The 72,089-nt window shown below is 40.2% G+C and overlaps 2 protein-coding genes across 4 annotated transcripts; both read right to left on the minus strand.

Moving 5' to 3' along the window:
- Positions 1 to 1,479: 1,479 nt before the first annotated feature.
- brox (BRO1 domain and CAAX motif containing) lies at positions 1,480 to 13,347 on the minus strand. Of its 3 annotated transcripts, XM_084953065.1 has the most exons (13): positions 13,248 to 13,347; positions 12,651 to 12,770; positions 12,098 to 12,204; positions 9,627 to 9,723; positions 8,820 to 8,915; positions 8,393 to 8,465; positions 7,688 to 7,793; positions 7,339 to 7,428; positions 6,506 to 6,591; positions 6,312 to 6,393; positions 5,355 to 5,505; positions 3,161 to 3,320; positions 1,480 to 3,072 (listed from the first exon to the last, which is right to left on the minus strand). In XM_084953065.1, exons 2-13 carry the CDS (start codon positions 12,749 to 12,751, stop codon positions 2,989 to 2,991), a joined length of 1,233 nt encoding a protein of 410 aa, XP_084809191.1. In that variant the 5' UTR covers positions 12,752 to 12,770; positions 13,248 to 13,347; the 3' UTR covers positions 1,480 to 2,988. The 3 variants fall into 3 exon arrangements, with proteins under 3 accessions (XP_084809191.1, XP_084809192.1, XP_084809194.1); XM_084953066.1 differs by lacking the exon at positions 12,098 to 12,204; XM_084953068.1 differs by lacking the exons at positions 12,098 to 12,204; positions 13,248 to 13,347 and adding an exon at positions 12,872 to 12,891.
- A 120-nt stretch (positions 13,348 to 13,467) lies between these two features.
- On the minus strand, positions 13,468 to 17,687 carry LOC146371331 (alpha-1,6-mannosyl-glycoprotein 2-beta-N-acetylglucosaminyltransferase). Its single transcript, XM_084953064.1, has 2 exons — positions 17,566 to 17,687; positions 13,468 to 17,450 (listed from the first exon to the last, which is right to left on the minus strand). Exon 2 carries the CDS (start codon positions 17,191 to 17,193, stop codon positions 15,937 to 15,939), a length of 1,257 nt encoding a protein of 418 aa, XP_084809190.1. The 5' UTR covers positions 17,194 to 17,450; positions 17,566 to 17,687; the 3' UTR covers positions 13,468 to 15,936.
- Between the last annotated feature and the right edge of the window lie 54,402 nt (positions 17,688 to 72,089).

Raw genomic sequence — 72,089 nt, forward strand, 5'->3', positions numbered from 1 at the left:
ACCTTTTTTAAAGATCCAAACGGGACAGGCAAAAAAAAAGAAGAAAGGACACACCCGACCCATCCTTCAAATTCGGGGAAAAGGAGGACACATTTGTCGGCTGCATTCAGCGGAGTCTACGACAGCCTTCGGCGCGTCGCTGTGACGTAATCGGCCTACAAATGCATCCTCAGGAGGATGCAGCCCATGAATTTGGACACGACCAGGGTGTTAATGGGTCCTGTCGTGACTGATGTGCCAGAACACCAACAGAGCATTCTGGGATTTGTAGTATTAGCAGTAAATGCACTGTATAATACCGGCAGGCCAGCTCTAATAGTAATTTGGTATGGCTTCGCGGTCCAAATGTAATTAGGCTGCGGGCTAAATTTGGCCCGGGGGCCAGAGTTTGACACCTATGGTACAGGGTATTATAGGGTTTGTATTATTGTAGGGTCTTTACCTTACATTATAAAAATTATGCCTTCCAAACCTTAGCGCCAAAACAGTTTCTCTCTCTCTCTCTCTCCGCACCCGTAGGTCTACGGCATCTTTTTAAAAAACAGTTGAAAACTGGACAGCTTACATCTATTCAGCCAGTCATTTGGATAATCTTTTGTTTATTATGTTGCTTTTGTGTAATTAAGATTTTTTTCTTCATTCTGTATTTTTGTTATCTTTACAATATTATAATGTTCCTATCTTACATAAATAAATTTTACTTACCGACTTTGAGGGAATAGAACTGAACTGTAGTAACAATCTGTTTACCACTGAGGTAGCTTAGTCTGGTTTACACATTGGAGGCAGATGCTGTGCAGGTAAGCTATGCTAACTGTTTAGCTTTAGCTGTTGCGTTTATAAACTGAGTCTTGGCTACACAGGCATGGCCGATGACGAACATTGTCTTTGCTGTCCGCCACCTAGGTAATCGCTCTCGCCAGACTTGCATGCAACACCAGCCTCGTCATTTATGTTTATCAATCTGACTATATCGGCCACCAAGTATAAATTTTTACTTTGTTGATTTCGTGTGCTAGGGTGAGGAAAGAGAAATAGAAAAATTCTCACAGTTTGCCTGCCACAGTTTTTCAAATCCATTCAGTTTAGTTTTATTTATATGGCAAAAAAATTCAAAACAATAGTCACCACAATGAGCTTTGTATTTTAAGGACCTTACAATGACAGAGAGGAAACCTCAATCAGACAACGCTGATGAGCTAGCACTTGGCAACAGTGGGAAGGAAAAACTCCCTTTCAACAGGAAGGAACCTCTGGCAGATTGGTGTGTAGATTTGTTGTAGAGATAAAATTACAAGTCGTATGTTGTTCAAACACACATGGACCTAAGAGGAAAAGCTTTGTGTTTTGCATGTACCTGGTGGTTCTTGTTGAAATAAATCTATCATAGTCTTTAGACCAGTTGTGTCAGTTTGACCTCTTGTGGACATGATGTGACAGTCTTGTTTTTACATCTACAAAAAGCCAAGAAGAAAAAAGTGAGTTTTAAGGGAATATTTAATACCATTTGAAATACCTTTTACATGAAAGACACCATCAGAGGAGGGGAGAGCTGCAAGAGTGCACAATGTAAAACCAGTGATGTGGCACACCCTAATGGCAAACAGCTGTCTTAAAAAAGGATGTGGAACATATCCGAGTCCTGCCACACCTCCTGGATAAATTCACTGCTTTAAGTGTAATGACATCCAGTCTAATCAAAGCAAAGAAAAGCACAAGGATGAAAACAGGTGCACAACTCAATAAAAAGTCCAACTGTGAGATCAGGGAAGCAAATATACACCAAGGTTAAATGAGTTGGAGAATATTACAGTTTTGTTTCTCCAGTAATTAGTAACTTAAGTTTTGTTTTTTATTAGACCTTTTATTTTGAAGTTGTTAGAGTCTGATGGATATAAGAAACTTCCTTGAAGCAGCTCTTCAAAAGCAAGTCACACACAAAGGTACAAATGTCGATGATAGGGCCTGCATTCTGCACACTGTCAACTATTGACAACAGCACGTGAACATCTAACAAAAGTAAGCTGTTCGTGCATCAGTTCACACACTGAAACAGTACGATTGACTCCAACACCAGCAAAAACGTGATTGGACTTTATACCCTCTGAAGTGTTTTGGATTGTCTGATAAATTACCACAAACACAAATAAATTAAAACTATAGTTTTAAGGGATAACAGACACAAATTCACAACCTGATAAAGAATGATTCAGCCACAGGTAATAATAATAATATAGCTCTTTTAAATGAACAGTCAAAGTAGAAAACAGCTATGTCATGTACAAAAACTATAATACATAAGTCATGATGTAAATATTGATTGTAAACTGCTACTACAGCTAAAAGAAAACCAAACTCAACGGCAAAATCATGTGCCGTCCTTTCTGTCTGTCCAGTATTGATTGGGATTCCTATTGATCAGTGTAAATATTTAAATGACGATGTTCTGGACACGTAAAATGCAATTTAAAAACTTACAGTTTCAATTATCTTATTCCCAGATATACAGGCAGAGTGACGGAGTGCAGTTTCCCACATTTACTCTTTTGGATTAATTACATTGCATTTATATGTAGTGCTAACTATTCAATATCAAAGTTTAAATATCTACTGCATTTTTATGTTTTAGGAGGCCACTTTAAGCCTCTTTAATAAGTCAGTTTCCATTATCCGAGTTATCTATAATCAGAGCGACCAGTTTACAATGCAGCTGAAGGCACCACTGACACAACCATGGGACCCATAAGGCTTATTTATTTTCATGTCCTAATTAAAAGTGATTCTCACAGAGCGAGACATTTTGAGTATCTGGTCACATAACTGGCTCTGACTTAGACACAGTTATAACTGCTAAATGTAATATACATGTCTAGGATGAATGTACAACATGAGGACTAAATATTGCAAGAAAAGAAAGCATCTCTGGAGTTATGTGAGGAAAGTAAATGGATGTCGTGAAACAGACTGAAAATGCACTGAATGGAAAGTTTAGGAGAGGATGCAGCCTGTGTCCTTCTGAGGCTTCAAGTCAGGTTCCTTCACTGGCTTCACCTCCTCCTCCTTGGGTTTGGCCTGCACATCAAGTAATAATTATAATACCACCAACAACTATAACATTGTTATGAAATAATCTAGAATAAATAACTGATTTGGTGTGTACCTTGTCATTTTTGGCTCCCTTTGTCAGATCGAAGGTGGCGTAGACCTCAGGAGTGCACTGCTCACTGAGAGGCGGCAGCTCAAAGGGGACGGGCTCAGCCAGGCCGTAGCTCGCCTTCATGTCCAGCTGCGGCGGCTCAGCCGGGACTTTATGGAAGTATCTGTCCAAAGAAACAAGTGGAAGGAAGAATTTCAGGTTTTCATGTTTGAATGCTTTCCCTGTTGTTACAAAGACCCTTTCTAAGGGTAACTTAAATATGTACAAGACTTAACCGTGCAAATGGGAATCCTCTGTTGTGGTTCTCACTTAATCATTGTCAGCCGGGTCTTTAAATGGTTTGTGATCAACTTAACTCACAACTCAAAAGTTTTTTGCAAAACTGCCAGATGTTATTGTCACACTGTTATCAGCCTGTGTCAGTTAAGGGTCATAGTAATTTACACAGAGACTTGGTTCTAGTATCTCTAGTCTTAAATTCAATGTTTTCCTGCTTTTACCTGTGCCTGACACAGGAAAGGTACCTCTAGCCACCAGCAGGTGGCATTTATGCATCTACAGAGTGACTGGCATTAAAGTACAAAGTAGAAGAAGAAAACAACAATCACCAAACTGCTGACCAATGAAATGTGTGCTACACTGAAATTAGATGCTACTGTACAAACAGGAACAGCAACTGTTTACATAAGGATGGCTATAAACTAGGAGGTAGAGTGGGCTGTCCCCCAATTAATTAATCCAGTTTTATTTACATCTGATCTGATGTCTCAACAGGACCTGGAAAAACTAGTCCATGCATTCATCTTTAGCAGTCTTGACTACTGTAACAGCATCTTTACAGGTCTACCTAAAAAAAATCAGTCAGACAGCTACAGCTCATTCAGAGCTCTGCTGCTCGAGTCCTCACTAAGACCAAAAAAGTGGACCACATCAGTCCAGCTCTGAGGTCTTTACACTGGCTGCCTGTCCGTCAGAGGATAGACTTTAAAGTCCTGATGCTGGTCTATAAAGCTCTGAATGGTTTAGGACCAAAATACATCAGTGACCTCCTGACCCAGTATGAACCTTCCAGATCCCTCAGGTCATCTGGATCCGGTCTTTTATCAGTTCCCAGAGTCAGAACCAGACACGGAGAAGCTGCATTCAGCTTTTATGCTCCATATATCTGGAACAAACTCCCAGAAAGCCTCAGATCAGCTGAAACACTCAGTTTATTTAAATCCAGGTTGAAGACTCACCTGTTCTCAGCTGCATTTGAATAAAGCACCAAATCCACACTTTTAAGCTTAAATTTCAAAACTTACATTTAACTACTGATTTATCTACTGTTCTGATTTTATCTGTTTTGATTTTATATACTGTTTTGATTGTTTGTTTGTTTGTTAATTAGTTAGTTTGTTTGCTTGTTTTAATCAATTTTAAATCGTGCTTTTTATTTGTTTGTTTTTTTCTAATGCCTCTGTAAAGCACTTTGAATCACCTTGTTGTTGAATTGTGCTATACAAATCAACTTGCCTTGCCTTACATAGCTCGAAATCACACCAACGCTTTAAACTGTAAAAGACCCTACATTAATCCTCATGTTGAGGTGTTTCTATGTGATAAGAGTAAAAGCATGAATGTGTGTGAATGGGACAAATGTAGCTTGTAGTGTAAAAATGCTCTTTGGTTTATTCGATTCATTTGCAGTTAGAAGCAGGCGGGTTGGGTGGCGATACAGCAGGCAGGGCCAGTGCTGTGGATAAATGAACGATACTCCGCTCACCTCCAACATGCAAATATATTTAACTTTTCAGGTGACAGCTGGGCACTAAAGTGAGGTCACGCGTTAGTTTCAGGTAAAAAAAAAAATGAGAGAAAATAATATTTTGACAATGACGCCCAACAGAGCTATCTCTATGATGAACACGTGCAAATTCACAGGAACATAAACCCGAAGGTGAGCGTTTGTGCAGGTGAAGCTCAGGGTAGCCAGCTGACTGTTTAATCTGACGACACACAAATGTGCCTTTGTGTGAGTGGAAAATGTGTTGTTAATGATTGAAAACATGTCCTCAGAGTTTGACTCCTGAGCGCCACGGGAACAACGACGTAAACATCGCATCATCTCGTCACATGTGTGACAGGGAAAGTGTAGAATCTGAGCCACAACTCTGTGTCTGTGTGTGTGTGTGTGTTTGGGGTCTGGCTGACTCACATGAAGCCATTTTCTCTCTGGCACTTCTCCAGCGTCATTTTAATGAGGCCACCCAGCTTGAGGAAGAACAGCTGCTCCGATGGTTTGGCCGTCGTACCCGGGCCTTTGGTCTGACGGTATTCTTTACACAGTGACTCAGCGCGGGAGTAACCTGCACGCAGATGTTGTTGTGTTAACACAAAATATATCCAGGGAACAAAGAAGGGGAAACAATTCAAACACAACTCTAAGATCTGCTGCAGCAATCACACAGGAAGCTCCTGTTTGGTAACCTACATGACTGAACCCAAGTGAGCAGGTAACACTGAGTAAGCACTGCAGTCTGCAAAGAACAGAAGTAACAGTCTTCTGTATGGCATGGACTTCAGTTTTCTGATTAACACAATTAATGAAGTACTTTATTACAAAATTTAGTAATTACAAAATTACTAAATTTACAAAAGAATGACAACGCAAAAAAAAAGGTTTTAAAACGCACACAACAAATTTATCAGACCACAGCCTAACATAAGACTTGTGCTGTAATGAGCAAAGTCACATTTACCCCTGCAGAGAAGGGAATGTGTTTGTGTGCGTGTGTGTTGTTTTGTCTGAATTCTAATCAAACTTAGGAGTGCAGAGTTGGTTAGCAATTCATTCAAGCTTGCCTTACAGTCTTCAAGGTCAAATCAATGATTTATTAGTGCAAAAGTCTTATACCTTATAAACTGTGATTTGTGTATTTTCAACATAGAAACATACAGAGCTATTTAAGACTGTTTTAACAGGTTTAAGGCACGTAGGGAATGATATATGGGGATTCTTAGTATGACATTGCTCATATATATTAAATACAATAGTATTCCCTTTAAAGTAAATACTGCACAGAGAGTGAGCTGCCTGGGTGAAAGTTTGCGCTCTCGACGTGCTTGTTTACGTCTCTGTAATTGCTTTACACATTACAACATGCATACATACATTTCTCTGCTTCCTGGAGAGATCTGATAGCTTCTCCACATTTGTCACTTGCCAGCAGTGTCTGTCCATGATAGCAGTACGCCTGCAAACACAAACTCAATGACAACAATCTTAACACTTTGTTTGTTTGTTTGAATTCTGTAAACAGAATAGTTGTTTTATTAACCATAGCTGTGCTGCAAACTTTAGCTTACATAAGCCATGTAGAAGAGCTGCTTCAGTTGGAGATACTTCCTCCACTTGCTGCTGCACTCTGGCTCCAAGGTGTTCAGTGTGTGGTCTGCAGAGACAGAAAACTGACCTTCATATCTTTTCAGTAACCATCATTTTATTTTCTAGGCTCTTGGTCAAGAAACCAGAAAGCTTCCCATTGTGCCTGGTCATCCAGAAAGCACAGTTGCCTCAGTGACTTCATTTGTTGGAAGGCATACATCTTTTTATAACTTGATACCTCAAAGTCAGAAATGCTGACTGAGAGTTCTCCTGAGTTTCAGCTCTTAGCTTTGAACAGTTCATTTCATTCAATTCAATTTTATTTATATAGTCCCAAATCACCAAAACAGTTGCCTCAAGGTGCTGTATTTATAAAGCGAAGACCCTACGACAAGATGTCCAGTCTTGCTTCTTTCAACCATCTTGAAAATAAAACCACTACATTTCATTTATTTTCTCAAGCCTCGACTGCTACATCTTCCTCCTCTATGGCCCAAACAAAAAGTCACTTTCTCATTTCCAGCCGGTTCAGAAAGCAGCAGCTCAGCTTCCTGTTGGTTTCATTCGTTGCCAGCATGTAAAAGCAAGTCTGACTTGCTTTTACATGCTGGCATTACACCTTGTCTAATTTTATTCATTGTTGTTTTTCTTTTCTCTTTAATGTTTCCCACCTAAATGTAAAGACTGGTGCTCTGTTTAAATCGTCGATCCTGCTTCTCCCTGTCTGTCAAAATACTTAATAAACTGTTTCTAAAGGTGCCATACCAATAAGGTTGATAAACAGCTTTATTTTATTTGTGTCAAAAGTACAGACCAGCTTTTTGATAGAAGTTTGCAGTCTCAAATGCCAAAGCTGCGATGATTGTCGCATTGTGTTTCAGTTCAATCGCTCTGGCAATGGTCACTGTAAAAACAAAAGAGAGGAAAGAACCAAACGTTGGCACACCGTGTCAGTGATGATTAATGATTATCAGTGTAACATGGATTCTGACTCAGGCCATTAACTGTCAGATTATTTGCAGAGTCAGCCTTTTTATTTTTATAATATATAACATATATTTTATAATATAACAGACTTTAATGACCATCTTAAACGTCAGAGATGAGAGGAACAATATCATCAGCGACCTGCACGATCACTGCACAGTGATCACTGTCGTTACCTTCCTGTGCTTCTGCCTGACACTGGATGATGTATGCATCAATGACTCGGGGCTCCAGGTCTCTGCCCTTTTCAGCTGGAGTGATGAGGCGAGGGATATGGACATCCTGTAAAGAAGATATCAGAATAAATGAATAAATAAAACCTATAGCTTATATGTCTTAAATCCCTCAATCTATTTTCTTGTAGCTAAAAATAAGAAGAAGAAAAAAAAGAAAGAAAAACTGTAGTACCGTATTTTCCGCACTATAAGGCACGGGTAAATCCTTTAATTTCCTCAAAAATCGACAATGCGCCTTATGTATCAATTCTGGTTGTGCTTAATGACCTCGAACCGATTTTATGTGGTACACGACGCTCAAAAATCTGTCAAAAATGTTTTAGTATGACTTTGGTAAGCTACGAAGCCGCACCGCCAGATGGATTGTCAGAGCAATACGGCTACGGTAGTCAGGAGCCTCGGGGAGTAATCCGGGTCCTAAACTCCGTCCGTTTCAGGTCCCAAAGTCAAACGAACACTGCGGCATCAATGAGAGTTAAAAACTGTCTAAATTATTTCATCTGTAATAAAAGGAGGTAAAGTGTGTCATTAATGTTTTCTGCAGGGGAACTGCACTGATCGGCATCCACTTTTTGTCCTAAGCGTCAGTTTGTATAATAAAACCTTTCCAGTTTCCACTGAGGAAAGAATTGACATCTCCCTCACCTTAAGATTTTTGAAGATTCCAGCAGCAACCTTTAAGCTTCGGTGAACGTCTTTCGCTTCTGTCTCTGATACACTGTGTAACAGGTAAACATGAGCAGAAATAAAGTAACAACAAATAATAGCAATGATTTCAAGGTCATTTAAACCAATTAAAACCTTTCAATGAAACTAGTGGCATTAGGTTAAGTGGTGATTCTCTATGTGTTAGACCTGTGATAGAGAATTTAATAGCGTCAGATATTGCACCTTAAAAATCTAACATTGTTTTTGTAATACTTTATGTTCAAAAGTCATGATATTCTGTGCATATTCACATTAGTCACAGTGTCCTTTGTTTTTGATGAGGTATTAAAGTATGAAACTAAAGTAATTTGTAAAATGCATTCATGGAGAATAGTTTCACAGAAGAAGCCAAAAAGGCTCTTACTTTTCCTTTCCTGCCATTCTTGAGGCAAACTTTGTGTACCAGATGGCAACATTAAAGGCCATGGAGACCAGTTCAAAGACTGCATCCTGCTGGGCACTGGAAGGAGAGTAGGGAGAGACGGTGAGTTTAAAAAAAAAAAAAAAAATAAGCCGGCGAGCTGCTAATCCACTTTTCTGTGCAAGCAACCTTTACGTGGTCATTTGAGATAATATTTTATGTTGCTGGACAGACCATAACACAGGATTAGACTCAGCAAGACACCACCTAGATTAGATGGGTACATTCAGTTTGATTATTGTTATGAAATTTAATTTATTTGTATTTACTTAGCTAAGGAGGAAGGGTTTTTTTGTTTTGTTTTTGTTTGTTTTGTTTTACTCTTTTGCTTTGAGCCCCATGTACATGAGCTGCATGCTAAATGATCTTTTGTTAAAAGGGTTGGCATAATAAGCATGTGCTTCAGCCAGTACCTTTTGATTAGCCTTGTCTCGTGCTTTCTTGCTTTCTGGTAGATCTTTATTCTGTATTCATTGAGATATTTGAATGCTAATCAATAAATAAATAAATTCTTCCACTCATGACAACAAATACTGAAAATAACTCAATTGGGTATTATAATGTATTTTTCCCAATTTAAGAAGTCATCAGCTCTGCCCAGAGGTCTTCATATCAGAAGTCTTTCTGTAATGTTTCATTTAAAAAATGTTTCAAGCTGCTAGCTCTTAGATAATTCATCACTATCATTAAACATGAACGAGATTTCTTCCACTTACTCTTAGACTAGAAGTACTCCCTCTGTGTCCTTACCTTGGCGTGTTTCCTTGTAAGGTATCGGTCCACTTAAAGTTCTGGATGAACCTCATCTTGTTCTCCTGTGTAGTTCCATCCAAGGGCATGATAAAGCCTAATGCATCATAAAGATTTTTTAAAGACGGGCAAAGAGACTGCTGGTTAGATGCAGAGCAAAATAAGTGAGACACAATTCACAACCATTGAACTGGGTAATATAAAACAAAACATTCTCATTTACAATTTATTTATTACATTATTTAACCTCCTAGGACCTGACGTCCACATGTGGACAGCACATTTTGGGTTGACTAAAATACCAAATTTTGTGCTCTACAAGGGTCTGATATCCACTTACGAGGACGTTATACTGCCACTGTTCTATCGAAATTCAAAACCAATGTCCTCATATGTCGATCTCATTTTTCTCAGAAACAAAAATCAGGTTAAAAAAATAATAATAATAAAAATCAGGTAATTCTTTGTTTTTACATTCATCAGGTCCCAATCAGCTTAAATGTCAAAGAGAAATTAAAAATGCATGCCATGAAAGAGTTTGGATCTTAGGAGGTTAAATACAGGCAATTACAAGACAAGAGCAGGATCTGTGTATATGCAAGTGATGTATGTGCACAATGCGAGCCAAGAATTTTAACCTTCCTTCACACAGCAATCTTTAAATAGCCTTCACAGGTGTGCTAGACATGAGTGCAGTCAGTTCATTTCAATGTAAAGCACATGCCTTTTTTTTCAGCTGTTAAATATCGCAACGATTAGATGCAAACTGTTCATCACAAACGTTGGTAAATCAGTTTGTGCACTTGATTTTAATTTTCTCCTCCCATTATTTTGTACCATGAGAAGGGAACTCTTAGAAATACACAGTTGCGACTGAAGCAGCAGCCTCGATTGCATAAATTCCCAAGTCTTACACACAATCTTGTCACTGGGTCCTTTTTTTTTTTTTTTTTTTTTTTTTTTTTTTTTATTAACACCAGTTTACGCTGATGCAGTTCATAAATCTGGTCCATCATCTCCATGTTGCACTTGTTACATTTGCTACATTACCAGTTGGTGACAGCTTGACAGGTTTGTGCTATGGTGTCAAAATAACCACACACGGAGACTTTTCTGAAACATTACAGTAACGTAACAGAACAACATAAAATATAAATATAAAAAATATGACATTCTATTAAAGTCACTGTAGTGTTGGTATATTTTTAAACATAGTGGTTCTCAGACTTTAATGTATTTTAAACACTGCATTGTAGTATTGATGCGGTGGAAACCCAGTCTTACATTTTTATGTTAGTATTAGATCGTGTGAAACATTAAGCAGATATAGGATTAGTAGATTAATACAGGATGTTAACCACTACGCGGTCAGACCCAAATTTTATCAATAGGGTTCTGCACGTTTGTGGAAGATCAGTGTCGTTTTTACAGGGAGTAAAATGCTGAAAACCTGTTGTTATGGCCACACTAGTCCATCAACATACAACAGTATTTATACATTTTGTGCATTCTCCTATTCATTCCTCAGTTGGTAGAAACCAAAGAGCCACTCCATAAACACAGACTCAGCTGTACATCTGCTCCTAAAGGATAGCAGTCACTCTTTTGAGGATGCCAGCATTCACATTTTGGACAGATTATTTGAAAGAGGAGTGAAAGAGGTCATCTACATCCAGAACAGGAGGCTTATGACACCAACTGTCAGCCACCTAGAATGTAGTTTTCAGATCCCTTCCGAGCCCCCCCCTTACATCCCAGTAAGTCACATGGTGAGGCAATGGTTTCACCTGAAACCTCTGCTGGTAATGATGCACACCTTTTTTCACACCTTGGCTCATGATGACAACACACAAGATTAACAGTCCGTCAATGACTCTCCGAAGGAAAATCCCCCACTAGGGTTTAAATATCAGGGAGCTGAAGAAGCCTCTTGAATGAGAGGTAAGAATATCTTGAAAAATCTTATAGAAGTCCAGTCGCCTTCTGTTCAAGCTCCTTACATTAGCCATCTTCTCTGGATATAAAAAGTGAGTTCTGTCTCAGTTTGTCCTCACTACTGACAAACAGGGATGTCCAAATTCAGAGATGACACCAGTTTCAAAGGGCCACACTCAGTTAGATGCAAATACAGTGTTGTTTTTGAAGTCTTTGAAAATCAAGACTGTTTCATGGCAAACACATTCAAACGGGAAGGAAGGAGTTATTTCTCTCTTGAATCTGTCTTCCTTTATCGACTTTGCTGTCTACACCAAAAAGTTGCAGGTGCGATCTGGGTATGCATTTCTGTACAGACTACAGATGAAGCTAAGCAGGCAAGAATGTATAGAGAACCTAAACTGTTATGGAGACCAAATTAAAATTTGTTTATAGCCAGAGCTGTGGCCCCTAGGCCATAACTTTGATATCCTATCTGTATCTAAAGTTATCTTGGAAAAAGATAAAAAGATACCCTGAAATGCTGGTGAACAAACCTTGAAGAAGGGAGAAGTATGCATCTGTGGCATTCTTCATGATCTCAGGATTGCAGGTGATATCAGTGAACATCTCCAGCAGCCTCGCTCTGGTTGTCCTCAGGTCACTGAACATATCACAAATAGTACTGTTGCTTTGTGGACAGCCATATTCAGTGAGACTAAATTTGAACAAAACTCCACCATTGCCTGGTCCCAAGTCCAGGATGAGAAAGGAGGAGGGTTGAGCGTGGGGCTAGCAACCCCACCCTCTTAAAAAAAAAAAAAAAAAAAAAAAAAAGTCATGCTACAGAAACGGCAACTATGCTTCACCAGGAGTCTACAGGAAAATTGATTGACATTTGAACAAATCATTGCCATTGTTGTTTAGCAGTGAGGCGACTGAGATTAGGTGATCAAATAATGGTACCAGTAGCATAGTAATGGTCAAATGCTATTGATAGAGAGTAAGAAACTATACATAGCAGTTTATTAACCAACTGTGGTCATGGTGACGAACACAGTCCATTGTGATATCCCTGCTCACGGTGTATCAGGTGGAGATAAGACATACTTGCATATCTTATTGGCAGCCGGGCTCCCTGCCACCCCATAGAAGTTAAAGGACACAGGAGCTGTCGCCTTCAGTGGGTTTCTGTGAAACCAGTGTGCCATCCTGTGAATGAATACACACCTACAAGACAGAGGAACAGTGTGACAAACAGTTAACAGTTGAGACAAAGGCGATTTAGATGACTGACACGCTAAAATGCCATAAGTTACGTGGATGACAACCTTAGTTGTTTAAATATTAAGCAGCGCTAGCTAACCAATCTGTGACGTTGGCTAGCGTTATTTCACCATCACGGTGGCTACAAGTATCCGTGTCAGCACTCCAAAAAAAGCGCTTTTAAGTACTAACCAAACTTACTGTGAGAAACCAATAAATCGTTAACATTACTTTAAGATGCTGTGTACACTGTTTCGTTTAGTATTTTTCTTGTCTGTTCTTGACTAAAGTGCATTACGTAAGCTTCTAACAACAGCGGCTAACGGCTAACACTATGTACAGTTCCAAACGTACGGGATTCGTTAAAAAGACATTACGGCTGCCTTCTAAACAGACAAGTGAACAGAACATATTCAAATACAATAGAAACTGTTCTGTTACCTGTCGGAGCTTGTTATAGAGCTGACGTTTAATAGCCTTATTGGAAAGTCTCTTAGACTACAAAACTTACTTCCGGAAATAAACACGGCATAGTAAATAGCCAATGACAAAGCCCGATTCAGTCACCTGACATGCATCCCAGACAACGAGCTTCTGTTTTGTCGAGGGTTCCGAGTGGCCGGTGTCGTCCCAAAAAAGCCATCATAAGCCAAAGTAGTGACTGCCGATGTTTCTGTGCGGATTTTATGTGTAATGCTGGTAAATAAGCTGCAGGCACCTGGATTTACAAATGGGTTATATTTAAAACTAAGAAAACCTGCTTTGCAAGTATCCGAATGACTCTGCAGTTTGGACCCCTGTGCTGTACACCGTAATTAATCAAGTCTTTTTTGGCCACTTAACATATCTGTTATATTTGTCGAATTTCTGATGTCCTTTTGACCAGATCTCGCTTGAAAAATCTATTTTATATCAATGCCACTTTTAATTTATTGCCAAAATGAAGTTATTTGGCAATAGCAGACTAGCCACAAATAACCTTGTGACAAGAACATACTTTCTGGCTCAAAACGACGTATATAATGCAAATTATAGAGGAATCTGTGGATTACAATAGTTTAAATAACAGCAATCCGTTGTTTGGCAAATCCCCAAAATCACTTTTTAGCATGACACTACAAAGGCTATAAAGATGCAACAATAAGCTTCTTTTTAAGGTGTGACCTTCCACCTGGGGTTATTTCGTCTGCCGAGGTGCCTTGTTAATGGTTTCAAGGTGTTACATTATATTCCAACAATTTCCTGGAAATACCTTTCCAGTATATGCAAAGCATCACTTTCCCAAGAATAACCTTTAAAAAAACAAACAAACAAAAACAGACACCCATGGCATACACACTGATTTTTGATTGTCTGAAACACTGCCATTTTTATTTGATGACCAGTACAAAAACACATTCAATATGTATAAATGCCCACTGACCAGTAGGACATACTTCTATGTAGCGCTAAATTCTTAGGAATGTTTCCCGGAAGAACCAATTACAATAACTGGTTGTAACTGAAGCATTATTTAGTGAATACATTAATGGCAGTATGTTTAGAAGTGTAAAAGCAAAGTGTCACAAGGGATAACATTTATTTTATTTTCCCATCATCCTTCAAAAGTGAGCAATGAGCTAGATCATTAATATCAACACAATAAAAACAATGACAAAAAAAAAAAAATAGTTTGTCTCATTCTCAGCAAGTCAGGAATCAGCAAAACAACAGGTACACACACATACACCAGATAAAGTGTTGTGTATAAAGTACTTATGTGTACTGTAGGAATCATTTCATTATCACATTCATTTCAGTTGTTAGAGAGCACACAGAGGTGCACCAATACCAGATCACACCAGGTATTACACCTATAGTATACACAATGCCAGTGTAAAAATATTCTTTCCAAACTACAGACTGAAGATTTTGGTAAAAAGCAACATTCACATTTCACTTTCCCTAAATATCGAATGGAGAAAGACCATAAACTATCAAAACAAATGTTATTCTGCATTACTGGAATTTCTGGTCAAAAACAATGTTAACAATACAGCTTTAAAATCTATTCTAAAAGAAGGCCAGGCAGAAAAGGCATATTAGGTCAGCTTAAAGGCACTAAATGTATCATTACACCTAGTTTTATTCACCCAACATTTGCACTTGAAAAAGATTTTTTTCTATAGAACCATAACAGATAATTACATTATCATTTAGTCCATTTTGTCAACAATAAAAAGGTGCAAATGTAGAAATGCAGCATTACAGGACCCCGATCCTGCTTCCAAATGGTTCACTTTTGCATATCAGAAAGAGAATAAGCCACCTCCTGCTTTTACAACTGGGAATCAATAAGTCAGGGAGTTGGAAACTGATTAAATTGTCATTTTCACCCCAAAAGAGAGATCCCCATTTATATCAGACAGACACTGAATGTTACAAAGAAAATTCCATTTACAAAGTCATTCATTCCAACAGCTAGCTTACAAACATCTGCTGTAAGAGCTACAACGTTCCTAACGTACTGTCTTTCACACTTTGATTAAAGCTGTAAGTCTGAATTATATGAGTCTTTACTTTACAACGTACCAAAGACGCACATGAGTAAAAACATTTAATTTCAAACGTTTGATAATAACAGTGTAAAAATCATGTTGCAACAAGCTGAAATGTAAATGTAAATAAATGAGTGCAGTGCTCCAAGTTACGGAATTTGCAAATAAATTCACAAATGACAGTGTGTATGTGCACACTCCAAATATGGTTTACTCTCTGGATATGGTTTACTCTCAGTTTACAACAAAGTGCAATATATATATAGTCTAATTTTGTGGCTTGTAGGAAACCCAGAGAGCTGCTGACATTCAGTTGAACTGAGCTTGCAGGCAGCATACAGAACAAATTTCAACAAAAGGTGTTGGCACCCATACATCTTTGGTAATTTAAGAAAAAAAAATATTGTCTTTACTGTGCTGAACAATGCAGTATGTTTAGATGTGATTTGGTCCAATTTTGGGGGGGTGATCATTTAAAAAGAAAACAAACAAAAACAAAACACTGAAAGTGAAGACAACCCAATGCAGCCCCTAAAAAGCCTGAAAAAGTCATTTTCAGATGGCACACCTGTAGAATGTTAAAAAGTCGCAGTTCAGAGTCGTTTGGCGTAGTTATTACATAGAATGTGATCGCGAATGTCTCCCCATCCTCCATTCTTCATGTGCGCTTTGTGCGCCACCGGTTCTGCACCATCGAGGACAAGTGATGGAGGAAACAGGCCGGCCTTAGCTTTCTGAAGTCCTTCGTCAACCTTCTGCGCGGCCCACTCTGGTCTGCAGTTCTCCTTCTGGTGAAGTCCACAGTCTCCTGTGTGAAGAACCCTGGAGCCCAGTGCTGCCGCCACTTTGAGGGGCTTCGATATGCAGGTTCCAGAGATGTGCTGCAAAGTCCAGTCCCAGTTGTAGTCGTCGTACGTGCAGAATTCATTGCTGCACCCCATCAGCTTGTAGTACACCTCCCTGGAGATGGCCATGCCTATGTTGTGTTTGGTGGACATCCAGCCTGTGGTCAACACCTTGTTGGATAGTGCGGTGAAACCATCCAGGCCATTATGGTTACCCAAAGCCAGCATGTCACAGTCTGGGCAGTTGTTTTTTCTGAACTCGATCATTGATTTATAAAAATGGAAAAAGTCTGGTAAGATGTAGTTGTCTTCCTCTAGAAATACTGCATAGCCACTGTAGCCCTGCATCGCCTGCACTCGCTCCCACACGAAGTGCAGCTTCCACCACCAGTGGTGTTTGGTTTGAGTGATGAAGGCTTCTCTGTAATGACCGTAGGAGTCGGGGTGTTCTGCATTGAGGCATCCTGTTTCCAGAGCCCTGTCCTTGGATATGTCTCGGGGGCAGTCTCGTGGATCCTGCCCAGGAAACTCTCTGGGATACAGCTGAGTGCTGAAGGGGAAATAAATCTGCAGTACCTTGCAGAAAGTTATCCCTTGAACAATTGTGTTGATTTCCTCTGAAAAATAGTCATGGCTAAAGATGAGGAGGAAGCTGTGGACCTCAGCAGCTTTGGCCAAAGATTTGATAAGCAGTCTGAGGTATTCTGGTCTGTTGTGGACCTGCACGACCAGCACCAGCCGAGGGTCCCCTGGAAATCTGTCTGCATTGTAAACAGACTGCTTTAAGTTGGCACTGTAAACGGACTGAGTTAGCTCTGACAGCGACCTGAAGTTCAACTTTACCGGGTCACTAGAGCTCACGCCCGGGTTCTTTTTTACGGTGTTACCGGGTCCGCTTGTGTCATCAGAAACTAATAACACGCGTGTTGAAAACAAGAGAGTAACAACTACGAATGAAATGCCGAGAAGCGCGAGCAGATTCCTCTTGAGCAGCCGAAATCTCATTTTCTTTAAGTAAAAACACACTCCGGAGTTAAATAGCAGTGGCGTTCATTCAACTTGTCGCGCGCCTCTTCGCCACAAACTTCCGTGCAACATTGCGTCCTCGCGCTCCTCCTCATGAACGCTCCATTGTCGCGTGACAGTTCTTGAACCGTGTGTCAAACGCTTCCTGACGGTTGCTCTAAAAAAGATGTCGAGGGCTTTCCAGAGGAGAGCCGTGTCATTTGTTACACAGTCGCTCCTGCCGCTTGTTTTAACACCTGTGTGTGGAAAAGTAGAAGCAAGCGGTTTGACCAACTTCATAAAACTTACGTGTACATTTAGCTGTTAAGAAAAAGGGAAGTTAACTCTCCGTTGTTAGCTTGTTTTACTTACCCGAAGTAGTTGTACTGTGTCAACACGATACTACCAGGAAGAGGATGATAGGACTGTGATACATGTTGGGTTCAACTTGTTGACTGCTGACGTGTACAATCCAACCAACTGGGGGAGAGCGCGACGTCCTGCTCAGCGAATCATGATCCTGCGTATAGCTCCGTAACATGAGAAGGAAATGCAGATCAGAGCCCATTTGATTGGTAAATGATAGCGAATGTTTTATAGAAGGGTACTGCTTTCACTGCAAAGACTTTGGAATTAAATATTTGCTTATTACGTGGTGTATGAAATTAGACTGTTGTATGTAGGTACTAAAGCCAGGGAGTGAAATAAGAGTGACTGGGACTGTTTGTTTTTTGCTCTCCTTTTTTCTCTCTTTTTACTTCTCATTCGAGTAAGCGTTCTGCCCGTAAATTGAAAAAACAAATCTATTTGGGGTGGAATCAAGGTTAGGGATGCTAAAGGAGGCATGGCATTACACCCTGGTAACATTCAGGTGATAAGGGAAGTTATTTTGGGTGGTTTGGAGAGCACCCTATTAATCTGTGATGTAAGCTAGAATAAGGACTGTACATCATCTGAAATGTCCCATTCTAAACTGAACCTTTAAGAATCCACCCACGCTATAAAGCTGCCTTTTGTTGCTGTCACATCATCTCCCAGTGGAAGTAGCTGGGAACTGTGATGGCACACCCTCCCTGGGCGAGGCCTGGGATTTCAAAGTAGGAGTATTTGTTAAGTGTGTTACCCTTGGCATGTCACAACCCTCCATGTTTACCATATTAGCTACAACCACCTGGGAAGTTCTGCAGTGTGTTGCAGTAGTGAATTATATTTGTGTTTCAGTCAACTGCCTATCTGGTATACTCTTAATTTATTGACCTTACAATAAAAAAAATTAGTTTTAGGTTATTTCAGTTTCCTCAGCCTATGCTTTACACCCTGCTGGATTCTTGCCCCAATCAACGATGTCATGTCACACCAGCACATGCAATTCTGATTTTCTTTGCAGATAGGGATTGTGAAAAAAAAAAACACCAGGGAAAAAATGAATGCTGTAAATGTTGTATAGTTATACTGTTCCATACTGTTGTGACCAAGTCACTGTTCATGCCTCCTTCTACACGTAAATGTTTCTGTGGCCTTACTGACTTTGGGCTAGTTCTACATCGTTCATGAAAGGAAACACAATGGACCCCCCCGATCTGTTCAGGTCTGACTGGTGCAACACATAACAAAAGCATGAGGTGTAACTCCTGAAACTCTAAGGCTGGAAAGCTTGATCCTCCTGATAGGAAGGAACCTAACAAAAGGAGATGGAACTAAAGATGTTATGGCTTAGTATTAACAATAAATTCTTTCTTACATCACTGCTCAATTTAATACATCACTGCTCAAAGACGAAGAGTTTATCAAATACTTTAAAAAAGAATGGACTCTATATTTAGGCTTTAATGACATTCCTGGAACATCAGCATCTGTCCTCTGGGAAGCAGGGAAAGCCGTGATGAGAGGTAAAATAATCTCTTTCTCATCACATAAGAAGAAAGAAGAAAACAAAAAAATTCAGGAACTAGAGAAAAACATCAAATCCTTAGAAAAAGCCTATGTGTCACACCAAGATCAAGAAATATTAAACAAAATACGCAAGACAAAACTAGAATTAAATGAAATTATTAATAAAAAGACTAAATTCTTAGTACAAAGACTTCGCCTGCAAAATTATGAACACGGTAACAAATCCGGACAATTTCTTGCTAACCAGTTAAAAATCAATAAAGAAAAAACAACTATATGTGCTGTTAAAGATTTATCTGGGAATACAATATATGATCTTAAAAAAATAAACAAAATTTTTAGGGATTTCTATGAAACTTTATATACACCACAAATAAACCCATCTAAAAATGAAATTGATCAATTTCTCGACAACATAACTCTTCCAAAATTATTAGACACCCAAGCAATGGCACTGGATTCGCCACTGACGCCAGGTGAACTCCGGGAAGCTCTGATAAGTATGCCCAATAATAAGGCTCCAGGTCCAGACGGTTTTCCAACAGATTTTTACAAAGAATTCTGGACGATTCTGGCACCAGTTTTTCACAGGATGTTGCAGGAAATCAAAGAAAATGGTAGACTACCACCAAATATGAACTGCAAATATCAGTCTCTTACAAAAACCAGGCAAAGACCCTGTATTTCCTTCAAGCTATCGTCCAATATCCCTTATTAATGTAGACCTTAAAATAATCTGCAAAGCTCTCTCAAAGAGACTGGAGAAAATAACCCCCCCTCTTAATTCATCCTGACCAAACTGGTTTCATAAAAGGTAGGCACTCATCAACAAATACACGTAGATTACTTAATTTGATAGACTACTCATACAGTAAAAACCTTGAAACCATAATATTTTCTTTAGATGCAGAAAAAGCATTTGACAGAGTTAACTGGAAATTTCTATTTGCAACTTTACACAAATTTGGTTTTGGATCTTCTTTCATTAACTGGTTAAAAATATTATATAATTCCCCAACAGCTTGTGTCAGAACAAATGACCAAACATCCTCCAGCTTCTGTCTCCTGAGGGGCACCAGGCAGGGATGCCCACTCTCCCCTTCACTGTTTGCAATTTTTATTGAGCCACTAGCAGCAGAAATTAGACAGGCTACAACAATTAAGGGCATAAAATGTAAGAATGTAGAACACAAAATCAGCCTTTATGCAGATGATGTGTTAATTTTTCTCCAAAACTCACAAACCAATCTCTCTGGGGTAATTGCATTGATAAATTCTTTCTCAAGTGTCTCAGATTATTCAATTAACTGGTCAAAATCAACAGTTCTTCCGATTAATTGCTCCTTCCATAATTCTTCTCCTTCCCCACTGCAATGTGGAAATATAAAATATTTAGGTATTAATGTTTCTCCTAAACTTTCAGAATTAACTAAATTAAACCACATCCCACTTTTAAAGACAGTAGAAGGCGACCTGGCTAGATGGAAATCTTTACCCATATCACTCATGGGAAGGGTCGCCGCTATAAAAATGATGGTCTTGCCAAAAATAAACTATTTATTTTCAATGATCCCAAATAAGCCATCACAAGATTGGTTCAGATTTCTAGACTCGTATATTTCTAAATTCCTTTGAAAGATAACCCCCCACGTATCAGCTTAAAAACACTACAAAGGACCAAGGATAAAGGAGGATTAGAACTACCTAACTTTAATCACTATTTTTTAGCCAACAGGCTTCAGTTCATCTCTAGATGGTTTAAACACACCCTCTTAGATGAACCTTGGATAGATGTAGAACAGGCACTATGTAATAACCTAGAAATTTCAGACCTACCATTTATCAGCTCAAACATCAAACGACATGAATGCTTTAAAAGCATCAATATTAGCTCTTCTCTGACAGCATGGTGGGAGTTTCTAAAAATGACAGAGTCTTCATTAATCCCATGCAAACGTACACCTATCTGGAACAATCCGGACGTATTACAAAACAAACTTTCCAGATTGGAGTTATAAAGGAATTAAATACTTGGAACATATATTGGAAGGAACAGAGTTTATTTCGTTTGACAGACTAGTTACACAATATGGGATCAACAAGAAACGATTTTTGGAATATCAACAAATTAAATCCATAGTAAAAAAGAAATTTAATCCCAGTGAAGCTGAATTGCAAACACCACCAACTGTGGTACAATTTTTTAGTCTAAACCCCCCCAAATTATTGTCTAAAATATACAGAACACTTTCTAAAATAGATGAATCAATATCCCTTCCTATTGCAAAATGGGAAGCAGATTTATCGATCAGCTTAGACCCAAACCTTTGGTCTCAGATATCCTTAAAAACCTTTCAATGGATCAGAAATCCCAGTTTGCAATTAATACAATACAAAATATTACACAGAGTGCACTATACTGGTCATAGGATGTTCAAGATGGGCTATACGCCTTCCAACAACTGCTCACACTGCACAGCAAATACACCAGACAATTACATCCACGCTCTTTGGTTCTGTCCACCAGTTCAGAAGTTTTGGCGTGAGATATGTGAAGACTTATCAAAGTGTCTGAAATGTAACATTCCAGCCTCCCCTTTAGTATGCTTGCTGGACAACTTGGATGAGGTCACTGCAGAAATAAACACAGCCCACGTTGTTTTTACGGCCCTATGCATTGCCAAGAAAATGGTCCTCATTAACTGGAAAAATAAAAATAATCTTAATTCTAACCAGTATAAAAAACATCTAATAGATCACATTAGTCTTGATACAACCTCTGCCATCACATTTGATCAATCCCTATGGGCTCCTTTGATCGGCTTCATCACCTAGTGGGGGTGGGGGGTCATGGTTTGGTCCTGCCTTCGCTATTGTGGTTGATATGGGGGTAGGGACGGCCTTAGGGCGTCTGGGGAGTCCCTAGGGACGTTTCCCTGGAGGGCCTAACCTGGGGGGTGTGGCCATGACCTGGTTAGGAGCTCTGGGGCTCTTAGATGGTGTTTTCCTTGTGGCTGCGTACAGCGGACATGGGGGAGGGTCTGTGCTGGCGGACGTTGGTTACTGACCTGGTAGCCTGGCTGCCCCTGGGAGGGTCCGGGACGGGCGTGGAGGCTTGGGGGTCTGGGGGTGCTCCGCCCCCCGGTCTGGGGTGCTGGCCGGGCCTTGGGGGCTTGGGTCCTGGCTGTTGTGTCGCCGGAGCAGTGGGCGGGTGGGTGCAGGGGGGCTCAGCCCCAGTGCAGGGGACCTCTGGTGCATCGGCCCAACTAGGGGGCTCTCTAACTGGTGGGGAGGTTGTTATATCTTTGCAGGTGGTCTCCTCACCACAGGAGCTCACTCTGCAGGTGGGGGGAGAGATATAGGAGAGGTGGAGAATGAACTCAGCCTGGGTGTCTATTGTCTTGTGTAGTTTGGGAGATGATTGGATGATGGGGTGGGTGCAGTTTTCTCTGGGGTGGAGTCAGGTGGGCTGCCCCGGACTCTGTGGGGCTGGGCGGTGCTGCTGCTGCGGGCCCCGGTCCGGATGGGCCTGGGCCCCCTTGCCCTGGTGGGTTCCAGAGTGTGGGGGTGCCTACTGGGGTCAGCGGGGGAGCTGGCCCCAGGGAGGGGCCGCTTGCCCCTCCCTTTCTTCCCTCCCCATCCTCAGCTGCCTCCCTATTCCCGCTCTACCACACCCACCCACCCACGCAGGGCTTGGGGTGCAGGTATGTCACCAGGGTGCAGGGGAGGCACTCCCCCTCTGTCCCCTTCTGGCCGCCTGTGCCTCAATTTTATTCTGCAACCTAGACATCCACATTACTCACACTCTCACATAACACATACATATAGGGCGTTTTACAGCATCCAGAGGATGGTCGTTGCACTCCAACCCACCTCTGGCGCTGGTGCCCTACCCTCAATTTTAAATGCATTTAGACACTAAGGGTTTTCGGGAGGAGCCGTGCTGCTCTCTGAGAGGAAGCTAGTACCATGCTCTCCTGAGGTTTAAATGCACTTTAGAACAGCACACAGCAACACTACATATGAGCGGGCGTAGGGAGGTTTGAGGCCTTCACTCACCCCAGTTCTGTTAGCCGTCAGGGCTGGGGGGCTGGGAGGAGGTGCTGGCCGTCAGACTGAGGTCTGGGATGCGGGGCCTCCCTGCTACTGCAGATAAGGAGGTGGTCCGCTTGCCTCCACCCCAGAGAGAAGGGTTACATCTCTTGGGTCTAGGTGCGGCTTGCCCCTCTGGGGGCGGGGGTACCTGGACCTGGGATATAGAGTACGTTTGGGGAGTGCGACTGTCTGTGCAGTGTCTATTTGTGTCTGTCTACACGTTGGGTGAGTGCCGAGTATTTGGTTGTGCATATGGGGGTGGGAATGCACGTTTGTGTCCGCGTGCGCCTGTTCGTCTGTGTCTATATGTCAGGTTGGGTCTTAGACTCAACCTCTCTGGGTACATCTCAGGCCCTCTAAAGTACGGAGGCCTATCTCCCCTCACCATACTCCCTGCTGGTGGCTGATGCCCTCAGACGTTGGTGTGTTGGTGGTCCTTGTCGTCTGGGGCTGGGCGCTCATGTATGTACCGGCTCACTCCTGGTGGCCGATTGGCGGGGCCGGGCGCCTGTGGCCCGGCTGGGCCCCTTCCGGGGGGTGGGATGCCCTCAGGCCTCTGGCCTCTGGGCCTGAAGCTCGGTCCTCTCTGGCACAGCTGGCTGCCGGCAGAGCCTGCGGGCACGCCACTGCAACCCCCTCTGGCCTCTGCTCCGTAGCTGCTGGGTGACCTCTCATTTGGGGCTCTACTCAGCTCTTCCCAGGAGGGTGGCACGGTTCCCCCCCTTTTGGTGGTCCTCCTCGGGTCCTTGTACTCTGGGGCCTCTGGATATCTGGGGCCTGGATCTCCTCCATACCTGCTTCATACCCTGGTGGACGGGGCTATGGCTCCCCACACTCCCTAGCAGATCGTTACATGGAGAAACCTTTGGAATACAAGCATGCTGATCCACACAGGTGTGCACACAGGTGTACACACGGGTGTTCACAGACAAGGACTACACCTTTCTTGGCTGCTGCCTCAAAGCACATTGTGCGCTGTCTATCTTGCGTGCTGCACAATATCGTTTAATATTTAGTATCTACTGTTATCTACTGCTAGCTAGTTTATTGTGATGGTGCTGTATTTATTATGTTGCTCTTTTTTTGTTTGCTTTCTCTTCTGTTTTTTTTTTCTCCATACAGGTGATCCAGGTGTTTTGTTTGTTTTTCTTTCTTTCTTCCCCCCTTTCTCACCATCTCTTCTCCCCTCTGGTTTTCTTTCTCTCCCTCTCTGTCTTTCATTCTTTCTCCCTGTCCTATCCCCCAGTCATGTCTGTCCCGTTTGTAGCAACCAAAAATAAAATAAATTCATAATTATAATAAAGGTCAATCAAATGGACCAATATGGCAAGGCCATGATGATCCACTTGGTAAAATAAATCCGCTTGGCATCTTTCTTGGCCTTAAGACAACAATTCTGATGGCTAAAGATCCAAACGGGACACAAAAAACCCCCAAAAAAAGCAAAAAACAAAAAAAACCAAAAAAAAACCAATAAATTCTTTCCATCCAGGAGCGACGGTTGGAAATGACCTTTTAGCTATGTCTGGTACAGTATATGTGTGTTTTGTATTATCTCTGCTACAGGGAGTGCAGAATTATTAGGCAAGTTGTATTTTTGAGGAATAATTGTATTATTGAACAACAACCATGTTCTCAATGAACCCAAAAAACTCATTAATATCAAAGCTGAATGTTTTTGGAAGTAGTTTTTCGTTTGTTTTTAGTTTTAGCTATTTTAGGGGGATATCTGTGTATGCAGGTGACTATTACTGTGCATAATTATTAGGCAACTTAACAAAAAACAAATATATACCCATTTCAATTATTTATTTTTACCAGTGAAACCAATATAACATCTCCACATTCACAAATATACATTTCTGACATTCAAAAACAACAAAAACAAATCAGCGACCAATGTAGCCACCTTTCTTTGCAAGGACACTCAAAAGCCTGCCATCCATGGATTCTGTCAGTGTTTTGATCTGTTCACCATCAACATTGTGTGCAGCAGCAACCACAGCCTCCCAGACACTGTTCAGAGAGGTGTACTGTTTTCCCTCCTTGTAAATCTCACATTTGATGATGGACCACAGGTTCTCAATGGGGTTCAGATCAGGTGAACAAGGTGGCCATGTCATTAGTTTTTCTTCTTTTATACCCTTTCTTGCCAGCCACGCTGTGGAGTACTTGGACGCGTGTGATGGAGCATTGTCCTGCATGAAAATCATGTTTTTCTTGAAGGATGCAGACTTCTTCCTGTACCACTGCTTGAAGAAGGTGTCTTCCAGAAACTGGCAGTAGGACTGGGAGTTGAGCTTGACTCCATCCTCAACCCGAAAAGGCCCCACAAGCTCATCTTTGATGATACCAGCCCAAACCAGTACTCCACCTCCACCTTGCTGGCGTCTGAGTCGGACTGGAGCTCTCTGCCCTTTACCAATCCAGCCACGGGCCCATCCATCTGGCCCATCAAGACTCACTCTCATTTCATCAGTCCATAAAACCTTAGAAAAATCAGTCTTGAGATATTTCTTGGCCCAGTCTTGACGTTTCAGCTTGTGTGTCTTTTCAGGGGTGGTTGTCTTTCAGCCTTTCTTACCTTGGCCATGTCTCTGAGTATTGCACACCTTGTGCTTTTGGGCACTCCAGTGATGTTGCAGCTCTGAAATATGGCCAAACTGGTGGCAAGTGGCATCTTGGCAGCTGCACGCTTGACTTTTCTCAGTTCATGGGCAGTTATTTTGTGCCTTGGTTTTTCCACGCGCTTCTTGCGACCCTGTTGACTATTTTGAATGAAACGCTTGATTGTTCGATGATCACGCTTCAGAAGCTTTGCAATTTTGAGACTGCTGCATCCCTCTGCAAGATATCTCACTATTTTTGACTTTTCTGAGCCTGTCAAGTCCTTCTTTTGACCCATTTTGCCAAAGGAAAGGAAGTTGCCAAATAATTATGCACAACTGATATAGGGTGTTGATGTCATTAGACCACACCCCTTCTCATTACAGAGATGCACATCACCTAATATGCTTAATTGGTAGTAGGCTTTCGAGCCTATACAGCTTGGAGTAGGACAACATGCATGAAGAGGATGATGTGGACAAAATACTCATTTGCCTAATAATTCTGCACTCCCTGTATATAATATAAATAAATAAGTAGAATAAACACAAATACCAGATTTTCAGTTTCATGGTTTGTGGTCAAATAATGAGAGAGGTCAGCATTGTTTTATTCCTTGATTTTGGATGTTTCCTTTGTTTCTCAAGGTGCTACTGAGATTACATGACTTTACAAAAGAAAAGAATAGAGAGAGTTAAACACAATAGAGATAGTTAAATGTGCAAATGCAAAACACATATCACCATCATGGAAATGCAGCATACTTGTTTACTGTCAGTGGCACAGGTTGCTGATAGGAAACGTGTGACGCACATTTGCATCTACTGTTTCCTTTTCCTTTCTTTTTGTTTTTAGTAGAATGAACATTTTGTCTTTAAAGCCCACTATTCTCAAAGGAAGATCTTCTGTAGGCAGTGCCACTTTCTCCACATCATACAAATGAGCAGGCCAGTGTGCTCCACTGAGATCATTTTCATGGAAATCACTTAACTTGAAATCCATTTCAGCGAGCATCTCTAGTATCTGTTTATGGTGAACACAGAGTGACAGTTATCAGTCTGTAATCAGGAGGTTGTCTTTTTTTTAGGACTGATAGTTTATGCCAGACTGTCAAAAAAACATATCTAAAGATGACTAAGTTTAGCTGCCCAATACAGCAGAAGCATATCTTGACAAAAGCTTTATTTGAATTGCAAATGTTGAGGAACGCCTGTCAGAGGCTTTAGTCAATTGAAACTGTGCTGTGGTTTACCAGCAGAGACGCGCATGATAAAGCCTGTTTTTAACTAAAAACTTTATTTCTATTAAACTATAGCACAGCCCGATTTAAAGCAGTCTGACAGGTGTTTTTCCAGTGTGATTATAGTGGATGTGTACTTTCATCACAGTTCACTTTATTTAACTGTTGGCAATGATGCTTTCAGAAACACAACAAAAACATAGCCTTCCGTTTTTAAGACTTCATGTGTTTTTCGTTTTTGCTAACTGAAAGCCAGTGAAGGAGTCAGAATGTGGTCATTTTTACGGCAGAACAGGACAACACGCAGAGAGGTCGTTACATTTTCAGCCCATTAGGGGTCGCAGTTTAACACATTATAGTCTGGCAGTGCAATAAACTGAAAAGCCTTATTTCTGATCTGTAGACTTACTAATCTAAGTAGATTTGTTGTTTTTAATATTTTAATATTAAAACAGTTCGTATACACCAATGTCTGCTGTATTTTAATAGGAATCAATTCTGTTTCCATGTAATAACTATTCTATTTTCTTTAGTGATTTAGTTTCAGATGCCACCAGAAGTGGAACAGACCGTCTGCTCCACTTCTGGAACACACCAGTGCTTCAGGCAATATTTACAATAAACATAGTTTTGTGTTTTTTTGTTGTTTGTTTGTTTGTAAAAAAAAAATATTAAATTTAAAAAATATAAAATTAAAAAAAAAACCATTTCATATTATTGTTTGAACAGTATAGAAGTTTGTAAATGATTATTATAACATAATATTTTAAAGTATTGGCATAGTTGTATTGTAACAGTGTAAGGGTTTGGCCACTGTGTGGCTCTGTTGAGAGAAGCAACTTTAAGGCTCCTCAAGGCTTGACATATTACTTCCCAGGTGTGGAAAATGGAAGAGTAAAAATACATGACACCTGTATTTTATTTGACTAAACACGGGAAATAACCATATTACTAGGAATGTAAATTTAAGTCAGGGTGTGGATGTGTTGTTTCTGGATGTTTATTTCCCAGACTTCAGTGAGTCCCGTCCCAGTGCAGCCAGGGGTTCTCATGCCTTGAAGCCCCTTGTGTAGCATCAACAGTTATCTGAACCTCAGCCAGGAAAAAGCCCCACACTTCTTCCCCTTCTTCACAGAAGACTCGGAAATCCTAAACATTCAAACCCCCTTAACCATAAGTTTATTTCACTTCATATTGTGTTTCATCTGACGTTTGTAGAATGCGACTCTTATTGCGGGTTTCTGCACAGATCTCTGAGAGACATATTTCCCCTCTGTTTCTGCAGATGAAACTTGAGTCCAACCATGATGTGCAATGTGTTGAGATTGTGCCACAGCTGAATGAACCCTGGATGGAAGCACCATGGCAACAGTCCCATGGATGTGTTAGTGAATCAGAATCATTTGTTCTATTCGTTCTCTTTTTTTAAACTGGAGTCCAGTTTAAAAAAAGAGAACGAAGAAAAGAGAAAAGACTTGACTGTCACGGGTTGCCAGGGCAAGCGGTGGGGATGTTGGAGAAAGGAGGACCCAAGTGCTGGATTTTTTTGATCAACAGTGCATTTATTTACAGTGGTGTAAATAATCCACAGAATAGTAAATCCCAGTATGTTCCCTTGACTCCCGTGTCATGTCTTCTACCCACAAGTCTGTGCTCTTCCGCTCCTGTGTATCCCCGCACCCCGTGCTCGCTGCTCTTGTCTTCCACGCTCCTTCCTGGAGAAAATAACAAAGAAGCAACCGTCAGGACACTCAACTACTGCACTCACTTAACTTGGCTCATGAAGACCACTAACGTGGAGTCTCACACAACATTCCCACCCCGAGGAGCGCTCAACCACACTGTTAAAGAGCTCCCCGATGAGGCTTGATCAGCTGCAGGTAAGTGATCATTCGCTTCATGTGTGGCCAGCCTCCAGACAGGACACACCTACCATGAACTCGAGCGATGATGTTGGCATTTTTTTTAGACGTGTGGTTTTCATACAGTTAACCTGAGGTGGAATCACAACTCTGAAATATTGGGAATTTCTTTTATTAAATTCATTAATTCAGTATCAGTCCACATCATCTCATGGCTCAACTGAGAGCATTCTACATATCCTAATTGCAAATCCATTATGTGACTCAGTATTTGTTTTCAGCCTGGCCACAGTTGTTGCATCTGCAGGCCACTTGGCAACCAACCTCCATCCCAGCTTCCCAGGTATGACACTGACTTGGTACGTGTCGTACCTGTTAGCATTAATGCCTGCTCAGTTCTGTATAGATCTTTCTACTGCTTTTTTCACATATCGATGAGTAAAAAGGCATTTAACAAAATAGAAAGAAGTGAAAACAAAATACTGCAATTAGAAAAAACAGTCTCCTGAGGTCTTGACTGAAGATGTTTTTATGTCATGAAATTAAATTAAATTAAAGAGGAGGTCAGTGACGGTTAAGAAAAAAAGATTAAAACAAGATGTTTTCTACCAGTTCATCCACAAAGCAGACGTCACAGCCATTTATAAGAAATTCATGCTCTTAATGATCTAACAAAGGGAAACTATAGAAAGCCCAGCCAGATGAATACCATGAACTCGTAATACAAGCATGAGTCAGTCACCCAGAAACGTATGACTCACATGATCTGTGCCATTTTTTTAATTGTAGCCACTGGATGGTGCCAGTGAGCAACATAGCACTATCAGCTTTTCTCCCCAACTTTGATCACAGCTAAAGAAATAAAATTGTGAAATGTGTTGAAGCTTAGCTGTACACCCAACATACCAGTTCTGCATTGTTGTAATTCTGAAACAACTGAGGTCTCAGGGTATCTGAGATTACTAAGGAAATACCAAGTAAAACTTTGAGTTGTAGCAGGCAATGTACTGACTTTTAAACAGGACATGTGCTTCTAATAAGTATCCACACTGCAGCTTTTTCCAGTCGGACATTTGGATCAAACTCTCATAAAGCAGACCCTGAACAGATTTCACTTTTGTGAGCTGTAAGAACCACTCTATTTTTCACCCCCCACCCACAACGGGCATTGCACATGTGCACAGATGAGGAACATATAGAGGATTCCTCCTCAACATTTACTTCTTTGAGAAGTACACTGTGTCCTGAGCCTCCAAATAACAGGAATGTGGAACTAATCAATAGATGGCATCAGCTCCGTTCCTCTGCACTTACGTCAGAGACTAAAGGTTTTGTCCCACTTAGACTTGCTGTTTAAGGGAAACACCCACCGGGGAGACAGAGAGATTCAATGTGAACTCCAAATATTAAGTTCCTTTCTTATAAATTGAATTTATGTGTTTATCTCATTATCTCATTATCATCTTTGCACTGTGGGGAATTTATTCCTAGCAGCACAGTCCCCTGACATTAGTTTGTATGTAGTTTGTGATGTAGAGAGCATTTGGGTTTAGACTAGAGATGGCACGATACCACTTTTTTATGTCCGATACCGATACCGATATCATAAATTTGGATATCTGCCGATACGATATGAATCCGATATAGTGTGTTTTTTAATCAATAAAACGTTTTTTTAATATCTTGCTGCATTTTGTATAAGTTCATACTCAAGTTTAAATAAACAACACTAAAGCTATTCTGTTATACCTGTATGTAAAAAATGCACTGCGCCCAAAATATTTCATAGTTCAGCAACACTGATCAATCTAATAAACTTAAACCGGCTCCATCCTCCCTATTCTGGTGTTTTAAAGAGTACTTAGCAGAAATATTAAGCAACCTAACTAATAGGGTTGCAAACTCCCAGCAAAATAAAATAGGGAACCACCCTCCACCTCATGATGCTTAATCGACGTAATCAAATTTAATTTGATGCAGGGGGAAAAATGCACAGAAATAAATTATTTTTCAAGAATAATTAAATAGATTCAACATCTTTCTTCAACAGAATTGCAGAATTCACAGATGGTACTTTCCCAAAGGAAAAAGTACTATAGCTTACTAGGGAATATTAGACTTAACAGTTACTACAGTAATGGACCTATATATTTTACATCAGATTAAAACTTTGGGTGTAAGTTTCGGATAATTATTTATTAAAAGCTAGACAGTTTAAATGAGAATAAGAAAGAAAAGTATGTCTTTGTGCCCCCTTTTCCCTGTTCATGCCCTATCGGCCCCCCTGGCTAAACTTTGCTAGATCCGCCCCTGCACAGTTACCAGCCGTCAGCTGCGTAGAAAAAGATCCTGGTGTAGAAAGTAATATTAAATAAATTCTAACAACAGCTTAGGCAGGGATAGCTCAGTAGGTAGAGTGGCGGCCCCATAATCAGAAGGTCGGGGGTTCGACTCCACTGAACGGCTACCCTGAGGTACCCCTGAGCAAGGTACCGTCCCTACACACTGCTCCCCGGGCGCTGCATTGGTGGCTGCCCACTGGGTGAATGGGTTAAATGCAGAGGAGCTATTTCCCTATGGGGACTAACACGCACACTTTACTTTTACTTTATCAAGCTTAAACGTGCTGCTGTTGTTCAGCCGCTGGTTTCCTCTTTCTGGTGCAAAGTGGGCCAAAAACAAAGAAGAGAGACGGACTCGCAACAGAAAAGCCGATCAGCTGATCATTAATCAGTTTCACGATTGAAGTAGCAGCCGGAGAGAGAGAGAGGCAGTCGCTCCATATATCTGTTGTTAAGCTTAACGTGGGAATGCTTTACAGACATTCAGAGATGAACTTACACACTTGCTTTACTTCTCTCTGCGATAACTTCCTCGGAGATGAAATGCTGGTGAGGCTACAAATACACACAGCTGCTCTATCACGTGATGCATACTGCTGCGACGTGCTACGGTTATGAGCCGAGTTATGCCATGTAGCAAGTTTTGTGAGGTGCTTTTTTGATATTTAATGGATCGGATTACATTTTTTATTTCTCACCGATATCCGATCCAGTAATTTGGGTCAGTATCGGACCGATACCGATACGTAATATCGGATCGGCCCATCTCTAGTTTAGACATGGGTGAACTCTGGGTTGTTGGTTCTTTAAAAAGACCAAAACAAACATTCATTATTAATTGTTATTATTAGTATTATTATTTTCTCCCACAAACTGAGACTGTTTTATGGACATGTGTTAAGAGGGGCTTTCTCACATTTAGATCAGAGGGTAAGAAAAACTGCATATGCGCCTATATATTTATTTATGCCATAAAGGAACATGTGTTTACAAAAAGTTGATGTGTGGATTCATGGTTGCACTATAGCACCATCTATTGCACTGAGGTAACAGTTATTCTTTATTCAGATCATTTGATATTCTATTCTGTGTTAAGATGATGATTGATTGATTGATTGAATCTTTATTTTGAAGATGTTGAAAAAGTACAACAACATAGAATTAAAAGAGACAAATGAACAAAGCAAAACAAAAGGAAAACGAGCAACCACAACTACAAATAACTTTCATGTTCAAAAAGGAGCACGGAGAAGCATAAGCTTATTTAATCCCACCCCTTTCCAACTATCTAGTAATCAATAGACTACAGAAATACCTCCTTGCAATTACATTATATGTACCATGATCCCACACTGCTTCATGAATGTTGAGGTCCAGATTCTGGGGAGGCCAATCTGTAACTGATAGTGCTCCACTGTGTGTCCCTATACACATATTTTTTAACTGCAGTGTTGGATCAATATCATGCTGAAAAATGAAGCTGTTGCTAATCAGACACTCTCCAGATGGTATTCAATGGATGATCAAATTCAAATTCAAATCAAATTCAAATTTTATTTGTCACATACACAGTCATACACAGTACGATATGCAGTGAAATGCTTACACAACTGCTCGTGACCTAAAGAAAAAAGAAAAGGCTATGAATAAGATAGGAAATAAATATGAAAATTAAAAAGGGTAAATTTAACTAAACTAAAATAAAATAAAATAAAATATAAAAATTAAAGTTAAAAATGAAATAGCTGTACAACACAAATTAGAATGAAGGGTAAATTTAACTGGGAAAGAATAAGATAAAATATATAAATTAAAGTTGAAAATAAAATAACTGTACAACACAATACACAGTATAGAAATATATAAGAATGTATGAAGAAATATAAATATATATATATATACAATAACAGCAGCTGTACAAGTATTAAATGGAAATGAAGAAATATAATGTCCAGTGTTGTGCAATCCACATTTGTAAGTGTCTTGTGCAGTGCAAATATGCTTAAAGTGATTTAAGTGATGAAGTGAAAACAATGTCCAGAAAGTCCAGTGTGTGTGTAAGAACCATATGTGTGGGTCAGTACTGTGTGGTGGTGTGATTGAGAGACTGTATCGCCTGCGGGAAGAAGCTCTCCAAACTACAACAGTGGTTTTCTGCATTCATGCTTTCAGCAGTTTTGACTGGATCCCCAACATTGGCTGAAATGCAGCGCCAAACCTGTTATGGAACGGCTGTGTGCAGGCAGGAAAAGGACCCAAAGTGCAGACTCCGGAGACAAACGTGAACTTAAACAGCTTTAATGCTGAACTCAAAAGGGGAACAAAACTGAGAATACAAAATACACTTATGCAGACAGAACACACAGCAAGATAAGGATATATCGCAACACCGACAAACTGAAAACACAGGGCTTAAATACATAGAGGGAGCAATCACGGCAACAGGAGGGAAACACAGCTGGGGCAAATCAGGCCTAACGAAACTGGGGAAGCAAAACCAGATACATTAACATAAGACAAGGACCTTCAAAATAAAACAGGAAACATAACACAGACTGAACTTACAGACACAGGCTGTGTCCCAATTCAGGGTCTGCACGCTTGAAGTACGCATTTCAAGTGCGATTACGTCACTGCCACGCGACGACGGCTGTCCCAATTCGAAGTGTGCTTCAAATGCGTACTCCAAATGCGCCGTCGATTTCCCCAAATATCAAGCGTGGTCCGGTGCACGCTTCGTGGTCCCATATATCCCACAATTCATAGCGCGGCGGTGGGTGTGGATAATTTTGCCGCAAAATACGGCAGAAGGGAGCGGCCGAAGAGGTTGTTTTTTTTTTTTCAAAACTTTATTGAACTTATAAAGCGAACAGTCAGTCATTCCAGTTCAGTTTGTACAGTAGACATACAAGGCAAATAAGAGTAACAATATACAGTAAAATGAAATAAGAAGGATAAATAAATAAAGGATAAAAAAAGAAAAAAAGGAAAAAAAGGGGGGGAATGTGACAGACTTCATAACAACTTTGTACTTGAAAGTTGTGACAGCTCATTCGTTAAACATTTCTGAATGAATTTCAATCAATGATAAACCTTTTTTATTGGAAGTTAATTTAAGAGAGTTTAAGTAATATTCAATTTCAATCAAAAACAAATTAAATGATGGGGTTGAGTTTTGAAATTTACATTTATGTATATGGAATTTCCCTAATAAGATGGAGCGGCCGAAGAGTGAACTGTCAAAAGTACTGAATATGACGTCACTTATTTATGTGCGAATGTTTAATAATTAAAGTCAGTCATATATCCACAAACACAACAAGCTGAAAGTCAGTGATATATGTATATGTGTGTATATATATATACACATATACATATGTATGTATGTATGTATATATATATATATATATATATATATATATATATATATATATATATATATATATATCATAATAATCTGACAATACTATAATATTGGCCACATTATATTTACATTACCACAGTGAGGTGACTTTAGTCTCATGAACAACATTAACTAATTGTTATTTACTAACTACTCTGAACTGACTGCTCAGTACAGAAATGAAGCCCAACAATCAGGTTTTACAGTCCTGTGGTCTCAGCCTCAGATACTCAACTAATCACAGTGATGTCATGACAAAAATGAATGACTAACAAAACATTTTTCTCCTTCATTTCTGTCAAACAAAGCTGTATGTAACGTGTCTCGCGGTTAGTATCATGGTTGCTAGGCAACCTGAACAGCGCGACGAAGCGTATAGTGACAATAATGTGTAATGTGGCATACGACAGCCTTTTCTCCCTGTTTCCCTTCCTGAAGAATAGTTTCATGACAGCCGCCCTTCCACTGAGATCATTTCAGAGACTTTAGCAAGCAAAAGGTCCCGTTTCTAGCCTTTGCTGCAAGGCTAGGAAAGCAGATAATGTTGCACACAAGCTAAAAAAACCCCAAAAAGTTTTCCATATCAACACTTCTGGACTTTGTTATTCCTTGCAAGAGTTTTTCAAATGCTCTGTTTTCAAAGTGTGTGAATGAAAAGCAATAGCGGCATCTTTAAAAACAACTGTGGTTTGCTTACAAATGTCTGAGAATCACAAAACTTTTTAAACGGCACGCTAAAGAATCAAAAAGAGAAGCAAGCTAAAGTGAAAAACAGACCCAAACCAGCTGCAAACAGCTGTGGTTTCTTCCTTCTGTGTTGAAGGTGCTTCTTTGTCGAGGGGCCTTTTTCTCACACTCCATCCATGTCACACGAGATAGAAACCACAGAATCTGAGGTCAGCATATTTAGTAAGGCTACAGAAACACTGAATCATGTATTTCCCACAATCCTGCATGTCCCCTAGTACAATGCGATAGATTTTTTTGTGTGTGGTTATTTGAACAGATTTTCTGTTTTAAAAAAGTATTACTTCCTTGGGTTACTTTCTTAAACTTCACTGAGCAGTTTCACACAGACTGAGTAGCTCTTAATCAAAGTAAACACATAGTATAAAAGTGGTGTAGTGTATATTTACCAATACACTGGTGGAGTGTACTATTAGGATTAGCAAAGTTCCAAATAATGAGGTCAGTGCATGTAAAAGTAATCCCTGTGAGTTGAAAGCTTGGGAATATTACACATTCAGTTTCAGGCAGTTTGTTTTTACTCTCTGCAACGTCACCAAGAAGGGAGCTGTCTTCACTTCGCATTCATCACATAGCCATCATATCACATCTTTTGTTTGTCAGGAGCAGCCCATCAGAAATGTTGGTGCAGCATGTGGCAACTAAGGATTATTTTGCTATGCTTGTAGTGTCTGAGAATACAAAAATAGAGTTACACAGCTTACAGAATTTCTGCTTTTGCATGAAGTGGTGGTTCACAAATCAAATATTCTAAATCTGTTCTACATTCTGCATCTTTCATGGGGAGTTACACAGTGATGGTACTGCAGATGAAAATGACTTCATATCAGACTGTTTGTATTTTGGGATGAACAGCTGGACATGTGCTATCTATAAAGGAGGCAGCTGAAAAGGCTCTTTAGACACATTGTTGTATTTTACCACAGGCCACATTTTGTTTCAAACACATATACTGCTGCTAATGTGTATCTATCTTAAACAGTTTAAACAGCATTCCTCTGCAGGGAGGTCCCCCATTTTTAAAAAATAAAATTGTCCAAGAAGGTCTAGAGAGCTTGGAAAGAAAAAGTGTCTGGACTTCTTTAAGATGCTTGAAGACATTTCACTTCTCATCCGAGGAGCTTCTTCAGTTCTAGGGTCAAATGGTGAAGAGTCCCAGATTTCAGTCCTAGGGGAGTGTCCCCCAAGGGGATCATGAATCCCTTAATGCAGCGGTCCTCAACCTTTTTTGCACCACGGACCGGTTCATGCCCGACAATATTTTCACGGACCGGCCTTTAAGGTGTCGCGGATAAATACAACTAAATAAAACTAGTACCAGTACCGAAAAAAATAAGATTTATTCATAACACACGTGAAAAGACCCAGGAAAACCGAGTTAACGATAAAAACAAAATAACGCTGAAAACCGATAAAAACCCTGAAAACCATACATTTCACACCTGAGCCTCAACTCTCGCGGCCCGGTACCAAACGACTCACAGACCGGTACCGGTCCGAGGCCCGGGGGTTGGGGACCGCTGCCTTAATGATCCTCTACCTAATCACACGAGCAGAGGTGTGAAAACAGTTGTAGATCACAATCAGCCAGGGTTTGGGGTGAACCGGCTGTGAAACCTAGCCCCGCCCCATCATGTGATTTCCTGAGGTCAGATGGCCCAGGATATGAGTGTGCATTAAGGCATCTGGGATGGACCTCAAAACTGGATTATAGATGGCAGACAGTTGGTGTCGTAAACCATCGCCTCTGTTCAAAGATGGTCGTTCACAGTGGGAATAGATGGTTTCTTTCACTCATCTTTCAAACGGGTGACCTACACCGTTTTCACACCTTGGCTTGTGTGATTAGGTAGAGGATCATTAGGGGGTTCATGGCCCCCTTGGGGGACACTCTCCTAGGGCTTAGATCTGGAACTGGACCTGGATGACTGAAATCTTCACAGACATATGTCCAAGAATGTCTCATCTTACAGACCAGCACTAAATTCCAAGAAACAATGAAGCTGCTACGAGGAGCTGTATAGCTGTACTTAGACTCCTTGTTAATAGCCTTGGAAAAAAGGCATCACTCTTTGACTGTTAGAATAAACAAGAGAAAAATTCTCCTAATGCGTGTGTGTCAGGTTCCTGGGTCTGTTGACCCAGTGTTTTAAGTTTTAGTTTATTTGGATGTTGTTTATGTTTAAGTTCATTAGATTAGCGAAGTTCATTTGGTTATTAGACTCCTCGTGTTTTCTTCCCCCGTATTTAAGTTTCCCTCACCCTTTGTGTTTCATCCTGCGTGTCTTATGTTGTCAGGTTTATATTGTCTTGTCTGCATCTCATGTTCCTGTTTTATTTTGAAGGTCTGTGTCCTATGTCAGTGTAGTCAGCTTTTCTTCCTTTGTCTCATTATGTCAGACTAGTATCAGCTGTTTCCTCATGTGTTTCCACTTCCCCTAATCACCCTTGTGTGTATTTAGTCTGTGTGTTTCTGGTCATTCTTTGTCAGGTCGTCTGTTGTTCACGCCCTGTTTTCCATGCCATGTTTCTAGAGTTCATGTCCAAGTTTTCCCTGTTGTTTGTTTAGTTCTTCCAGTTTAGGTTAATGTTAGTTTTACTTCAGTTTGCCTTGCCCTTTGTTGTACCTTTTTTTTTTTTTACCAGCCTCATTAAACGGCTCACGTTTTATTAACATTCAAGTTTTGTTCCCTGTTCCTTGGAGTCTGTGTTTTGGGTCCTTCTCGTCAATTCATACAGTCTGCCCTCGCCAGATTGTGACAGTGTGCTTCCTTCTGGGGCAGAAGAAGCATTGCTAGTCTGCTCCCAGTCGTCTGGCATGAAAATGGTGCAAAAGATTTGAGCAAGCATGGAGCAAGGCCAAGCTTCATAAATACCCAAGAGAATCCTGTGTCTGCTAACAATGATCATTAGTGATGAAGATATTCTTATAACGTTAGCAGGTTGTGTTGAAAGCAAAGACTGTAAATAAAGGATGAACACAGCCATCATGTCAGTTGTTGATTAGTGAAATAGGGCTTTGGAGTTGACGTCACGCCGCAATCTATTGTGGGAGCGCGGCGCCATCTTCCGGGGCCACGAATCAAAACAAACACTGTGTTGGAACGACGACTACAAGAAACATGCTTAAAAGGAGTTCAAAAGAAAATGGACGGTATAGAGACCGATTGCGTCCAGAGGCGAAGTGGTGGTACTTGCAAAAAAATAGAGTGCATCGCAAATGTGGACCCATATGAAACACGGCAGTGGAGTAAAGACCCCGATGACTTGCCGCCATTGTCTTACCCCGATATCTTTACGTATCTTGTTTGTGGAGTAAGCGCTTACACTGCGATTAATGTTATACATTTATCAATGAACTGCTAAAATCTCGTTGTCATATTATGTGTCCATAATTGTAAAGTTGATGCAAACTACCTCATTGGTAATCGAGCAAGATATTACATACATTTCATAGGCAGGCTTCCCTACAGTTGTGCGAAAGAATTAGCGAATCGTTACATAGCACGTATGTCTCCAGTCGATGTTTGTTCGCAATTTCTATAACCTCCGAGACCACAAACAATAATATTATTAAGCTATAAAGAGTGATATGAACATATATAGAACTTACCGGAATGAAAATGTCTGGAGCACACCAACAGATATCTGGAGATGGAAGAGAACTGCATATCAGCTCGTCTCACGGCTGCTATCCAGGCTAGACGCCTTGGTTTGGTAAGGTCCGCTATATGAGCTCCCTCATGTTGCTTCCAGGTTGGGAAAGAATAAAAAGACAAACCATTCTCAAGCTTATTCTTTTGCCAGTCGTGCGATCAAACATTACAGCCGACCACACAGCAAGTACAAACCATGGCTGTCGTGTGTGCTTTCGCTTCTTTTTCGCTTGCGCTTTGTTTGGCCCCGGAAAATGGCGCATCAGGCCAAAATCCTTTCCACGCCCATCCCCGTGACATCACGCTCCAAAGCCCCATTCCGTTCTGAAGTCTTATGCTGGGCATTTTCTGCTGGAAAAACTCAGGCACACAGGTAGCTCATAGGCTGGTGAGTTGTCACTTAATCAGAAACCCATAATTGTCTTTGTTCTCTATTTTGATCATAATTTCAAATCTAAACATCACGTTTTATTCACCAGTAATCTACATCAGTGAATGAGACCGTAAATTCATCAGGAAAGAGTCTACTGAAGCACTAAAGCAGGGGGAAGTTTCTAGTAGTTGTTGCTTCGGCCAAATGTCTGTTTGCCAGGAGAGGAGTCGCCCCCTGCTGGCCATTAGAAAGAATGCAGATTTAAGTCTTTCACACTTCCTTCAACTTTTAGAACAAGAAGGTTCATACAATTTTTATATACAGCCTGTGTTTGAAGTCACAAATACAGATCCTATCAGAGATATGTGGGATTATAACAGCCCCGACAGAAAAGCAGTTTAATTTTATAGCGTTGACCAGATGTCATCATCTACTGTTACAAAATTAAACCAGCTTCATGGTAAATGGCCTGTATTTGTATAGCGCTTTACTAGTCCCTAAGGACCCCAAAGCGCTTTACACAACCAGTCATCCACCCATTCACACACTGGTGATGGCAGCTACATTGTAGCCACAGCTACTCTGGGGCGCACTGACAGAGGCGAGGCTGCCGGACACTGGCGCCACCGGGCCCTCTGACCACCACCAGTAGGCAACGGGTGAAGTGTCTTGTCCAAGGACACAACGACCGAGACTGTCCAAGCCGGGGCTCGAACCGGCAACCTTCCGATTACAAGGCGAACCCCCAACTCTTGAGCCACGATCGCCTACACGATCGCCTATAAGCTTCAGCACGTTTTAATTCTTAAATTTACAGCCCAATTCAATAAATCTGAATCCTGGAGAGTTAATATGTACTACTTCTTTTAATCCAAACCATAAACACTTCATTAACCGTATCAAGTCTTTGCTTGTGCCTAAACCTAACCAAACTATTCCACACCAGTGCCAAATTATAACGGTGTTTTTAACATGTGTTTTCTGCAGCTGCTGGTTCATTACTGTCTGTATCTGTCTGGATAAACAAACACCTGTAAGTCAAATTAATAATATAACATAATTTTATAGTACAAACAACTTTGAGTCCAGGCGTAATGCTGTTTTCATCATATCTACAAGTTCACACAATGCAATCACCATTGTCTTTATTAAGTTTTAGGTTACTCATGTCACAAAAGTTTCCACACTGGTAAATTTTCCAATGAAGAGTGTTTTTTAAAGTGAACTTCGTGTTCCTATACGCAGCCTTTGCACAAACAAAACATTATGCCAAACTCATCCGAGCTGTTGTGAGTCTCATCATCCATCATTTGCCACTGATTAGTGCTGCTCCAGCAGCAGACACATGTGCAGCTATTTTCTGAGTTTTCCATTTGAATGGAACAAGCCAGCACACTGTGTGTTCTTCAGTCTTGCCAGTAGAAATAACAGAAAATGTTCAGTGTCTTACACAACACCAGAGGCAATGTAAAGCAAAATGTAAAAATGTGACCAAAGCCTTCAGCCATGAGGCAGTCATTTTTTATTTATACAGCCAAGAACTTTTTTCAAGCGTAGTGTTCAAGTGTCCCTATATACACAGTACGTACACAGATTCCTCTCGCCTCTCATTCCCTGTGAGTGAGGGTGACATCATGCATCACCATGCAAAACTCTGGATCCTTTGCTTCTGTCAGGGTCCTGGGTCTCCTGACCCAGCGTTTTCAGTTCTTTGTGATTTTTGTATTATGTCAAGTTCATTTGTAATCTATTCTATGGTTCCTAGGTATTGATCCCTTGCCTCTCATGTTTCTCTGTGCCCCTTCTATTCTGTGCTTAGTCTTCTCTGCCTGTGTGTTCCCTCTGTGTAAAGTCCATGTTTCTTGGTCTGTGTCTTTGCATGTGTGAGTTTCCTGTTTTATTTTGAAGGTCTGTGTCCTAGGTGAATGTATTGAGTTTTGCTTCCCTTGGTCTCGTCATGTCTGATTTCTCCCAGCTGTGCCCTCCTCCTGTGTCTCATTCCCCTCGTTATTCCCCAGTGTATTTAAGCCCTGTGTTTCTCTGTTTCAGTGTTGCATTGTCTCTCATGGCTGTGTTCCCCATGAGCTTAGGTTATTCTTTCCCAGTTTAGTTGTGTGAATGCCTCATAGGCATTCAAACTATTGAGTTCCTGTTTCTCTTTATCCGGTCGTTAAGTCTGACGTCACTAGCCGTGTCTGGGCCTAAACTCTGCTGCAGGTCCATATATCAAACGATCACTATGGCATTACTGAGAGTTGAAAAACTGTCTAAAGTCTTTCATCTTTAATAAAATGATCAGCGTTCTGCTCTACCAGGTGTAACGATTGAGTTTAACATCCAGGCATCCATGAAAATGGAATTTATGACATTTAACAGAGTTAGAAGTTAGCAGGAAGTTAGCTCGCTAGCTTCTATCTAAATACAATATAGCATGTCCTGACTGCGGGGTTTTGGAAACAAATTAAAACGTACAGCTCTGTTATCACTTCCAACATAAATGAAGACAGAAAACTAAACAGCAGTGACATTTGTAGGGTTACTGAAGTTTGGCTAGCTGGTATATAATAATGTGCTACGTGACCGCTAGCGACACAGCTATGTTAGCATAATATAAACAAGCTAACTTTTTTTTTCACTCGATAAAAGTTAACGTGAGTGTTCTCGGTGGTCAGGAACAAATGTAATCGCATCTCAGGATGCTGTAAAAGGACCAAACTTCAGCCAGGAGAACAACTGAGATAATCCATCCACAATACGAGGTTAGTCATTCATATACTGCTGCATGGGCTGGGCTGTAGTTACATCCTAAAGTTTTAAAAACTGAGCTTAAATAAATGATTAGCGGTAATAAAAGCCGAGGGAGGTCAACAGTGATCACTGACTGTTTTAGGAGCTTTTTGAGATTAAATAGAAGAAAATACATAACATTAAACATGTTAACAACACAAAAGCCATATTAAACGCAGACTACTTTAGGCCCGGAAGTAGGATTCATCATGTCATCACTTAACGACCGGATTCTTTATTCCACTATATTCTAGTTGCTTCTGTACGTTTTTTTGACACTTAACTACTTCCTCAGTTTTTGTGCTATTTTCACTGTTCAAATTTTACAATATTCTGCTATTTCTGCTCTTTCCTGCTATGACTTTTTGTGCACAAAACTTCTATACTTTTTGAGATATTACATACAATTTTTGGGTGCAATTGAAATGAATGGACCACATTATCAGTGTGGTCACTGATTTTGCTTGCTGGGGTGAGCTGTGTTTTAGCTCAGTGAGATGAGCAGCCGTTCTCAGAGTGGGAGGCCCGGGTTCGTATCTGGCTTATGGCAACGTTTGTCTCAGATAACATTTAAACTTTTTAAATTGTTGTTAACACAAATTTCAGCTTCTTCACCCCTTTTCTGCAGAATTGTAAGTTTTTTCACCCCCTTTTCAGCAAAAAATTCCAGCTTCATTGCTTCTTTTCAGCCCAACGTTCTGCTTCTTTACACCTTTTCAGTTTAAAGATCTGCTTCTTCACCTCTTTTCAGCAGGATTTTCAGCTTCTTGGCCTGTTTTCAGTAGAATTTTCAACTTTTTCTTTTCTTTTCAGCAGACAGTTCAACTCTTTCACCTCTGTTCAGTACAAATTTCAGCTTCTTCATCCCTTTTCAGCAGAATTTTTGGCTTTTCACCTCTTTTCAGCAAAAATTTCTACTGCTTCACCTGTTTTCAGCAGAATTTTCAGTTTCTTCACATCCTTTCAGCACAGTTTAACTTCAGCTGTTTTCAGCAGATTGTTTCTCCTATATTCTCCTTTAATATAGTAGTTTTGCAAACTTATTATGTTTCTTCTAAGTAACTCCATTTCTGCAAAGTTATTATATTTTTGCTACGTTGTTATTCGTCTGCGAAGATATTGCAATTTCAACAACTTTTCAGATACTGACTTTAGCTTCTTCAGCTATTTTCAGCTATTTTCAGCAGTTTTTAGCAGACAGCTTCAGCTTTACAGCATCCACACAGCATTTTCGCAGGAAATGCAAATTTTTCTAGTTCTAGTTGCTTCCGTACGTTTTTTGGCCTTTAACTATTTCCTCACTTTTTGTGCTATTTTCACTGTTCAAATTTTACAGTATTCTGCTATTTCTGCTCTTTCCAGCTAGGACTTTTGGTATTTATTACTATTACACTTGTTAAAATATTAAGCTTTTTTTCCTTTTTTTTTTGTCCCATTGAAATGAATGGGAAATTTCCACAGTTCTGCTAAAACTTGCTTGTTTTTGAAACTTAACTACATCCTCATACTTTCACATAGAAACTCCATTCAAACTTTAAAATGTTCTCAAATTATTTGGCTATTCATGTGTCATTCAGTTTTTTTCATATCTGTTACCGTTTTAATTTAATGCCTCTTTCAGTTTTCAGTTGCATCATTGTGATTTTTTTCAGAAAATACATGTGTTGTTATGGTTGCTATGCAGCTGGCTAAGAGTGGCCACTGAACTTTCTCTTCATGTCCGAACAACTTCTTGCTACTCGCTCAATTTTCACTCAACCTCCACAAATTATACATCAAAATGTAGGAATTTTTGCTGGCTTTTAGAAAATGTCACTATCATTGTTGTGGGAGTTACAGATTTTTATCAAATCGCTTCAGAGCAACACGAAGTCTGAAAACTCTCCATAGAAACTCAATGGGGAGTTTGTTCAAAATCACCGCTGGAATTCTCTAATGAGAGGCATTTTCAAATCGTCATATCACCTAAACCAGGGGTCGGCAACCTGCTGCTCCGGAGCCGCATGCGGCTCTTTAGTCTTTATAGGGCGGCTCCGCGTGGTTTGGGAAAATAAATTAGAAGTATTTAGCTGAAGTGTATTTTATTTATGTTAGTTCTTTTTTTAACTTGTAGTTCTAAATTGGAAGATTATTGTGATATTGAAATATAAAAATAAAATTATATTCTATTATTTTTTCATCGCTCAAAATAAGCGTCACACTCGCGGAAGCCGGTGTACCCGCCGAAATGCCTGCATTTATCGAGACTTTCAACCCCAGGTAGGCCAATTATGGATCTTTGGATCCACATTATGTCAGCAGCTATTCTCCACCGTGAACTATGTTAAAAACAAACACCGCTCACGCCTCACAGATGACATCTTACAGTCCTGCGTAAAGATGAAAGTCACTTCGTACAGCCCCGACTTGCAGACGCTGTGCACAGAGGTTCGGGACAATAAGTCTTATTGTAAACATATCACGGCAGACCCGACTATGTTTGCATGAACACGCTTTTCAGCATCTCTTTATTGACCACTTTTCACACACGGTTGCTGTACGCACACAGCCTGGCTTTTCAGCTCACAGCCCGACACACACCAACACAACAGCATAGAGAGCACAGACGTAAACGCGGCGAGGCGTGATTGTGGGTGCCGCTCAGGTGCGTCGCCTCCCCTGCAGTGGCGCTGCAGACCACGCCCCGCCACACACATTAACCAGGTAAAATACATATTTAGGCAGAATTTTGCAAATATCTATTTTTCATTTTTTAGCAGCATAGTGCTTTTTTCCCAATTATTTTAAAGTCAGGTCAAGGCTCCAAAAGCCCACAGGCGATATAAGGGTGGCGGCTCACAACAGTTTTTGTTTGCTACATGGATAATTTTAGTTCAGCTGGGTGTCTTTCCTTTGGTTATATTTCTTTAAGAGTTCAAAATGTGTTAATTGCATAAATAAAATGTAATTTTCTCTGTAGCACTTCAAGGATTTCATAAGCAACACACCTTAGTTGTTCACACAAAGCATAAAGGTAAAAAACAATATATACAGTGTTATCTTCATTTTAGATGTCAAAAATTATTTGTGGCTCCCAGTGTTTTCTTTTGCATGGAAACCGGGTCCAAATGGCTCTTTCAGTGTTAAAGGTTGCAGACCCCTGACCTAAACTATTCAATGAAGACGCACGAGGCTTGTGCCAATTCATCTTCAGACACTGCTGACACTCATGGTGGAAGCAGTTTTTACAATTATCATACCGTTGACTCACAGATTATATTTGTTTGAGGGGTGGAAATCTGTCCTCTCAGTTTTGAACTCTGAAAATGAAGCTGTTGCTTCTCTTGTCATATCTCTGTCATATGGAGTTTCAGAGAGCCCTGAATATCGCCTTGAAAGTTCACCAAAGTCTGCTGATTCACCCAGTACAAAAATTATGCTTCTATTCCACCCACTACTACTACTACTTTTTGATTTACACAACGTTTTGTAACACCAAAAACGGAGGTTTTCGCCTCTCACTGCGATCTAATTCTGACTGCTCATTACTCTGTAATGAGTTACATGTAGCTTCTGTACCTGTAGCTAGCAGAAACACAGTGTGACAACCTGCACACCAAAAAGTTTGCTGAGCTGAAATGTTGCATTTGAAACCACCTGCTATGACACGTTACTCCCTTTATGATCACTAGCTACACTTGACGTGAAATATTAACTGCCCTCAGTTGCATTAAACCTAAAATAGCAAGCCTGTTTTGAAAATGTAAGGAGTAGAACATGTGGATTGTTGGGTTAAAATGTAAACGTAAAACAAAGTAGAGATACCCAATTGATATCACTGCTGAATGGCATCCTATCCGGTGTCATTCAGTGGTGCAATCAGACTCAGTCTCTCACTGAACGTGTCCATGTGACTAGCCAGCACATCATAAGTGGGTGGGAAGTGTTGTCCAGTATTGTCCTCATCTTGGACAACATCCACCTTTCCGACACCAACTTAAGAGATTACAGCTCCATCTGCACAACATTACTGGCCTTGTTTCAATTTCAGTTTCAGTTTCTTGAGTGTGTTGGCATCTGTGACTCTCAACCTCCTGCTGCAGCATGCAACAGCATAGAGGATGGAACTGGCCACAACAGACACATAAAAAATCTTAAGCATTGTCCAACAGATGTTAAAAGACCTCAGATGTCTGAGAAAGTAGAGACAACTCTTTGTCCCCTTCCTGATTTCTTAGGTTTTGTTTGCATATTTTCCATACGTTCTTGTTTCAGACCAAAAAACAATTATGTTTACAAAAACATACTTAAAGTAAATACAGAATGGAGTTTCTAAATGATGAGATCATTTATTAAGGGGGGGGGGGCTATCCAAATCTACATGGAAACCTAAGTACAATTTCTCTCCTCACCCCAACCAGTCACAGAGGATGGACGCCCCTCCCTGAGCCTGGTTCTGTGAGAGGTTTCTTCCTGTTAAAAAGGTTTTTTCTTCCTACTGTCACCAAAGCTCTTGGTCAGAGGTGGTCATATGATTGATAGGGGTTTCTGCGTTTTCTTTGTATTATTGTACAGGCTTTACCTTACAATGTAAAGTGTGTTGATGCAACTGTTGTTGTGATTTAATGCTAAATAAGTAAAATTGAAACTGAAATTCACCAGCCACACAACATAAATACTGTTGAACTGTTGAGTCAAGAAATCACTTAAACAGAATCTGTCAAAGTGAAAGAACTTAAAAGCAACACATAAAGCCATGATCTGAGGAAACTCAGGAACAGATGATGGAACAGATGAAACTAAGTCATGGACATCTATCAGTCTGGATAGTGTCACAAAGCCATTTCTAAGACTTTGGAACACCAGAGAACCATAGTGAGAGCCATTATCCAAGAATGGAGAATAATTGGAAGAGTGGAGACCCTTCCCAGGAGTGACTGGACTACTCCAAGAACACATCAACAACTCATTCAGGAGGTCAAAAAAGAACCCAAATGGGCTTCCTCTGAAGGGTGGCTGACCTCTCCCTTAGAGATAGGGTGAGAAGTTCAGGCATCTGGTAGGGGCTCAGAGTAGAGCCGCTGCTCCTCCACATTGAAAGCAGCCAGTTGAGGTGGTTCAGGTATCTGAAAGGATGCCTCCTGGGCGACTTTTTGTCAAACTGCTATAAGGACAGCCTGGTATAAAACTGCTGATCTGTCAGCTTAACAGTTTTAGCAGCTCTGTTAGACTTTTTGTAAATCACCCCAGGCCACTGATAAAACTAATGGTTTAAAGCATTTTGTGATCTTCAAACCTGCTACTAAATACTTCCAAACCTTAGTTTATGGTTTACTCTTAATAGTTTAATTACTTAATCACATTTTTTGGCTTTTTTTTTTTCTTTAAGTTAAAATGGATTTTATGATGAGTCACTTCCAAATTTTTCCAAGTTTTTGTGGTTGACTTAATTATAAACACCTGGTTTTGGTGTTTAAGAGGATTTTGTTACCGTAGAAACTGCATAAAAGTAGAGACTGAAGACAGTTCTGCAGATACACTGGGAGTTGACATAACAGCCAGGGCAATAAAAAACGGCTGTAACATGTTTTCAGATTCTCATTGGTTGAAATCTCCCATTGTTACAATCATGAAAACATTCTTTGCACGAAGGCTTGATGATAAAATAAATGACCTCATTGTGCTCAAAACCACAACAGTGCCTCTCATTCCTGCTGGGCTTAAAGGCAACTGGTTTAGGTCGGAGAGAAACCATGAACTAATTCCTAACACACAGAAAATATGTGCATGCATGAATTTCCAAACTTACAAGGATCCTGTATTACTGCTCAGTACAAAGTTAAATAAGTGTCTTTGTGGGCTTGTGGTCGCAGTGTACATGTTAAACAAACCAAAAAAGGTGCCATTTGATGACTTTACAAAAACTGAAAATAAAAGAGATACTGTGTTTCGAACCAGGAAGCACTGCATTGTTAGTTTTCAGTGTGGATCACATCATAAAAGCGGCTGCCTTAAATTACTCCTAGCTAGAGGTCTGAATCATTGGGAGTTTTACAGCCTTTTTACTGACAAAGACATTACCAATGACCTGCTCTACCACAACAAAATAACATGTTTATACTTAGGAGCCATGCTGGGGCATTTCTTTAGACAGTAATGCTTCCGTAATGTCAGTACACTGAGTGAATATGGAAAAACAGTTTTTCTCAAAACATCTTTGTTTGAATAATTTAGGGACATAACACAACACAAAGCCAAACATTTGGAGATATTTTCACAGTTGTTTTTGTGTAAAGTTTTTCCTGATCACTGGATACAACTGAAGTTCATCTGGTGCCACTTGTTCAGTGGTAAAAACAAGGTGAAACAACACTGCTGAAGGTCTGAAAACCTCATTCAAATGCACCCAAAACAAGGAACGACATCTGCAGAAGTTGCTGTGGTTACACAGTTGTCAACATTTTCATGCAAGAGTGTGGTCATTTCAAAAAGTTACTCACCTGCAACCGGTTGCAGCACATGGCTACACCTCCCTGAGCCTGGTACTACTGGAGGTTTCTTCTTGTTAAAAGGGAGTTTTTCCTTCCCACTGTCACCAAGTGTTTGCTTGCTCATAGGGGGCCGTCTGATTGTCTGGGTTTTCTCTGTATTGTTGTAGGCAATGTTCCCTCTAAGCTGTGCGCGTGCACAGTTGCGCACTGTTGGCACGGTCTCTGCGCAGAAAAAATCTGCGTTGCGCACACACAAAAAAATCTAACCTGAAATGAAATTAAAGTAAAACTTTAACAATTCTGTTTTGCAGTGTTAGTCAGTAAGTGACTGGCTGCTCCCATTTGGGATTAGAACGATGCCACCTTATCCCATAGTCCAGCCAATAATGCGATGCACATTCGTATATACGCAGCTAATCAACATCGTTGACAGGCTATGACAGCGTCCTTATGTGCCGACAACGGTGTTTTAGCTAGCAAAGCGGCATGGCTGATGAGGAGTGAAGCCACGTTAATGACAACGTACACATCTCACACCATTGGAGCAGGACAGACGGAACAATTGATGGAAAAAGTGTGGACTTTATAGCAGTTTTTAAATTGTGTTGATAGGCCACGTAAAACCAGAGTTATGATCAAAAAATATGCAATGTTTGGTTTTCCTCCTGAATACTATTGCTCTTCATATTTACTGCGGGAAGAAACGGTAAAACCTGTGTTTTATAAGGAAAACCCTCAAAAGTACTCTAAACTCTCTAAACACCCCCCACCCCTTCCCATTGGTCGAAAAATGTACCATGTCGACCAATCAAAACATGGCATTTAGTTGTTAAGAAACGAGAGGAAGTTTTAGGAGTGGTGGCGGTGTTTTGAGATGTGAGAGATTTGCAACGTTTAGTGCAAATCTTGTGTAGTTAGTGTGTAGTCAAGTCAATAATTTTGTTGTGTGTCAGAAAAATGAGGCGACTGCTAAATGTTACAGGTGTTACAGGAGTGATACATCATACAGTTACAGTGTAACCTTGGTTCTCTTAGTGAGAGACTATCTCTCCATATGTACGGGTGCCACGACCAAGGAGGGGTCGTACCCCGTACATATGGAATATGTTATGGTGTGGAGAGATAGTCTCGATATGCTAGAGAACGCCTGTTGTCAGGCCTGCCGGTATCAGGCTTTTGATATTCTCCTTTACAGGGCTCGCAAAATCACTAGCCCAATGTCCCGGGGCTAGCGATTTTTCCAGTCGGGCTACCAAAATCTATCTCAGCCCTGCCCGTCGGGCTATCATAGGAAGGAAAAATATATGTCAATGCTTTTGCATTCTTTCGAAAATGTAGCTGAGTAATTATGTCATTGGCATCGATGAGCCACTGTCAATATGTGACATATTGAAATCGCGTTTGAATTTCCACTTGTTTTTTGCTTTCACTGTCATTTTGCGGTGTGTAGAGAGCAGAAGCACTGATTGGTGAGTGACGATTAATTGCGCACCAATTCCTCTGACATCGTCTTATCATTCATCACCCCACCCCCAAAGTGGCCCGAGCGAGCCCCAGGCTCCAGGCCCCGATAAGCAGCCACCAAGGAGTGAGCCGGTGTGTACCTGGACGCCCATCCCCGGACACAAAGAACCACCAACGCACCGATGTCTGAGGGCGTCTGCCACCGGCAGGGGAAGTGATGGGGGGAGATAGGCCTCCATACCTTGGAGTGCCTGAGATGTCCCCAGAGAGGTGGCGTCTGATACCCGACCTGACACACAGATACAAACATCCATTCCCACCCTCATGCTCTCATATGCAATTACTCAACACTCAACCAACGTGGAGACAGACATAGAAAGACACTGTACACACAATCACACTCCCCAAGCGTACTCTAAGAACCGGGTCTAGGTACCCTTGCCCCTGGAGGGGGAAACTGCACCCAGACCCAGGTGGTGTTACCCTTTTCCCTGCGGTGGGGAGAAGCAGACCCACCCCATCATCCACTCATCTTCCAGACTACACAAGACAATAGACGCCCAGGCTGAGATCTTCCTCCACCTCTCCTGTATCTCCCCCTCCTGCAGAGAGAGTTCCTGAAGAGAGGAGAGCTCCTGCAAGGTGTAACAACCTCCTCCACCAGTTGAAGAGCCCCCCAGGTGGCTCGATGCACTCAGCTCACTCATTTAAGACCTCTCATCAGCATTCTGCTTTCTCCTCTATGATGCAACCATCTGTCCTCCTATAATATTCAGTCCACTAGTCTATGTATCACTTTCATCTTACTAGTGACTTGGACAAGATGACAAACAGAATCTCATACTTAAGATGCTGTCTGGTCTTCATGAGTATCATTGTATGTGTATATGCATGTAGGGTTAGTATGGTTAATGCATTTTCTGTATGTTTTTGTGTTCCTCTCTCATCACATTTTCATTATTCTCATCACTGCTTTAAACAACACACATCTCTCTCTCTGTTTTTTTTTAAACTGTCCTTTTCTCCAAAACAGAAAGTAGCATTACAGCTGTTTCAGGCTGAGAAACACCAAACACTCTTCGTGCTATCATTCACCCACACAACTATTTTATTTCTTTTGTCCACTGGGCAGGTGACCTGCAGAATCACGTCTGCCCCAGCTGGATACCTTTTCACACACACCGTGACGTCAAACACGCTCACACTCGCTTCTGCTTAGAGCACAATTTCACTTCATTCGTCAACAATCTACACACCACGTGCTGCCCAATAAAAACTTTGCAGTGTATTTCATCCTCTTTCAAGACAGACTTCTTTTAAGTTTGCAGCAGGCAACGCGACTTACACCAAAGCCCAGGCTACGTGTACACAACAGGTCACAGAATTCCGTTAACACCGCTTTAGGTTTCCTTCTGCGCTGTTGCGTTCACTTACTGGCACTCACACACATATATGCTCATTCACACTCTTTTTAGGCCTATAATCCCCCTTACCGCGGCGAGCTCTTTCCTCCTTAACATTGGTGGAGAAACCATAGAAACACTCGACGCCCTTAACTGCGGAGAAACCTTTTTTATTTTTATTTTTTAGAGCTCTATCCTCCTTTCGGTGGAGAAACCGTCCTTACCCTCCTTCTATTCGGTGGAGAAACCTCTTTAAACCTCCTTCGGTGGAGAAACCGACTTAACCCTCCTTAAATAAATCAAAAAGATTAAAACAAAAACAAAAACGCTGGCGGAGAAACCAGGCAGCTTGCGTCTACACGCACAGCTTGCGCACTCACGTACCTGCTTTAACGCACGGGCATGTAGCCGCTCTCTAAGGCCTTCTGTACTCACTGTTTGTTTACGTTCATGGGAAGAGTCTCTGGATCCCGTCAATCACCATCCATCCCGAGGGGAGTTCAGGCGCGAACTTTCCGGCCTGGTAACAAAGCAAAGTACCAGGGCTTTGGTCAATCGTCCCAGACGATGGCTGCTAGCAGACTGCGGTGGCGTCCTCTCCCTCTCCTCGGTGGATACGATGTGTTAGGCTCCGGCTCGGAGGACCATCAATCACTTACTCTGCCGAGCTGGTAATGCATTTGTTAAGATATTCATTGTGTGTACTCATGTTGTACAGTTTGTTTAACAGTATTATGGTTACTGTTGTGTAACAGAGAGAGAGTATTTTAGTTGTCACCACAAAGAGGCACTGTTTCATTGTAAGGGCACGTATGCTGCGTCATCACGAGCCTTGCATTTATCTCATAGTGGACAGAAATTATTTTTTGGAGTGGCACAAATAATTTGTGTGGCATCAGATTTGATGCAGAACAGCTGATTGTTCTGTAAATATTTTGTAATGTTTGTTTAAAAAAATGACTTGGCAGCATTTTAGGTAAACATTGGTCATTATTTACTGTATTTTGCAGACAGAGTTACAGACTCTCCCCCCGACCACAGACTTAGAATACAAGTCAGAGCTTTATTTTAAAAAAAAAAGAAAAAAGAAAGTTGTGTTTTCAAAATTGGAGTTCAAGTTATTTTTCCTTCCAATAGTGTTAACATGCACTGAAAAAAATAATCAGTGGGATAAACGTAAAAAAATTATTGTAATCGGTTGCACGAAATTAAATTATGTTTGGTTAACCTTAGTTTTTTATGTTATACCTGCACACATTTTTCTGGTAATATGAACATGACTTTGTTATGTTGTTGTTATGTTTTTCATTCCGGTCAAATAGTTACAGAAACCACTTGTTTATCAGACATGAACTTTTTGTGTTAATTGTATTGGACTACTATGTGTTATATTGACAAGATTATTTTATGGTAAGCTTATTTTATTTTATAACAAATTTCTAATATATAATATATAATCTAATATATAATTGAGTGTTCAATAAATAAAACTAAATTAAGGCTGATCTTACTGTATGTACTGTACACTTTCTCTTCAATCAAAGAAATAAGCAAAACATTTTTGAACAATGACCTGTATTTTTGAAAATACTACACAGTTGTAACAATGGACTTTCAATTCAGGCTTCCAAAATATACATGAGTCATATTTGTACAATGCATCTCTTGAAAAACATTCCACAACATTCCTCAAAGTTATCTTCTGTAAGCTGAATTCAACATTGTGGGGCCTTATGACATCGCGCTTATGTAAAAAATAGTTTTTTAAATGTAAGAGCCATAAGGTAATATGGCAACAGGGGTGTAATTATTAAAATGACACAAAGAAGAGACTTAAAATAACATTATAACCCACAGGCACAAAACCAAGAGACCTAAACTGATTAGTATTGGCTTGCTTCTATCATTAAACATCACAATCACTAATACTAGACGATGCAATCTGTTTGTAGTGGTGCACCTTGGGAAAAAAATTGCAAGCTGGTGAAATTGGTGCAAGGCACCATTTCCATTGAGAAAAATGGAAATTCAAAGTTTGAATTTTTTTTAAAAGAGCCATGGCTTGAAAAGTGAAAACTGCAGTAATAAAGGCCCCAAGTTGAAAAGTGCCAGAAAAGTAAGTTTCACTATGTACTGCAACTTTACCAGTGCTGGCTTAAAAGAAAGGATGGTACATATTCGAAGAGGTAAACATGTTGTTCCCACATCATAACTGGAAAACTGTTCAATCGTACAGTCTGGTCCTGAAAACCTGGGCATTCTTTGAAAGGCTGTTCCTTTTGAGCTCCATAACCAGTTTCTATAATACCTCGAAGGTATACTTTTCCAGTGGGTAGGTGAGGTTCAAAGTGTACATTAGTCCAAACAGCATTGCAGCTGCTAGGGTATAGTTATCCAAATCCTGCCAGACTCTCTGGCCTTCAAGGACTATCCCGATGTCCTCAGGGCTGCCATTGGCATCTCTTGACTTTATGATGTAAATTCCCATGGTTGTTTCCTTATTAGATCGTTGGATAATGGCTTCATCTGTGGCCTAGAAAATGCAGAATTCCAAAATTTAATTAAACAAAACACTGGTCAAAGAACATTATACCAAATCTTATTTTAATCTGTGTCACTATTCCAAAAAATGTTAACATTAACACATTAGGTGAACAAAAATGGATTCATTACAGCATGTGATTTGAGTCCTCAGAATGCTTAAAAAGGTAATGCATTTCTGAAGTGAAATCTCCATGCAAAGAAGCAGAATACTGTCAGATCATAGAGAGGTGTTCAACTATGAACTCCACACATAGTTCTAATGCAGGTAAAAGAAGAAAAAAAAAACGCACCCATGGTAAATTGTGAAAATCCCAGGTGATTTTCAACATACTCCTGGCATAGAGTGACAAGCAGCATTTTGTTAAAATTATTATTTTCCCTAAAGTGTATACACAAATTAATTTTTTTCTTACCTGGGCCGTGGGCTCCAGAATGTTCTGAAGTCTTCTTCCTATTTGTCCTCCTCGCCTTTTGAAGACCTTTATTAGTTTGTCAGATAGCACATCTATCTGCGAGAGTAATCTGGACTGCAGTGGCATGGTGGTAATGCGCTTAAACTCTGCATTTATCTAAAAAGAGAAGTTGTCACATAAAAATGCTGTCAAAATCTCAAATCTCACAAGGTTACATCCACACAAAGTTGTTATTTTTTGTCATATTACTATTTATTAGCTATGGGTCCCATGTTGCTGAGCAGTTCCATAGTTGCCCTTACTTCCATACCACCCAAAGCCTGTTTGCAACCACAGCAGTTGCCTCCTTCTGGCCATTTTGCAGTTCTGCCAAAAGACCCAGAAACTACATCTATTATTGTCATATACACATCAAGGTCTTTCATTAATACTTAGTTAAATTAGTTAATTTGACCTTTCCAGAAAATTTACCTTACAGAATGTGAGATAACATATGCAAATCTTCACTAGTAAATAAAATAATGTTATTAAAACCTTAACTGTAACACCTCTACGTAACAGCGCTAGAGAATTGTTCTGAAGCAACACCAATCTGCCCTTCAGCAGGGATAAGCACCATATATCGATACAGAAAAAATAAATTTAACATATTTCTATCGTCATTATTTTTATCTCTTTAAGCCCTCCTCTCAGTCTCTCTATAAATCAGTTAAAATAATTTGTTGGGTTTTTGTGTGTCTTTAACATGTTATCAGTACATTACATTCACTACTGCCCCAGAACATGAAATAAAGCCCCACGTCATGCACTTCCTCTCCTAATGAGTACTGCATAGGTGTCATGCCCTAAATAAACCGACTTTAGTGAAGACACCCCCCCCCCCCCCAACACACACACACACTGAGCCCACCCCATGGCAAACTAGCTTATTTAACTGTTTAACTAAAACATTTTAGGTACAACCAGTTAACTAAATGGACACAAGTTTGTTAGTCTGTATTCACTGAGAAAAAACAAGCGAATGTGACTGGGCACACACTGAAAAAAAGCTAATGCACATAATATTGTCCCGCAGCTTAAGCTAGCATTATCGTTAGTTAACTTAAGGAATGACTTGTTTTTTCCATTATGTTGCTCAACAGCAATTCATGAGAAAAACTTCCCCATCTAATGGATGTTCTCTTCGTTTCCTCTCAAACATGTAGTTTTCAGTTTACCTCGACAAAGTAAAGCTCAGCACCAAACGTAAACTAAGCGAAGACAAAAAATGGCGGACCGCCACAGTGAATTTTCCCTCGTAGAACACACCCTGGAGGGGGTGGAGTTTCAACAGAAAACGTAACTATTTTCTGTTATTTTGATATGACTGGTTTTAAAAGACTGAACATCCTTCTAAAACAAGTGAAAGGCGTGAGACTCAATTATGTTTAGACCAAAAATATAAATGATTCATGTTGGATATATTTACTGTATTTTTACTAATTTAACAACCTCATCATTGCATTAGTCGCTTTATGCTATAGCATTACGCTTACATTAGCTTGAAGCTCAAAGTCGTCATTTTATTTAGTTTCTTTTTCTGGGCTTACAAACAGGACACACAACATTTAGATAACCGTTACACTGAATCTTGGGTCTGTGTTGAGTCTTCCAGCTGCTGACTACAGAAGCTAGATTGACCTTTCAGCATGTTTATAGCGGCTGTGGCTATGTGCTGGTAATGTTACCGTGTGTGAGCAGTCACATTGGCAGCAGACATGTTTCAACAAACTAGTCATATCCCGGCCCTACATTAGCTTGTTTAATGGTTAAGACACTGCAGGTACCACCACTTACTACAGACACCGATGCAAGTTTGTAATAGTCTGTTAATTTAGACTGAAAGAATATACAAACAATATTAAATCACATTATATATGTTAATTACTAATTTGCTTATCGCATAATTTCGGTTACCATTAGCTAACTGGAGCCTAACATTAGCCTTTCATGGTTTTAGATAAACAGCCCACATACCTGTAAAATAACAACACCCCAGTAAAAGTCCACATATATAAAGGGTCTACACTCTTTCTCACTGGTGTGTTAGCTTTAAAATCTTATTTACCTTCAAGTGTAAAACTCTAGATGGTAGTAGATTTTCCAAAGCGAGAGACAAAAATGGCGGACAGTGCAGCCGATTTTTCCTTTCCAGGGGGCGGAGCTTGAGGATAAAACACGACTAACTTGTTTCTTTTCAACATGATTTGTTCTAAAAGAATGAATATTCTTAAAGAATATGTGAAAATTAAAAGACAAAAATATGTTTAGATGTGAAATTTAAATTAGTCATGCTGGATATATGAAGTAATTCTATGCAAATTCAACAACCACCCTATTGCATTTTTTTCAGTGTGCTACACAGGTCATGAACAAGATTTTTTTTCATTGTAAGTGGGCTAAAGCAGTTAATTAAAAGTAGTCTAACATAAATGTAAATGCTGTGATTTTATTATTTTAATAAACATGTAACTTGGATGGATTCGATGCTGGCGTGACCACAGTGCACACGTCTGCTGTTGCTCACAGTGGTCCAAGGGACGCTCAGGGAGTTTGTGCGTTCGCTCAGACACATGAAAAATTAGAGGGAACATTGGTTGTAGGGTCTTTACCTTACAATATAAAGCACTTTAAAGCAACTGTTGTTATCACATTCATAAGTCACGCTTCTGCCGCCAAGCCAAAACGAGAGCTGCAGAGCAGGCCTGACAATTTTCCATCTGTTTCAAGCAACAAATATTTACATCACATCTCAAAGGAAGAAAAACTATGATACGTTAATCTCCAAAGGTTGATTCAAAGGTAAATCTCCAAAGAAGAATCAACCTTTGGAGATTTACTTACCTGGATGATTGAGAATGCATCAAGACGATATACATTAACACTTCCCATTCAAACACAGCAACTGCAGCAGTAAGACTAAACACCCTAACAAGGTCCTTGCCAGAACTCTGACAATTATATGTATTTTCAGTCTGAATGAAACAATTATTGTGCTGTTAATGATATGAACCGTAAGATATACACTATTGGATGTTTCATGGATTGCAAGTTTAAACTGAAAGCTAAATAAAGGCTGTGAAACGACACAGGTCAAAGGATGAATGTGGCACAAAATGACTAAGAAAGAGATGATTAAACACAATCCAGTTCTACTCATTCTGCAAAGATTTGGATCTAAGTGTGGATATCTCCTCTAGCCACGTTGCAAGCTGTGTTGGGTGCCAGGGTCAAGACATGCAGCTGATGAGAATAAGTGAAAGCAGATGAGGGTGTGCTACTCATGCAAACATGAGTTCGCCTGACACCCCAGCATATCTCTCATGCCAGGAAATGAGAAAATGTGTGTTCATATTTGTGTTTGTGTGTAGGCTTACATGCTTAGAATTGATCTCATATTTTAGCAAAAATAGTATTATGTGTTGTAGGTAAGATCTTTCCAGTTAAGTCTTTCAGCACTGATATTTATTCCTCTGCAGCGCAGTCATTTTCTGCTTTGAAAACATCCTCACATATCTTCAGTGTTGGTCAAGTTACTTGAAAAAAGTAATTAGTAACTAATTACTGATTACTTCCCAAAAAAAGTAGTCCCGTTACTTTACTGATTACTTATTTTCAAAAGTAATTAATTACTTAGTTACTTTTTAAAAACTTTTTAAAAACATGATTTACAACGGACGCTAATGTTTTTGCCACTTTTTATGGAATCAAACTCAAAGTAAGGTCAGTACTTCCACGCTTTAAACGCTGCACGCTCATACTCTCCCGCACTCGATATATGATCCACTGTTGATCTGCACACAGCTGTTGTCACGAACGTCAAACTCGCTTACGTCACTGTCATGAGACACTCTCGCAAAAAAAATCACGGTTTTAGTAACGCAGTAACGCAGCGTGCTTACGGGAAAGTAACGGTGATCTAATTACTGTTTTTGCAATAGTAATCCCTTACTTTACTCGTTACTTGAAAAAAGTAATCGGATTACAGTAACGCGTTACAAGTAACTGCATACCTTCCTCCAAGAGTTTAACTGAGTGTATTTGGGGGTTATTTCCAAACCAGTCCAAGTCAGAAAAAACACAAATTTTATTGAACCTGCAGATTCCTAATACTACTGCCTGTCACGATCCTGGGTCTTATGACCCAGTCTTTTGAGTTTAGTTTATTTGGATGTTTATATGATTAAGCTCATGAGTTTTTCTAGTTCTTTGTTATTAGATTCCCCTTGTGTCTTCCAACCCCTGTTAAGTCTCCCTTGCCCTTCATGTGTTTCATGTCTGTTATGTTGTCAAGTTCATGTAGTCATGTCTGCGTTTCATTATGTTTCCTATTTTATTTTCTAAGAGGTTCTGTGTTTTGTTTTACTCTTTCCCTGTGGCGTTGTTATGTCCACGTTGTGTCTACTGTGCCTTTCTGTCCCATGTTTCAGGTCCCTATGTTCTGTCCTCTCAGTTACTGTTAAGTTTGCATGTCTAGAGTTCAGTCAGTGTGTTTCCTGTTTTACTTTGAAGGTCCATGTCTCATGTGAGTGATTCTAGTTTTGCTTCCCTTGTCTCGTCCAGCCTGATTACTCCCAGCTGTGCTCTCCTTCTGTGTCTCATTCCTTCGTTATCCCTCTGTGTATTTAAGCCCTGTGTTTCTCTTTGTCAGTGTTGTAGTCTCTGTCATAGCGGTATGATTTGCCATGTGTTTTCACGTATGATTTATTTGTAGTTTTCCCCAGTTTAGTTTTGTTCTTTGTTTCCTTTCCGAGCCTGCAATAAAGCAGTGTTTTGAGTTCACTTTTGTCTCGGTGAGTTTTGCGTTTGGGTCCTTCTCTTGCCTGCACACAGCCGAAACATGACACTGCCAAGAATATTTTTGCAAAACTCATTGCTGCGCTGGCACATGAAGGATCAAGAGTCAAAGGCAAAGCCAAATATCTCATAATGTTGGCCTTCCCTTCAAATTACGCATAATGTAACCACTCCTAATCTGAATTTTTTTTAACTGAACAACTTTAAGTTCTAGGATTAAAGACTGACACGATGACCAAATTCTAGCTACTGAGAAAAACAATCTGTGTAATCTGTACAGTGCAATCTGAATGGCTTTGGAAAATAAACCGATAAAAACGTTATGTTTTATAAATATGGGACAGTGTAGCCCATGAACTCTTTCTGAAATTTGACACACTTATGTAGAAACACTGAAATATGCTATTGAAATTGCACCTCTTCATCTTCTATTAACATCTCTCAGGATTAGATGTGCAGTTAAACGTCAGTCACTGCCAGAAAGGGAAGTTTCACTCGTCCGAGGGAAGATTACATTAAAACACACAGACTCTCTGTGACTCCTGTCTGCTCCCTTGACAGCAGAACTGAACAACATGGTGTAACAAACAAACGTGTGGGTTTTATTCATCTAATTCACAAAGCATGCTCTTGATCCACCCTGCTAAACACGCTTGTTCAAAACTAAATAAGACTCTAACCAAACTCTGCTAAGCCGCTCAGAATTTTCATGAAACAAATCGAGCCTTTGGAATGTGTGTCAATGAAGGAGTTTAAATGTGCAGCTATCACTCAATTGTTGCATCAGCAGCAAATTAAACATTTGGGTTTTGAAGATTTGTATTTGTTGGCACAGCTCAAGGGCACAATGATGAGAAAGGACACCATGAAATGGAAGCTCCACATCTGGTTTCAGGCTTTTTGGATCACACCAAGTGGATATGGGCTCAGTGTCAAGATAGCTTTTGTTGATTTCCATGGGCTGAAGCAATAAGTGCTACACAGAGAGCTGTAAGGGAGATAGATGTTAAGCTGTAAACCAGTGCGAAGAGTCACCGGAGAGTATGATTGATGGGGGTGAAGGAGAAACTGGGAAGTCTTTGGAAGCAGTGATGGAAGTTCAGAGTACTTCAGTGACGGTGATCAACATTAATGGAAACAAGGGGGAAATGGGGCTGTTTGTTTTTAGTCACAGTTACCATAGTTTCCAGCTTCCATTAACATGTAACTGTGAAGTCTACTTCTTATAACACTGGGCTTTATTGTTGTAGTTTGGGCTGACATTATTATTCGTGTACTCAATACCAGCCAAGATTAGTTAACGTGGCGGAAAGAGAGTCAAACAAATAGAGAAAAAATGGTTATACTCACATTTATATTTACTGAGCAACGATTCTTACCATTTATTACTATCACTACACATGCACTTAACTAGAAAAGGCAAAGAACGGTACGAGTTGAGTCAGCAAATTGCCTTGAATGACATTCAATAAGCATCTGTCTTAATTATGATGTTTCTCTATGAGGAACAAAAACAGACTGTATAAGAATGGACCTCGGCTCCGTGACATGAATCATTTGTTTGTGAAGTCTTGTTTTGAAGCTTCAACTTCAAGTTTATGGGTGTTGCCATCTTGGTTTGTTACCAGAAATGACACTGACTGGTCAATAGACTGTGTGGGTGAGACACAAAAAGGCAAACAGACTTTTAATGTAGCTGCCATCACCAGTGTGTGAATGTGTGTGTGTGAATGGGTGGATGACTGGATGTGTAAAGCGCTTTGGGGTCCTTAGGGACTAGTAAAGTGCTATACAAATACAGGCCATTTACCATTTTTAGTTGAATTAAAGTTGAAGGAAAAAAAATTACAGGTCTTCAAATTATGAAGAACACCTTATGGCATATTGCATCATGCCATGCATGTGGAAAATCCACAATATATCACAGAAAGTCCATCCCATGATTAAGTACAGGGGTAGGGAACGTTAGTCCTCGAGAGCCGGTGTCCTGCAGGTTTTAGATCTCACTCTGGGTCACCACACCTGAATCAAATGATTAGTTCATTACCAGGCCTCTGGAGAACTTCCCCTGATTTAGTAGAATGTAATGAAATCAGCAATAACCTGAAGTTACAATCTTGTAACCATCTTTTATATGACTATTTCACATTTCACATTGTTGTTGAGGAATTTTGCCCCACTCCTCTTTGCAGCACTGTCTCACTTGATTGAAGTTTGTGGACACTGGTTCATGCACGGCTCTCTTAAGGTCCGATCTGGACCTTGGCTGGGTCAGTATTGCTGTGAATTTAATAAAGGACCCAAGATGCAGACACTGCTGTGAAGTGAGTGAGCTTTATTGAAACGGTGAAGGTACAAACCGCAGTGGAGATGGCGTGTGCAGAACCTCAGATAACCCATACTGGAAAAACTAACAGAAACAGACCTTTAAACAGAGACGCAGGGAGACGTGGGAAGACAGCAAACCTAAGCCATGCTGCTGTGTTCTTTTAGAGAGAACAGACTTCCTGTAAACCCTTACAAACCAGCCATACTTGTTTGGTCTTTTTCTAAATGTACTGTCTGCTGTACGTATGTTATCTGTACGCTAACTGTTGCAGTTCTCTGAGCACTGCAGAGTCTGAGCTAGGGGTGACTTTGCTCAGACATCCACTCTACAGAAGACTGGCTCATAACACTTCACAGAAGCAACTGTTTTCTCTAAGATCGTTACTGTTGTTTTCCCTCCTTGGAGTTGCGTTAACACTCATCTGGATGCTCCAGACCAGCAAACTGCCAAAACGTCTTCTTCATTAAAAAAAAAAACCTGTCTGTCAGCTTTTGCAATCAGAATTATGATCTAAATGCACTGTTTTGCCAAACACATTTTGCTTTTCTAAAAAAGCTTTGCCTATTCTTTTATGTCCTCTTTAAAGGACATTTGTTGTCTGTATATATATTTTGAGTTACCTTAATAAGCCCTGTTGCGTTCAAAAGAGGACGTCCTGGCCTTCCAAATGATATCTCATGTGTTTGAGTGGCCTCTTTTAGCTCCAAATAGACATTATATCACAAAAAGGTTGAACTGAAAGATACTTGTTTCATCGGTTGTCAGAAGGATAGAGATTCTCTATAGGTTCCTCTTGTTCTGGAGTTTCTTTTATCTGTTTGTTTATTAATTTCTATTTTCAGTTCTTACATTATTTGAGTAGTATGACAATGTCTAAACTGACAGGCAGGGGAAAAAAAGAAGAGGAGGGGGGATAGGAGGAAATAGAATAAAAAAAAATAGAATACAAATAGAAGAGCACAATGTATCACCGACTGCTGCACCTGTAAGAAAAAACATAAGGGAAAATAAAACATACAGCTGTTGGAACACAAAAATATGAAAATGCACAGATACATAAATCAGCAGTCTTCGTGTGTGTGTGTGTGTGTGTGTGTGTGTGTGTGTGTGTGTGTGTGTGTATAATTACTGTAGTGTAATTAAAAGGAGGGCCGGGTCACCGCTCAGTACAGCCAGCAAAGCCAAGCAAATGGCTTTGCTGGCTGTACTGAGCCAGTACAGCCAGTGGTTGCAGTGGGTAGTGGCCCTACCCACTGCAACCTACACAACCGCGTGGAGGGCCATTTAGAGCCAGTGTCATGTGTCATGTTTTGGCATTCTTTCTTTTCCTTAATTTTTAAGTACGAATATTTGCTGCTTGGGAGCAAAAGATAAACAGAGACACAGAACAACACTTTTCCCCTGTTCCAGACATATGCTAATGTTCCCCATTAGCAAGTACTTGATATTGTTAAATAGCCACCATCTGCATATAAAATATCTTAGTGCAGGCCATGACCATTCTCCAAGACTAATCTAAAACTTAAATTATACAGCTGTGCATAATCAATAAACAATTATCTAAAAAAAAGTTCATTTTTAAGGCAGTAATTAACTTAGTACAACAGTCGTGAGTTTTTCTTTATCAGCAGGTATATTTTTCATCTTATCTAAGGAAAAAGTATTATTGATATATTTGGAAAAGTTAAATGGCCAATGGAACAATTAAGTCATTTGAAATTAAAAGCAAACTGAAGAAGTTAATCCTCTTAGCTTCGTACTTTAAACTCCACTCACAAACGTAGAGATCACTTGGTGACCAGCTGGCAAACAGCTTTCACGAGGCAAAATTGTTTAATCTTCAACCAGCTGGAAACTGGTTGCAGGAGTTTGCTGGCACTCACTAGTGTGAAACTGGTCACAAAGAAGTATACACTGGTGCATCAAGAACCTCCTTTGGATTACTTTCATCACAGGTGGCAGTGAAACTATAAACCATTTATGTGGGAACAGAAACAGTTCACCTTCAAAGTAAAACACTGCACCCTATTGGCATTTTGTTGGCAACAACATTTACTTTGAAGGTGTAAAGTGCAGAGTCTTTGCTGACTAGTTGGTTACTTTCATGCAAACTATGAGCAACCATGGGAATCTGCTAGAAACCAAAGCACAAGAGGATATTTTTTGACTACTTGGCATAAAGATTGAGCATAGTCCTTAGACCTGTGTGACTGAGGCCTTAACTTGTTTGAGTTTCACTTACAGAATTGGCTAGGCTGTACTAGTCATGTAGTTTGGCAATTTATGATTTATGATTGCTTAAATGTTTTTTTTGTTTTTTTTTTAATAAGACCAAACCGGAGATGGCTGAAGCAAAAACTCGGGTGTGAAGGAAGTTCGGAGAGGCCATGGAAAAAGACTTTCGGACTGCCTCGAAGAGACTCTGGCAAACCGTCAGGCGACTCAGCAGGGGAAACCAGTGTTCTACCTGCACTGTGTATAGTGTGTGCGGGTGGAGTGCTGCTGACTTCGACTGAGAAAACTGTCGGGCGGTGGAAGGAATACTTTGAGGACCTCCTCAATCCCACTGGCGGAATATCCCAATCTTCCGTGGTGGAAGCAGAGTCTGGGGATGAAGGGGATGACCCGCCAATCTCTGGGGGCGAGGTCACTGAGGCAGTTAAACAACTCCTTGGTGGCAGAGCCCCTGGGTTGGACGAGGTCCGCCCCGAGTTCCTGAAGGCTCTGGATGTTGTAGGGCTGTCTTGGTTGACACGTCTCTACAATGTTGCGTGGAGATCAGGGGTAGAACCCCTGGACTGGCAGACCGGGTGGTCGTCCCCATCTTTAACCTCCTAGGACCTGGCGTCCACATATGTGGACAACACATTTTGGGTTATTTAGACCAAAATACTCAATTTTGCTCTACAAGGGCCTGAGATCCACTTACGAGGACATTATACTGCTACTGTTCTACTGAAATTTTAAATGAATATCCTCATATGTGGCTCTCATTTTTCTTAGAAACAAAAATCAGGTAAAAAAAAAAAATCTGGTAATTCTTTGTTTTTACATTCATTGGGCCCTAATATGCCCAAATATCAAAGAGAAATCAAAAATGCATGCCGTGGGAGAGTTCGGATCTTAGGAGGTTAAGAAAGGGGACCGGAGGGTGTGTTCAAACTACAGGGGAGTCAAACTCCTCAGCCTCCCTGGGAAAGTCTATGCCAGGGTGCTAGAGAGGAGAGTCTGCCCGTTAGTCGAACCTTGGATACAGGAGGAACAATGCGGTTTTCGTCCTGGTCGTGGAACACTGGATCAGCTCTTTATCCTCTCAAGGATACTTGAGGGTGCATGGGAGTTTGTCCAACCAGTCTAGATGTGTTTTTGACTTGGTGAAGGCATTTAACCGTGTCCCTCGGGGGGTCCTGTGGGGGGTGCTCTGGGAGTATGGGGTGTCTGGCCCATTGTACGGGCCATTCAGTCCTTGTACAACCATTGCAAGAGCTTGGTCCACATAGCCGGCAATAAGTCAGACTCATTCCTGGTGGGTGATGGGCTCCGCCAGGGCTGCCCTTTGTCACCGATTCTGTTCACAAATTTTATGGACAGAATTTCTGGCGGAAGGCTTTCACTTTGGTGGTCTCAGGGAGAGGGAGGAAGAATATTTGACTATAAAACCAAAATACAATGGTCTAAGCATGCTAGAGAGCTTTGCAGCTAACACGTGACGCTAACATTATCCAATAAGAACTAAACAAAAAACACATTTTGTCTGAATTATTATTTATTGTGGTAATCCATGCAACAGTCGTCAAGACATCGCACTAAAAGCCACAAATATGTCATAGTGGTCTAGAGTAAGAGTCCTCAGGGGACCATGATTTCCTGTATAAACATTCATAGCAATCCATCAATTTAGACATTTTCATCCAGACCAACTTGGTGACAAAACCATACAACTGACAAGATGTTGCTGGTTAGGAAAATCCAACAGGGTGCAGTTTTGCTCCCTTTACATTCAATAAATCATTTTCATAGAATGAATAATGGCTTCACGTTCATGTACAAAAATCAATGGTTTAGCCCAGAAGAAAAATTATTCAAGATCCAAAATATGAAAGAGCACCAAAATATGTCAGCACATATACATCATTAAACCCATTTTAATTGCAATTTATCTTCTATAGAAGGACAAGAACATAATCTGATACATCAGTTTCCCCAGATAATCATTAAACTGTCACTCTGTACAAGCACACCATTCAACGAGCTGACAAATCATGCCATGTGTCTGCCACTTTGAATAAAGAGAGGCTGCACCAGATAACTGCAGTGTCTTACAGTTTTCTTGAACACCTTAATCACTAACTCCCGTTTGTCTAAACCCAATGTAGAGATCTCAGTTTTCCTTTTTCCAAAACTCTAAGTGGCTTCTTTCACAGGAAAACACGTTCTTTACCGTGATCCGTAACCCTAAACGCTAGAGGTAGAAGTTCAACAAAACTACAACACAACCTTATTTCCTGCTTCCTGCTTCCATACAAATTAAGAGGGTTAGTAGCAATAAGCAAATGCATTAAGTGATAATCAAGCATGACCAGCTCTATGAAAGCAGAAATTTTGGTCATTTGCAGATCTGGAGCATTCAGGTGTGGAGTGGTCGTCCCAGCAAATTCACCCTAAGATCAGACCATGCAATGAGAGAAGATAAGAGAAACTGAAAAGACAAGCAAAGAAACAGCTAAAATTCAGACTCTACAGGCCGCAGCATGTGTTAAAGTTCGTGACAGTACCATTAGAGAAAGACAGAACAGTGTTGCAAGAGGAGAAAGTGTCTTTTTCTCAGAAAGAACATGGCTGCAGTGACACCACAAAACATTTTTGGCTAGATGAAACCAACTTGGAAAGACTGCAGAGGTTCTTTTTCATCCATTTGTGTCTTCACACATTGATAATTTTAATGCTCTTCTTTCTGGGTTGGCAAAGAAGAGTTTTAGAGGTTTACAGATGGTACAAAATGCAGCTGCTTGCATACTAACCAAAACTGGGAAATTTGAGCACATTACCTCAGTACTGAAATGTCTTCACTGGTTGCCTTGACAGGACAAGCTGATTTTGATGTCGTGTTGCTCACCTAAGTCTTTAAATGGTTTGGCGCCTTCATATCTCTCTGACCTTTTGCACCTCTATGTTCCATCCCATGCTCGCTGATCTCAGGATACTGGCCTTCTAAAAGTTCCTAATCAGAATCAGAATCGCGTTTATTGGCCATGTATATGCACAAACACATACAAGGAATTTGGTTCCGGTAGTTGGTGACTCTCAAGCACAGCAATGTATATCTCAACAATGTAAGCAACACAATTCACCCACACACATTGTGTGCCACGCACATTTTTAAAATATATTTCTGAAAACTGCTTTGTCCTCTCGTCCAGGAGACCCGTTATGCTTCCAGCACTATATTTGTATTCTTGGACTGCAGTTTTGCGTGATACTCAGTTCAAACTGAGTGCTTTTTGTTCATAGGATAGTTACCCTCATTATTTGAAACACTGGCCATGCTTAATTGATAAATTTTGAAGCGGTGTTCATGTACAGTACATTTGAATTCAAACTAAAATCTTTTACATTTTTTTTTCTTTTTGTCACCTGAGTCTGTGCAAAACATAAACCACTCTTTTTCTTAAACATGAAATTGAAAACCCAAAACACTGACCGGGAAGCAGGGAAGCTGTATACCACGTACAGTATGTTGATCCTGTCTCTGTACTGTTGAAACAAACAGAACCTCACTCATGATAGATGTTCAGGGAAAATAGGGAGGTTACTAACTGTGAACTAGACCATGGCTCTCTGTGGGCTGGATGAGCTCTGGAGACTCATTTCTGGTCATGCAGGCGGTGCCAAAATGAAGGAATGCTCAGTGTGATTACAGGTTTTGGTCGGGGATTAATTATCGCCCCATGAATAACTCCAGTGAATGCAGTGACCCCAGGCCATAAAATGAAAATTGTTGGCTCCGGGGTTGGATGGGATTTATGTAATTATGCTTTATCAGCAGCCTTATTGAGATATAGATATTCTGAAATAAATAACAAAAAGCAGCCTCGATCCGGCAAGTTTAAGAATCTGCTTAAATGTGTGATCTGTCTTTGCAGCAATGAAAACTAAACAAAGGGAGGTATTTGAAAGCTAAACATCATCACCCTGTCTTTGAACCCTAAGGATGGTCCTAAGAATGCTCCCCCCCCTGCCCTGAATCATCCAGAATATTCAAAGCCAGAGTCTTCTAATGTTATTGTACGAGGCACCCTGCTGCAGAGGCCTCTAAATCAAACAAAACAATCTCTGAATGGTCCTTTGCTTGTTGCATAATCCTGGATTACAGGTCAATGAGGGCTTTTTCACATGCATTGTGTCTGTTTTGCTGTTATGAATCTGCTCCTCTGATTATTTCCACTGGCTAGAATACTACAATCCCATGTTAGACCGCCCATATGTTTTCAATGTGCACAGGTTTAAAACTGAGTAATGTTGAATCACAAAGAATTTTACTTTCCCTCAGTCTGAGCAGTTCGCCGTCTCCCAGGGAAACGGAAAACAAAATATCCTACAGATAATTGGAAAGAATTAAGAGAGAATTAAGATGACACAACAGGCTGGATTTTTCAGAAGGGTGTTTACTGCAGCATAACGCGTAATTGCTTTTTCCCTCTCTCTTTTTTTTTTAATCTCTGGACCTCATGTGAGAGCCACAGCTGTTGTTAATGCCACGCTAGCACTGAATGTTAAGTATTTAGAAAAACCAATTAATCATTACAAATGAATCTGGGGGAAAAGAGTACCAGCTGGAAAAAATGAAAGATAATTGGAATTTATCTACTGGAAGTTATTTTTAATCTATTTCCATAAGGGATGCGTTCACATGCACACAGTGACCCGTGCTGGCCTCGGTCCAGTCAAGGTCTTATTTGAGTTAGGTTGTTTACATGAACTTGTGAGGACCTGTTGAGTTGAATCATCCTGAGCGCATGTAAATGTGGCTTTTTTATTTAGTCATGTAGCCATGGTCAGGACAACCTGCTGATGTTCAAACCGAGCATTATAATGGGGACGAAAGGTGATTTGAACATGGTTGTTGAGCCTAGACGGGCTGGTCTTCGTGTTTCAGAAACTGCTGATCTACTGAGATTTTCCCACACAGCCATAGGGTTTGCAGAGAATGGCCCAGGGGAGAGAATATCCCGTAAGTAGCATTTCTCTGGGCAAAAATGCCTTGTTGATGCCAGAGGTCAGGAGATAATGGCCAGCTGATAGGATAGCAACAGTAATGTACACTCTAAAAAGTAATTCAGAGGCTTAGTAAATATCACTATAAATATAAGTTAGATGAGCCTGATAAAATCTATGAATATCCTTTTAATAATTATTTGAGTTTGATCAATTGAAATAAATGTCTAAAATGTTAACTTATGTGTTTGTGTTAAATTAAGGTATTTATTTACATTTATCTCAGACAAAACATTCAGTATGTGGTTCACAGAATACCTTCTTTGCATGTACTTAGTATTTTTGTTTAAAATTGAATCAAAATATTTGAGAAATAGGTACCTATACTCATCAGCATCTTGTACTAAAATCGTTAATTATCCAAATCAATATTATTTATTGTCAGCAACTACAACTGAAAAGTGTAAGTAAAACACGATAACGTAGAGTAATTGAGTACCATGAGCATTTTTAATTGTATTGTTCATTTTGTTTTTTAAATACTCTGAGCTTTTGTGTTTGCTCTCCTGGTTTGCCATTTATCCTTCAAGTATGTAAGGCTTTGAGCTAAAAGGGAAAATGCTCTTGTCTTTGTAGTGCCTGTTTATTTCGAGTTATTGCCATGTTTATGAAAATAAATTTTTCATTTGGAAAAATGTTAACATGTGGTCATTTTTCATACATGTATTATGAAACACACAACTACATATTAGTTTGTTTGGGTTTTTTTTAGACCAAGAGTACCAGTGAAATACAATAACATTCATATTTGAATGTTAGGGGGCGATCGTGGCTCAAGAGTTGGCAGTTCGTTTTGTAATCGGAAGGTTGCTGGTTCGAGCCCCGGCTCTGACAGCCTTGATCATTGTGTCCTTGGGCAAGACACTTCACCCGTTGCCTACTGGTGGTGGTCAGAGGGGCCCGGTGGCGCCAGTGTCCGGCAGCCTCGCCTCTGTCAGTGCGCCCCAGGGTGGCTGTGGCTACAATGTAGCTGCCATCACCAGTGTGTGGATGATTGAATGTAGTGTAAAGCGCTTTGGGGTCCTTAGGGACTGAGTAAAGCGCTATACAAATGCAGGCCATTTACCATATTTAATACTAAGTACAATTTTGATTACGTTCAGTTTACAATATTAAGTAAATGGAACAAAATTTTGGATTAACTGACCATCTATATTTCAGTTACATTGACCAAGCATGTCAGTGTTATTTACTCAATTTTTTCATGTTTGTGTAATGACTACAATTATTCATTTCAAATTAATATGTTTAAGCTTTAGTTATTCAATTGATCAAGTATATTGAACAGATTTGACTGGTTTCAAATCTACTCAATATTTTTAAGTGTAAAAGTGTTGCCTCGAAAATTTTAAGTAAATGTCAGTTTTAGTTTTTAGAGTGTAGTTAACCACTCCTTGTAACTAAGGTATGAAGTGAAACATGCTGAACATCTCTCCACCCTCTGCCAGTGGCCAAAACATTAAACTTTCAGAATGTGGACAAAAGCTGACATTATGGTTGCTACCCCCATCTTTCATATACAGTCTATGGATTGGTGGTCTATTTTTTTTTTCACCTGTTGTGCAAATCGAGTAAATAATGGATTTTTCAAAGATGCTTGGCTTTGGTTTTGTGTCACATACATTTAGAGGTACTAAATAAGCATGATATTTATTCAAAGGTTTTACTGGGAAGAATTCTATTCTTTTAATTTGTCCATTTATGATAATATATATAAATGTATATAACATAAATTTAACACAGGTTGCTGAAAAGAGTTATTCGAATCAAAGGCTTCCATTTGTATTAAAGACTGTGTGATGCTACTAACCTCTGGCTTGAGTTGTACATTTTAAAATTGGCTGCTGACTTGGTTTTGTGTTCATGGATAGCTGCAGACAGAATCAATGCTGATCCACTTTTTCATCCATGCAGGTCCATGCAGAATATTTTCCAAAGCTGTGGTGTTGTGGGAGGTTTCATAAGAAGGCTCAACATGCCAAATAACCAAAACCTTCTCATCAGATTGTTTTTTTGTTTTTTTGCTTGTTGGTTTTTTAGCAAGTCAACACAGCACTTACTGAGGATTATTACACTGATCAGCCTTCTTTGAGCCTTCTTTACTTTGCAGTTATGACTGCAGTTTGCCTTATTGCTGTGTGGAGCGATTATGGCCTCCCTGCAGGACCCTGTTTAAATGAGAGAGGAAAACAGTGTTTTCTTCTCATGGCCTGTAGCCTTGAGAAGAATTAAATGACCTTTGTAGTGCAGGGCAAGTTCCATACATAGACCAAAATAAAATTGGCACACCAGCAAGCTACCATCGTAACTAAGATTTATGACCTGCATTGTAAGTGATTTTATTATACCATCATTGCTGCTGCTGCGGTGACCTCCATGGTGACACAAACAACAGTGTTGCCAAAGCGGATGAGTGGGCAATGACACAGTTTCCTTTCAAATCAGCAGCTAATTAAAGTCCTATCAAAGCATTGTATGTTTGTATGAGCGTGAAAATTGTGTACCTTATCAAACACTGAAAATACTTGTCGCTTTTTGTTTAACAAGCACTGACACATGTATTCCGATGAAGGATTAAGGCCACTTAGGAGAGCCAATGGCTGACAGGCGCTAAAAATACTCCAGAGGTTGCAATTCTCCACTTAAAGTGCCAAAGAAACACAAATAACAAAGAGTGTGGTGACAATCGTTTTCCCTCCAACTCCAGGGAACTATCGGCACACCACAGGATGAACATTATATTAGTTATAGTCATTCGTTTAAAGGTTGGCCTCTTGAGGGTAAACTGACTTTAACACATTTTATCTTAACTGAATGACAGTGTGTAATTATGCACAAAACAATGTTCCTGTTAATTTAGGTGTTCGTTATTCATCAGGGAGGGAACAGTTCTGGAAAACTGTGTGGAAGCTTCACTCTGAGATTTCATCACCATCGGTTACAACTGGTTTGGGCAACAGTCGCACTGTGAGCGCTTCCATTGTTTTAGAAATCATTGGACCTGGGAGAAATCCTTTAAGAAACTTGCCCCGTTGAGAAATGATAAATAATTATTTGTTTTCATTTTTCAAGCAAAGTTAGTGGTATAAGATGTGCTAGTGGACCTATATAGGTTTAATGTTGTTTTTAATTTATTTGTTTGTTTTTTAAATTATTT

Source organism: Perissodus microlepis, chromosome 15 (assembly GCF_051167445.1).
Source record: "Perissodus microlepis isolate ML-2025 ecotype Zambia chromosome 15, ASM5116744v1, whole genome shotgun sequence".
In the NCBI taxonomy this organism is placed as follows: Eukaryota; Metazoa; Chordata; class Actinopteri; order Cichliformes; family Cichlidae; genus Perissodus; species Perissodus microlepis.

What these genes read in the sequence shown, in the direction of transcription:
- LOC146371331 (XM_084953064.1), bottom strand. Translation starts at nt 17,193, where the DNA reads ATGAGATTTCGGCTGCTCAAGAGGAATCTGCTCGCGCTTCTCGGCATT.
- brox (XM_084953065.1), bottom strand. Translation starts at nt 12,751, where the DNA reads ATGGCACACTGGTTTCACAGAAACCCACTGAAGGCGACAGCTCCTGTG. An exon ending in TCAGGCAGAAGCACAGGAAG is followed by an intron (nt 7,429 to 7,687) that starts GTAACGACAGTG and finishes TTGTTTTTACAG; the next exon opens with TGACCATTGCCAGAGCGATT. An exon ending in TCTCCAGGAAGCAGAGAAAT is followed by an intron (nt 5,506 to 6,311) that starts GTATGTATGCAT and finishes ATCTGCGTGCAG; the next exon opens with GTTACTCCCGCGCTGAGTCA.